General features: G+C 36.5%; 11 protein-coding genes across 11 annotated transcripts; 9 read left to right on the top strand and 2 right to left on the bottom strand.

The window, feature by feature from the left end:
- Positions 1-7,680: 7,680 nt before the first annotated feature.
- On the bottom strand, positions 7,681-8,179 carry GCK72_013053 (uncharacterized protein; the record flags this gene model as incomplete). Its single annotated transcript, XM_053729608.1, has 2 exons — positions 7,681-7,932; positions 8,132-8,179. 2 exons carry the CDS (start codon positions 8,177-8,179, stop codon positions 7,681-7,683), a joined length of 300 nt encoding a protein of 99 aa, XP_053584380.1.
- Positions 8,180-10,096: 1,917 nt separating this feature from the next.
- Positions 10,097-11,366, top strand: GCK72_013052 (uncharacterized protein; the record flags this gene model as incomplete). Its single annotated transcript, XM_053729607.1, has 4 exons — positions 10,097-10,190; positions 10,725-10,883; positions 10,935-11,019; positions 11,138-11,366. The coding sequence occupies 4 exons, from the start codon at positions 10,097-10,099 to the stop codon at positions 11,364-11,366; spliced, it is 567 nt and encodes a 188-aa protein (XP_053584379.1).
- Positions 11,367-18,273: 6,907 nt separating this feature from the next.
- On the bottom strand, positions 18,274-20,705 carry GCK72_013051 (uncharacterized protein; the record flags this gene model as incomplete). The annotated part of the gene is made up of 3 exons (XM_053729606.1): positions 18,274-18,444; positions 18,859-19,556; positions 20,612-20,705. 3 exons carry the CDS (start codon positions 20,703-20,705, stop codon positions 18,274-18,276), a joined length of 963 nt encoding a protein of 320 aa, XP_053584378.1.
- A 4,685-nt stretch (positions 20,706-25,390) lies between these two features.
- Positions 25,391-27,276, top strand: GCK72_013050 (uncharacterized protein; the record flags this gene model as incomplete). The annotated part of the gene is made up of 3 exons (XM_053729605.1): positions 25,391-25,558; positions 26,773-26,982; positions 27,154-27,276. 3 exons carry the CDS (start codon positions 25,391-25,393, stop codon positions 27,274-27,276), a joined length of 501 nt encoding a protein of 166 aa, XP_053584377.1.
- Positions 27,277-35,364: 8,088 nt separating this feature from the next.
- Positions 35,365-40,961, top strand: GCK72_013049 (uncharacterized protein; the record flags this gene model as incomplete). Its single annotated transcript, XM_053729604.1, has 6 exons — positions 35,365-35,516; positions 35,816-36,017; positions 36,093-36,191; positions 39,667-39,838; positions 40,512-40,648; positions 40,839-40,961. The coding sequence occupies 6 exons, from the start codon at positions 35,365-35,367 to the stop codon at positions 40,959-40,961; spliced, it is 885 nt and encodes a 294-aa protein (XP_053584376.1).
- Positions 40,962-45,901: 4,940 nt separating this feature from the next.
- GCK72_013048 (uncharacterized protein) lies at positions 45,902-47,163 on the top strand (the record flags this gene model as incomplete). The annotated part of the gene is made up of 4 exons (XM_053729603.1): positions 45,902-46,045; positions 46,275-46,484; positions 46,573-46,671; positions 46,972-47,163. The coding sequence occupies 4 exons, from the start codon at positions 45,902-45,904 to the stop codon at positions 47,161-47,163; spliced, it is 645 nt and encodes a 214-aa protein (XP_053584375.1).
- Positions 47,164-52,037: 4,874 nt separating this feature from the next.
- On the top strand, positions 52,038-52,397 carry GCK72_013047 (uncharacterized protein; the record flags this gene model as incomplete). Its single annotated transcript, XM_053729602.1, has 1 exon — positions 52,038-52,397. The coding sequence occupies one exon, from the start codon at positions 52,038-52,040 to the stop codon at positions 52,395-52,397; it is 360 nt and encodes a 119-aa protein (XP_053584374.1).
- A 1,876-nt stretch (positions 52,398-54,273) lies between these two features.
- On the top strand, positions 54,274-55,330 carry GCK72_013046 (uncharacterized protein; the record flags this gene model as incomplete). The annotated part of the gene is made up of 2 exons (XM_053729601.1): positions 54,274-54,346; positions 55,131-55,330. 2 exons carry the CDS (start codon positions 54,274-54,276, stop codon positions 55,328-55,330), a joined length of 273 nt encoding a protein of 90 aa, XP_053584373.1.
- A 1,041-nt stretch (positions 55,331-56,371) lies between these two features.
- GCK72_013045 (uncharacterized protein) lies at positions 56,372-58,119 on the top strand (the record flags this gene model as incomplete). Its single annotated transcript, XM_053729600.1, has 6 exons — positions 56,372-56,539; positions 56,590-56,882; positions 57,185-57,400; positions 57,448-57,595; positions 57,639-57,812; positions 57,859-58,119. 6 exons carry the CDS (start codon positions 56,372-56,374, stop codon positions 58,117-58,119), a joined length of 1,260 nt encoding a protein of 419 aa, XP_053584372.1.
- Positions 58,120-60,730: 2,611 nt separating this feature from the next.
- GCK72_013044 (uncharacterized protein) lies at positions 60,731-64,080 on the top strand (the record flags this gene model as incomplete). Its single annotated transcript, XM_053729599.1, has 8 exons — positions 60,731-60,755; positions 60,808-61,145; positions 62,403-62,501; positions 62,596-62,742; positions 62,907-63,077; positions 63,232-63,339; positions 63,654-63,797; positions 63,844-64,080. 8 exons carry the CDS (start codon positions 60,731-60,733, stop codon positions 64,078-64,080), a joined length of 1,269 nt encoding a protein of 422 aa, XP_053584371.1.
- Positions 64,081-66,767: 2,687 nt separating this feature from the next.
- Positions 66,768-70,933, top strand: GCK72_013043 (uncharacterized protein; the record flags this gene model as incomplete). Its single annotated transcript, XM_053729598.1, has 8 exons — positions 66,768-66,792; positions 67,055-67,392; positions 67,925-68,023; positions 68,101-68,247; positions 68,543-68,713; positions 68,756-68,863; positions 70,496-70,639; positions 70,691-70,933. 8 exons carry the CDS (start codon positions 66,768-66,770, stop codon positions 70,931-70,933), a joined length of 1,275 nt encoding a protein of 424 aa, XP_053584370.1.
- Between the last annotated feature and the right edge of the window lie 517 nt (positions 70,934-71,450).

Below are 71,450 nucleotides of genomic sequence, written 5' to 3'. Positions count from 1 at the left end.
TGGGTTCGAGTTGTTGGGATTTTTGGAATGAGTTCATCGTACGTTGGAAGTTTGATGAGTAACCTATAGGTGCAAGCTCGGAAAGATATGGCTGCCAGAAACTGTGATCAAGAATGGGCGTATCTCGATTTTTCACAGCAATAATTCCCTGACTTTCGGTGAATAAGCAATTTTACTCATATAATATTTCAGAACCTTATTATGAGCATAAGCCACACCCATAGATTGTTGCAAATGTGGTTCAACTAATAGGAATAATGTTATCGAACTGAAGTTCTACGTTTTTAGACAAGTCTTTGTGGAACTTGGGAAACAGAAACTGCGATTTTTACTGACTTGTATTATAAACATACCAGAGCTGTGCGGAATTCCTTCTTTCGACTTCCTTCTTTCTTCTTCCGGGCCTTTTTTCACTTCCTTTTTCCTTCTTCCCTCTTCCTTTTTAAAAATTTCACTTCCTTCTTCCTTGTTCCTTCTTCCTTTTCAAACATTTTATTTCCTTCTTCCTTGTTCCTTCTTCCGTTGAAAAGTTTACTAAAATTTTGTAATTTTCGACGGAATTTTGGCGGAATTTTGGTGGTTTTTGACGAAATTTTGTATGAAACAACATCAAAATTCGTTTTCAGAGATGACTAGAAAAAAGTTTCCTCAAATTTGTCATTTTCAAAATTAACTTCCGATTTCCCGGTCCGGAACCCAACTTCCTCCTTTCTTCCTTCTTCCTGTCAATGATTTGGCAGCTCATTCTCTAAACCTTGTAAAACTGTTTTCTCTCAAAATGAAACGATGAAATCTGACACAAAATGCGGTATTCGAATCAGCGAACATTAAAGACTGTTACGAAAAGTAAAATCCTATCATGAAAATTGAGCACTATAAAATCTTTACTTTTAACAAACGCAAACGGCTGTATGTTTGTGTGTCTGTCGCCGATCCTACCGCCCTTCCAACTGAACCGATTTTCTTCGAATTTGGACCAAAAGATCAGAAATTTTCTCTTAATGATGCCCGTCTTTTTCTTTTTTCAAAATTCTCAAAATTACGCCTTCTGGATCAAAAATACTGCTTTTCAAGCCAAACTCGAAGAGAGAAAAGGGGGAGGCGGTCGGCAAAACCAGTGAAACGTCGGCTGCTCGCTTTCCTCTTCACAGAGCTGCGCATATTCAGTGCCGCGTGGATAAACGGGAACGCGCCGACCGTCCGATCTGGCAAGTTAAGCGACGTTGACTACAGTTAGTTGGTTCGACTCCAGACTCAAAAGAAAAGCGGTTAAATGCAACTTTAACTTTTTTCTCTTTGTGGCCAGTGCCGTCCGTTTTCGGATTGATCCACGTCATAAAAAGTTGTGGGCCGTTTTCTAAAAAGTGACGACGTGAAGGATTTTTTGATATCATCGGATTCAGAAAAACTAGAGGAATCCAAACGTGTCGTCCGTTTTCGGATTGGTCCACGTCATAAAAAGTTATGCGCCGTTTTCTAAAAAGTGACGACGTGAAGGATTTTTTGATATCATCTGATTCAGAAAAACTAGAGGAATCCAAACGTGTCGTCCGTTTTCGGATTGGTCCACGTCATAAAAAGTTATGGGCCGTTTTCTAAAAAGTGACGACGTGAAGGATTTTTCGATATCATCGGATTCAGAAAAACTAGAGGAATCCAAACGTGTCGTCCGTTTCCGGGTAATTCACTGTAACACCCAGAAGGGTGGTGTTGAGAAGGAGGTTTAGTCGCCGTTAGGCGACGTGAACCGACTGGTTATTAGTAAAGATAGACGCGATTTTTGAAAAAACGAATTCTCTATGTCTTCATCAAATCAGAGCTTGATGATGAGCACAACTCGACTCGCGAAGTGGAGTCAGTATTTCCAAGATCATAAACCTCAAACTTGTGAACTGAGTGAAACTGAAAAATATTTTGAAATGATTGACTGAATTTTGTAACATGGAATGGGAGTCGGAATAAAATTTCCAGAATTATTTTGGAATATTGTACTATTATGACGAATTGTTAGTTATCAAAGAACCATACTTGTCAAATGACGGGCCGGGCTTGAAAAGCTTCTGCCCGGGCCCGGCCCGTCTTGTCAGGGATATGGGATTTTAAAGAAAAAATTTTAATTTTTTTTCAATTTTCAATTTTTCATGCGGAAAAACTGACAAAAAGACACTCATATTATTCTATGAGAAAAGTCTGAGTTCATCTTAGTACACCTTTAATCAAATTTGGAAAAAAATTGAAAAAAAATTCCACCCAAAAAGACGGGCCGGGCCTGAAGTTTTGAAAAAAAAGCCCGGCCCGGCCCTTGACAAGTATGCAAAGAACTACCACTTTGAAGATTTTCCGAGTTGAAAACAATTATCAATAACACATTTCGATTCAATTTTGAAAAAAACAGGAAACAATGGGGATGAAGCACTGTGCATATATTTATTAGGGATTTTTTTTAATTATAATGAAACAGAAATGAAAAGGTTTTTTGACTAACTTCGACCGTTGTCGGTATATGGTTCAGTGCAACATTCCTGATAGTTTAGTGCTGACCGATTATCCGATCTGTCAGGGTGCATATGTCCATGAAAATAAATTGTCCTTATATAAACGTGACAAGGTAGTCAAAGAAAATGATGAGGGCGTTGTTTGTACACTAAAAATCATTATCTTCTTCTCTTTCTTATGACTTAAATATTTAATAGGGCGCATCTTAGAAAGACAAGATGATCGTTTTGAGGAATAAATGAATTAGGAAATGAACGATATATTTTGATCCTGGTCGGTTATCCGATGTGACTAGGGAGGAATATTCTTAGAAAATAAAACGTGAATTTTTCAGTTTCTCAATTGTTCCTAATGTTTTGGGCCTGTGCCATAATCCAATACGTCGACGACACAATCCAATACGACGACACAAAAAATGCGTTTCTATGCAAACGTGACAAGGACGTTTGTAGAAAACAATGTTCTGATGTGTACTTTTTACACTGACAATCATTATCTTCTTCTCTTTCTTATGACTCAAATACCGTATTTAATAAGGCGTATCTTAGAAGGACATTTTGAGGAATAAATGAATTAGGAAGCGAACGAAATTGGTTTTCGATTTTAACCTCAGAAGCCCACTCGCTGTTCCTTTCAGTTCTTCTTTTTTCCTTTTCTGTAGATTTTATTCAAAAGAAGCTAAATGTACTGAAGTAATATAAAATCGATTCAAGTTGAGAGGAGCAGTGAAACAGAAAACAGAGTAAGAAAATATGATTTTTAGATTTGGAATATCAAGATTTCACAAACTTTCACTCAAAAGTTTTAAACCACAAGAAAGTTAGGATCGTGCGAGGGAGTTTCGAGCCACTTTCTTAAATCTTCGGATATAGCACAATTTAAAAGCCAACAGAGGTTGAGATGTAAGTTTTCATCCCGTAAACATGAATAGGCCACCAGAAACATATCGAAATCAAAGTTTCCCAATTTCAAAGGGTTTCGAAAGTTTCTTTGATATTTTTCACTGTTTCAAGGAAGTCTGATAATACTGACGGTGTTTCGTGGTATATGTAATACACATTCGGTTTGATTGGAAATACTATGAAGCAACTGTTTCTTGAGCGAAAACAAATTCAAGTAATTGTTCGGGGTTGGTAACCAGATTTTTATTTACTGTTCCATAATCTTGAAAAATCTTTTGAAAAATAAAGATTTTTCAGTCGTTTAAACGTAATTATGAATTTCTAAAAATGATTGTGGTTTGAAGAAGAAATACAATTCATGACAGATGTTTGTGGTCTCCTTGGAAAATACTTCTGTTACTTTTACATTTACATCCGCATTAAAAAACAACGCATATAAAAGTACATGCATTCGTTGAAACACGTCTAGATTCCAGACTGGGAGTCTCGACGTTATTTGGAAAAGTTACCGTTATTCACGTTCTTTTAAAGCTTTTCTTATGATTTCTTTTTAGTTTCGTTTTCTTCTAGAGTTTCAGTTCTGTGCTGTTTCCAAAAAAATGTTCAGGTTCAAAAAGGCTACAAGAACATTTTCCTACGTTTATTAGGATCAGTATGCCTCTTTATTTTTACAAAGAAAGCTCGAAAATCATATGAAGAACTATACTTACTTTTGATCAGCCAGATCATTTATTTTCTGCAATGAAAATCAGATTGTCTATGGTGAATCACAGTCAGATTTTGCTATTTTCTTCAGCAATGGAACCTTCCCTCTTTTATAAAATTTATAAAGGATTCTCGCTCAAACGATGAATGCTGAGATAGTTTCGGGTTCATTGGCTGAAATTTATTGCATGAAAATTCCCAACCACCATCCGTTTTAAAGCTCCATCTAATGTTCTAGAAGAAAGAATTTTAATGAACATTTCATTTCTTTTCAGGTGTGATTCATGTGTCTCTACTAGAATCCGATTCCTATGTAGACAATTCTCATTAAGCCGAGAAGGTGTGAACGAGTAAATCAATAATAACAAAAGTGAGGATGACGGCCTGTGTTCTTATTGTTATACTCTGTCATAAACATTCACACCTGTCACTTATCATCCTGGGAAATCGGCAAGACGATGGCAAACAGGACACGCCCCCAGTCTCAATGAGGTCAGACTAGTGGAATACAGTCAGTTGTCCCTTTTACTCCCGCACCGAGCAGTCCTCTCTTTTTGGCCTCTCTCTGTTTCTCATCGTATTCGATCTACCTGTGTTCCCAATATCCTTTTTCATTTCTCCCTCAATTCACCTCTTCCTTCGAGTTTATCAAATTTGTACGGTTGGCACTGTGTGCTCTTCTAAATAATTCTTTAAAGTCGCTTAAGCTTCTAGACTCACCTCCGTGCGTCACTGAGTTGCTGCTTTGACCTACGGGCGCGCGCGCATTTCTCGTCGTTAATATTGTCAATTTCACTTTTAAATGAAGAATTTCGGCACTCTTGGGAGCTGGCGGAGGCACAATAGGTGCTCTGTTCTTCTCGTTAGTAGATTTGTATCTCTTGCTTTGGTTTTTAGACCATTTTTATAGTTTTCTTAGGTTTATTATGCATTTTTAGACGGTTGGCTTGAAATAAATTGATTATTTCATCAAAAAGTTTTGTTTTGTTAGTCTTTCCTTCGGGCTATCAGGCAGACTCCCCGGACTCTTTTAATTAATGTCTTAGTTTTTCGAAGAGCAACTATTCCCTGACCCCAATTATTGATTCCTACTGCAGTAGTTTGAGTAAATAACAGATGTCTATCTCCAATGTTGACATGTCAACTAATTCACACGTTGTCTCTTCCGGTCTATTGTCCGGTACGTTTTTCTTCACATATTACCATCTGCCACTTTATCTTCTCGTGAAATCAGGCCAACAGACCCCGCCCTCTTGCGCGCAACTGCTAATAGACCAGTGCTCAGTCATTCTCCCCTCATTCCGTTCTACAACAAAGTCTTTCTAGGTTTTCGATTTTTGTTCTATAGCTTATAGTTTCCCAACACTTATTATCGTATATCTTTTTAATGTTATGCAATTTATGTTGAATTCAACTATTTATATTTCAGCATCGCGTGACAAGCTGATGGCCTGCACATGGACGAATGGGAGACCAAATGGAGGAAATGGAAATGGTGACCGAGACGAATCGATGACTGCCCTGAAGGGGAAAGTTGCACACAAAAGGACTCGGAAATTGGTAAGTTATTAACTTCCCCCACCATTCTTATCTGTGTCGGTACCGGATAGACTCGTCGATCAGAGGATGTAGTAGTCTATAATACCCGGGCTGAAGGATACTTCAGTAGACGCGGGTTTGAATCCTCCCGGGTTAGAAATCAATAAAATTATGTTTAAAATTCTTAAAAACAGGGTAATTTTGATGAAATTAACTTCCCCCACCATTCTTATCTGTGTCGGTACCAGATAGACTCGTCGATCAGACGATGTAGTAGTCTATAATACCCGGGCTGAAGGTTACTTCAGTAGACGCGGGTTTGAATCCTCCCGGGTTAGAAATCAACAAAATTATGATTGAAATTCCTAAAAACAGGACATTTTGTATCTAGAAATCAATAAAATTATAATGGAAATTCTTAAAAACAGGGTATTTTTGATGAAATTAACTTCCCCCACCATTCTTATCTGTGTCGGTACCGGATAGACTCGTCGATCAGAGGATGTAGTAGTCTATAATACCCGGGCTGAAGGTTACTTCAGTAGACGCGGGTTTGAATCCTCCCGGGTTAGAAATCAACAAAATTATGATTGAAATTCCTAAAAACAGGACATTTTGTATCTAGAAATCAATAAAATTATAATGGAAATTCTTAAAAACAGGGTATTTTTGATGAAATTAACTTCCCCCACCATTCTTATCTGTGTCGGTACCGGATAGACTCGTCGATCAGAGGATGTAGTAGTCTATAATACCCGGGCTGAAGGTTACTTCAGTAGACGCGGGTTTGAATCCTCCCGGGTTAGAAATCAACAAAATTATGATTGAAATTCCTAAAAACAGGACATTTTGTATCTAGAAATCAATAAAATTATAATGGAAATTCCTAAAAACAGGGTACTTTTTATGAAATTAACTTCCCCCACCATTCTTATCTGTGTCGGTACCGGATAGACTCATCGATCAGAGGATGTAGTATATGTTTCATGAAAGTTTGAAAAGACATGAACAAATGTCTAGTTTCAATAATGATGAATCTCTTAGAATTCAAATTAAACTTTTTTTTTTATCGTAAAGAACTGCAAAAGTGGTCGTCGGAATCAGGTAAAGTACAATGTTTTCATTTATTTTTACAATGCAGGTGTCTTCAGAACAGGATGTGAAGCTAGTTTCAAAAAATATAATCACCTTTTCAGTAAAATCTAATAATCAGGTGAAATCTAATAATAATAATTATAGGTAAGGGCTCATTTTGAACACTACGGCAGTTGCGTTTAAAAAGCAGAAATTGAAACCTATTCGAAAACTATTGTGCTGAATTTACCAACGCGTGAAATTGATTTTCTGCTTCATATCATTTTCATGACTACTTCCTGAAACATTTGTTCATTGTGTTTGTTCATTTGTGTTCAGTATTATTTTCAAAATTAAGATGAACAATACATATAAATCGATGTGGTGAAAAGAAGTGTTGTCAATACACTACGCAAAATACTGTATCATAGATATATGATAAAATTTAATTATTTGTTTTTTTAATGACCCAATGTTGGTGTAAAAGACATTGTCAAAATACAGTTTCATGATCAGAGTGTGAAAAAATGATAGAACAACCTTCCGCTTTGAATACAGTGTTCATTTGACCAATTATGATATTTATCAAGTGAATTCGTGATGAGCGGTATCTACACAGAGTTGTATCTTTTTTTTTGAGTTCTGAAGGACGACGGCATAAAAATGCCAACTTTTTGATGCTAGCAAATTTATAACAATCGGCATGGATGAGCTACAATCAAGAATCTCGGAGCGACTAATTTTGATAGATGGGTTTTGGAAATTTAGATATTTTCAGTTTTTTTTTAAATTGCAGTTTCTGAATACTGTTAAATTGATCATAATTGAGTAAGAATTGTTGCATCATCATGGTTATAACCGTCACTTGTAATTCCTTTTCAATCCACTTTTATTGCGATTTTTTTTGTTATCAAGAGAGACCACAACTTCATAAAACAATCAAACACGCTTTCAAACAATTCATTTATTTCGACAAAACAGCCCCATTCGCCAACATATTTCCGAATAAATTGCCCAATGAATACGGTGGAGTGTCCACATTTGCATTCCGACAGTATACCTTCGCCTTCTTATTCAATGACATCATCTCGGTTTGACCAGTTGCACTCATATCAGTCACTATTTTATTCACCATCAGATATCTCTGTCGTTTTGGAATATAATAGAAACTTGGTTGACTTGTCAGTGACTTTATTTCAGAGTAGGCGGTGCGGACCTGGAACGAAAATTAATCGGGAATTATTAATATATTTAAAAATTGCGCTAAAACTATTCGGGGAAACTAAAAAGTGAAATATTAAAAACTGTCAATAAGAAGTTTAAAATTTGTACATTTTCACATGCAGCTTATTTTCAAACTATTTTTAAATACGCTAGTGGATTCTATCCTATTTACATTCTATAAAAAAACTCACTGAAACAGAGGCATCTGCCAGCAATCCTTTAATGTACTCCTGTGCCATTGTGATATTCGAAATTGCCACGTTGGTGAAGGACTGAAATCGAACAATTGGATTATTAGCGTGAAATAAAATATGATAATAGATAAAAAGTCGGTGAAACAAAAATGTTGTGTTTCAGTAAAGTAAAAAATATATCCATATTTGAATTATATAATGTTGTCAACTATTTCCCCAAAGACAAAATTGTCGACAACTGAAAGGCTGAATGATGAGCCCCACATGGTTTTCCCCGCAAAACTAGGCTCATCATCGCCTTACTAATCTCTTATTTCAATATTGTTCCAATCTGTTCACTAATTCACTTTATTTCTCTCTTTTCAATCACCTGTTATCAGGAATATTCAATTAATTCTAATTTGAATTACCGCTCTAAACCCGTTGAGTCAGCAAACGCGCTCCACTCAGCCGCGAGCGGTCGCGTAGCGGCCGCCGCGCCTCCTCATTGCTCAGTCTAAATTGACGAGTGGTGGCTCTCTTCCGGTCGTCCGGTAACGTGACGAGTGTGAAAGTGTCGGCTAAATAGATCCTATCATTTTCCGGACTATTTTAGCCCATTTATGCGCTACTGACGCTTGGGAGAGTGAATAATCGCCCCTTTTAGGCCTTTTAGGCCATTTGCAAGCGATCCGCGGTTGTGACCGCTCTCTTGTCTACTTTTCGACCCGCGGCACACCCAGCAGGACGCTTAACTAAATATTGAATTATACTAACTAAATCTATCGTAATAAATGGGTCAATGTCTTAAAACTGTGTTCTGTTGTTGCACCGCTCATCCTCACATTATTAGCCGTTACATCTGACACTTTCAACCAGTTTGGGAAGATTTTCTCAGGAGCGGGTCTGTCTCCGACCGCATTTAAGGCCCGCCTCCACATGGTGCATAACGACCGTTCATTCTTGTAATGATTGGCCAGTGACCCGCCGCTCTCTTTAATTTATCGATTTTCTTATATTTTTCTCAGAGCTGTTTCGGAGTAGTCGTTTTTTGTGTCCATTGTGATGCAAAACTCCAAGAAACAAGCCGGGAATCGCTCAATTTGGACTATTTTACGTCTATGAGCAATAATCGATACGAGAGCGGCGCTAACTGTAAAAAGAACCGAGTCGGCTTCCCTTTCGGTAAATGTCAGGCTAGTGAGTAGCGATAGTGGCATCAGAATACTCTGATCCATCAAAAACGAAAAAATTTAGTAAAATTGCGAAAATTTCTCGTCATTCTCTCTTTTATTCGTTATAATCCGTTTATATGCTGTCTAGTTTTTCATCCGCGGCTGAATTTTCTTCAAATCTCGAGGACTCTAATGTCACAGAGGAAGAATCCGTAGTCGAAGAGCTGAAAAATGAGCTAGCAGCAGTGACGAAGGCAATATGCAATTTCCAGAAGCCGTCGCGAGCTTAATTTCGTAAATAATTCCATTCGACTCGTGTTTTCCCCGTGGAATTCTGCGAAAAATGGTTGAAATTAAGCTGAGAACACGATAAATCGATCAGGTGGCGCCTGTGAGAGTGGTCCGATATGGAAAATTCGCTGAAAAATACGTATTCCCCCCGGGAATACTAAGAATTTCCATTTCAGAGATCAGAATATTAGTCCCCGTCTGGAATAATTCAAGTTCCCTTCCGCGGACGAGCAATTTCCCCTCGGGAATGCTCAAAATCACTCATTCTTGAGTCCCCGTAAATCGACAACGAATTAATTTTTCGTTCGGACTACGGTACGCAGTGCGCGCGTCATTGTACGCAAAGCGCGTGTCATTGCGGACCATGATACACACGAGCCTACGCGCATGCAAATTTGCATCATTTCAGCGCTCGGCCGAAACGTTTTTTTGTGTATTTCCGTACTGTCGTAACCTTTTCGTGATATTTTCTTGCAAAATATCAAAATAAAATAATTCTGAATTAATTTCAGCAATAATGGACGAATCATCGAATCAAAATTGTGCCGAATCGCTGGAAAACGCCTCGTTCCAGTCGTCTGACAGCTCCAAGAGCAAGAGACCCGCGGAACGTACAATTTCGATCAGTCCAGTAAGTGTTTTTTCACAAATCATCGGAAAAAATCACAAAAAATAAGAGAAATGCCGAGAAATTCAACCAAAAATTGCCAAAAATCGATATTTTCCATTGAAAATAGTCTGATTCACGGCTAAAATTGCATCAGAATACACTATTTCTGTATCACACCTACTCTCGGTAGGTTAAAAACGTCAAATATGAACTTTTGGCTAAAACCCATCAACGTTTTGACGAAAAACAACGAATTTCCGCTGAAAATGTCTCAAAAATCAGTATTTCGAGCCAAAAATCGATAAATTTCGTCGATTCAAAATGAAACCCGAAAGAAATCACGAGAATCCCGCAAATACTTCACAGTATTAGCCAATATATCTCACTTTCTAACGGAAATGTCAGAATTTTTGACAAATCAATACAGTTTGAGCCGAAATATACTGAAAAATAGATTAATCTGCTAAATATACCAGAAAGGGATTAAATTCTCTATAAAAAAGTATAGAATACTACTATAAAGAGCTATTTACAGCTTCGCGACCCGCCGATGAGATAAAAAGAGGCTACGATTCCCCATCGAATCGTCACAAGCCGCGGATCATAATTGACTTGATTCGCCTCCATCACCGCTACAGATGGACTCATCAGAGCGAACCGCGGAAACCTCATCCTCTCGAAGGAGGCTATCCAGGTAGAAAAACGCAAAGAGAATTATCAAACCCTCACATCAATACCTTTCCAGCAGTGATCAACACGCAGCAAAGGAAATATGCTTCTGAAACAGAAGAAGTCAGACGGAATCCGATTCGAAAGGCTTTGAAGCCACAGTAGATGGACCCGCGGCTGCTTCAACTCTTAACTGACTGCTTAATCAGCCCATTCGTTGGCATAAAGGTAAAATATTAGCAGAGAATCAGGCAAAGGAAACAAAAATTGTTTTTCCAGAAACGAGCCAGAGCCTTGCGATCAGTCAACAAGTGGACATCGTGAACTTATGGACAAACTGAAGGCTCCAGAAGCCAAGAATCAACTCAGTCCCAACACAAGTCACACACTATCCGCGGTTGCACTGTCATCGCCTCCAATCAAAAGATTCAAGCCGCATCCATCAACCGGTACAGCTCAAACACTACGTCGAGAACACTTCACCGGAAGTGACATCGAAGTGAAATGAAGCGACATCGATCCGCGGTTGAATAGATGACCACTCTATAACATTGGCTAATCAATTAAAAATTGTTTGTCTTCTTCTGTTTTACCTTGTTATCTCCTTCGTGAGACTGTTAACTCTGTACCCGGAAGGGAATCATCACCTTTGTTTAGCAAAGGGCGAGTCCCTTCTAATAAAGCAATCCTTGTTATTCATACTCGCATATCCGCCTAACACACTTCATTCCGCATATTCGCAAGTTGAAGCGCCTCACGGAAAGTGGGATTGATGAGACATCGTGACGAATATAACAGAGACAGCAGCAAACTCACTATAACCTGAGCAGTCAATGAGCTCTCAGAGATTCACGGGGATGATAAACCCATTTAAACGGTTCACAAAGGCACAATCATGTGCAAATCAACAACAATCCGCGGAAGAAGAGCAAAGTCAGAGTCATGTTTAGACCGAATAGCTCACCAAAGATAAAAAATCTATAATGAAAGGCTACAATTCCGCGGCATACAATTATCGTCAAAGCGATTCCATTCGCGACAAAAATACATCAAAGAGACTCACAAGAGAGAATCCATTGTGGAAACTCCAGAATCTCCAATATTATAAACTCACAAGCAGAAGAGTCAATAACTCTAATGCTCGAGAACAAAAGAGACACCGCTCACATGAAAAATCAATAATGTCAACGACATATCGACAGATTCAGAGCAAATGTCTCAAACAAAATCATGTAGAAAACAACATCATCTACATAAACAATACATCAAAATCAGACAGAAACCACAGTTTCTGGAAGATTTTCAGACAACGAGATCCACGGAAATCACTGCTTCTGAAGGATCATAAGACCAAACCGTCGAGAAGCTTCAAAAAATGGCATAAAGTCATCGTCACGACTTCGCAACAATTGGCGAAGGAGCGATAATTGCCAGAAGCTTCGAGACACAAACCGTCGAGAAGCTTCAATTATGACAACGTCACGACTTCGCAACAAATGGCGAAGGAGCGACAATTGCCAGAAGCTTCGAGACACAAGCCTTTTTTTTTCTTACCGTTAAAGAGCCTCAGATATGGAATAACGACGCGACTTCGCAACAAATGGCGAAGGAACGACAATTTCCAGAAGCTCCGAGACAAACAACAAGTTGATTTATATTCTAAACGTTAGAGTATAGCCAGTCTATAGTTGAAGTATGGAAATGATACATAGAATCTTTAAACTATGGCACTGTCGACAGACGAAGCCGAATAGTATCCAGGACACTATAGTATCTCAGAGAGCCATCAACTCTCGAAAGACCCAACAAGTTGCCCTCACAATCAATGCATGTGACTTTGACGAAAGACAAAATGTCTATAAGTGGCAGTTACAGATTGTAGAAGGAGAAGGTTGTCTGTATCAAGAGTAATTAACCTGATACGCAAAGAGCGTGAAGACAACGAGTTGGTAGCAATAATTGCAACTCAAATCGCGGGCTGATACCCTGAAATTTGAACAAGATCATCAAATGTCGCACTATAGCGAGATATAATACGGCCTAGACCGCCGACAGGTTGGCGTTTTTATTGCTTTCTTGTATCGGATCCATACCGATTGATAGCAGGACGTCAGTCGTGAAACCCGCGGTGCAGATAGTTATGCAAAATATTCACCCTCATAAACAGATACGTGTAACGGAAAGTAAAGTGATCGTGTCTTTGACACGCTTACTGCTCCGAAGTCACACATCATTTGAGAATCTAACGAGTAAATTGAAATCAGTCTCACAACGATCAGAGCATATCCTTTTGGATAGCAAAGACAAACGTTCTACGGCGATCCGCGGATGTAATAGTGACCTTTCTGTCATACAGATCGTGACCTTGTCGTCTTAATGCTCAATAATAAAGAAAGATTTCCAATCGAAACAATACCTGATTCTAAACAAGACCTTGTGAAGGCATAACTACCTGACGCAGACTCACTGCTGATGAATTGCTGTTTCTAACCGCAAAAGACCAATGCTGTCAAGCCAGCGTCGCTAGTGTCACCCACCTTTGAGTCGCTGACACGAAAAAGGGAACAAGAAATAGGCCTCCCTTATAAGCCCTAGTCGACCACGTTCCCGCGGTCGTAACTGGCGGGCAAAGGTCCGGAACAGTCACAAATCACTGCTCAAATCAGTTTGAGTTACATCCTTCGCGAACGACGGACACAAATCTCCAGTTTCGAAATCATGGACACATGATTAGATGTAACTCAAGAAGAAGCTAACACCCGTCTTCCCCCTTGGAAAAGGTACTGAGGAGTATAAAATCAACAAAACTAACTGAGACCAATCACCAATTATTGGTCGAAAAGCCACAGATGCACAAATTCATCTATCGGCTGAACCCAGATGCACAAATCCATCTACCCTCTGAACCCGATCACATAGACCAACGGCTAGGGATGCCTGCCGTATGGACCCTGACTTTCACCCACAGCACACCACTAGTGTGAAGTCGTGGGCACACGATTAGGTGTAGGTCAGGTCCTGCGAGTCTACGGGCAAAGAAAAGCACGCATACCATGAGTGCTCAAAGAAATCAAGACTGTGACACACACACAGGCACACCATTAGTGTGGGGTCGTGGGCACACGACTTGGTGCAAGCAGTCCTGTAAGCCGAAGTGGGGAAGGAACGGAACATGACCGAAGACGGACCCGCGGAGGCCCATCTAAGAGCTACTCATGATATAAAAGTCAATATCAAACTCGCGACTTACAACATCTCTAGTTGCTACTACACCGAGGCTAACACCCCTCATTTCTAACTAACAAAAAACAAAACACTGTTCAATTTGAGTTATGTTCATCGCGAACAAGCTTCCAAATCGTGGAATCACGATTGGACGTAATTCAGAAAGAACAAAAGATGCACACGTATCTATAAAAATTAACATCAACAATATCAATATCATCGCATAAAAGTCCTAAGGCTCAATCTCTTCCAACGGAATGAGAAGAACCTCGTTTGCGAATCCAATACTCATTCGGCATAATAATCAAAGTCTAACGACTACGATTGTCGTGTCAAACCAAATTGGTGATCTCAAAGACAGTTGAAAACGCCATAAGAGCACTATACTGATGCCAAGGCTATCCTGACGTTCTGAAAAGATCCCACATAATTATTCGTATGATATCGAGCAAGAGACTCCACGATATACCACATCACCGCTTCCAAAGAAGTTAGTGGCCAATAAGATCGGAGATCTTGACTCATATCTCGAAAAACCAAAAGCCTGCGAAGGTAACATGAGAAGACTTGCTCATAAAGATCAGGACGTTCCATACTGAGAGTTACTTCAACATGAAAGTGCTTATGATTGATCCGCGGTTGCGAACATGATCGATTCAACTCTCACTAATAGTATACGATCCGCGGAGAGGGAAACCACTGTCACAACAGTACAATCTCCCCAACACACAGCAGTCATTATCAGTTACCAAAGCATTAAATCAAATTCCACCAAAACACCTAACGCTTTCCATACTCTTGATTTGACAGAGATATTCTGTACACCCAAATGGTCCAAGATATGGAACAGCACCCAGGTGCACAAAATCATATAAAATCTAAAACATCAGTCAATAGATCCAGAGCACACAACAGAGTGTACCTGCCATCAGAGATCTCGTAGCCACATCAAAGCTGCATCAAGATCTTAATCTGAACGCGAAAATTATGCTGGACCTCTTCCAAAAAGCTCAAAGAGATCAGTGACTCGAACCAAATCAAAGTTCACTCTCAAAAAGTTATGGATATTGTAGTGTTATGCTACATACAAGAGACTGTTCAAAGGAAGAGTACTAACTGAAACAAAGAGAACTGTCTGAAGGAAGCTCAGCCAGTGGCAACGTATATCGTTCCACCAAAGCTAAAAAACCGAAGTAAAAGTATCACGACAGAGTCAAATGTACCAAACGGTGCGTCACAATGTGACTTGACAACTATATCTTTCACTGATAACTGCTTCAATGCTTCATTCATGTGGTACAGTAACCATGTTTCACAAAGTAACACTTCTCGAACCTTGTTCGAACCGCCAGATCTGTAGAACATTGTGCACGATCCGCGGTTGTAGCCCTACAAATCCTAAAAATAACTCATAATATGAAAATTTCTTTTAAAACTAACTACCGAAGACGGTGATAAAGAAGAATTGGCGATGCAGCTGTTCACTGAGTTTCTACAAAGATCAAACCATTATGTTTATGCGACATTAGTTCCAAATGACACGTAACGCCTCATATTCCTTTATCTGGAAACAACAGAAGGCTAACCACTTCTTGGTCTTATTGACTCAGGAGCGTCTCTGTCTCTCATTCTGGAATCATTCGCAAATGGTTATTTACATCCGATCTTGAAACGAACGTGACTGTCAGTCCAAGGATTCAGATTCACCACATTCGAAAAACAAATATTCATGCCTTACAAAGTCATCTTCAAGATACCAGAAATCCACAATCCATAGTGATTGTAGGATCACCAGCTCTAATGGACCCAAAGATCCAAGCAGAGGTAATCTTATCCGAAAGCTCGCTACTACGGTACCAAAGCCAACCCTAGGGCAGAAAGTTATCGATCCGCGGTTGTCAGATAAATATCGAACTGCAATTGAACAGTAGTGATCCGGAAGATGCCCTGACAGAACTGACTTACAAAATTGCCAATTCAATGGTTGCAAAACCGGAGTTCTAAAGATCCCTGTACATCTGATGACAGTTGCAGAAAATCCACAGTAGATTTCTTACATAAGTTCATCGCAGTTGTCAAACCCAAGAACAAAAGAACAAAAAGTTTTCTTACATATAATGGCAACAAGTCACGTCCAGCAGCAGTGCTGCGTGAGATCGGTCAATATGGTAATCACACTGAAGAAAGGCACAAAACTCTTAAATAAAATTTACTCAAATTATTTTCAATAAAGACAATGACACCCATTCCAAAGAGATGTTGCCATCCGCCCGTCAAAATAGGACACATGGACAATTTCTAAAACTCGGTACTCGTTCAATGGAATTAGCATGCGATTTCGTCTATACTATCCAGACAGATCCTCAACATGACCATAAACGATTGCAAGAGAAGTCACCTGTCCAATTGAGTCAGATATTTGGTTCATTCTGAGGTCATCGATCCAGACACCAAAACGATTGTGACTAGACTCGCCGAGAAACCCATTGTCCCTCGATCCGCGGTTCAACCACAAAGTGACAAAACTGTCATGGTTCCGAACGCTACGAGGAAAGGACCATATGCAACAACAAATTCTCTTAAATACTCACAAAAACTATTACAAAAACTCTGAACACATTCAGCAAAGTAGAACATGAGTTGAGATAGCCAAGTGATGAAACAGTTCCAAAATCTCGATTAGCTTCACCTAGCAAAGATAGCGAGATTGCTCATTATCACCGAGCACTGCAAAGACTGACTGTATATTATCACGGCTACACCTTCCCTACTGTCAGCGAGCACAACACTGGCGCAGATGGAATACACCGTGTTACACAGAAGGATTGAATCTTCAAGGCTTCCACATGAAGCCAGTGAGGCAATTCTCGGACACCCGCGGTTTCCACTTGCAAAACCCATCGCTCACAAAACATATGACATCAATGGACAAATCCCAGAACACGACGGACAAATTCGATCCGCTATTGTAAAGTGCAGAGGCAAATCATACTCTCGTGCAGTCTCTCAGTTGATTCCTCGAGAATGAAATCCACTGAACCGCCCTAATATTGCGACAGAGGAAGAGACAGATGATGCACAGGACTCCAGTCCAAGAGAGCTACCAGCACCCGCGGTTCTGTTCAGTCCAGACATGAAATACGTCCCAGAGCTATTTCCATCAAAAAACTCGCCAGACATTGCTGAATGTGAAAATTCATACAAATCCAAATTTTAATGTAAATAAATCAAATAATATAAAATTACCACTGAACCTAAACACCGATCATCTTGAGAATAATCCAGTGTCAGGTGACACAGATGACGATTCTGACATCATTGAAAAGAGATTGGGAAATGCGGATACTTTTCAAGATCCACAAAGAGTCTTACCGGCTGAAGCCGCGGATGATGATTTTTCGGAGTTGCCAGCGGGCAGAGTTAGAACCTATCTTTCTCGAAAAGCCAAAGAGCTTCCCATCAATTACGTTCATCACGCTGACAGTCAGGAGACCGCTGGCACCCTCCCCCCGGGAATGTTGTCAACTATTTCCCCAAAGACAAAATTGTCGACAACTGAAAGGCTGAATGATGAGCCCCACATGGTTTTCCCCGCAAAACTAGGCTCATCATCGCCTTACTAATCTCTTATTTCAATATTGTTCCAATCTGTTCACTAATTCACTTTATTTCTCTCTTTTCAATCACCTGTTATCAGGAATATTCAATTAATTCTAATTTGAATTACCGCTCTAAACCCGTTGAGTCAGCAAACGCGCTCCACTCAGCCGCGAGCGGTCGCGTAGCGGCCGCCGCGCCTCCTCATTGCTCAGTCTAAATTGACGAGTGGTGGCTCTCTTCCGGTCGTCCGGTAACGTGACGAGTGTGAAAGTGTCGGCTAAATAGATCCTATCATTTTCCGGACTATTTTAGCCCATTTATGCGCTACTGACGCTTGGGAGAGTGAATAATCGCCCCTTTTAGGCCTTTTAGGCCATTTGCAAGCGATCCGCGGTTGTGACCGCTCTCTTGTCTACTTTTCGACCCGCGGCACACCCAGCAGGACGCTTAACTAAATATTGAATTATACTAACTAAATCTATCGTAATAAATGGGTCAATGTCTTAAAACTGTGTTCTGTTGTTGCACCGCTCATCCTCACATTATTAGCCGTTACATCTGACACTTTCAACCAGTTTGGGAAGATTTTCTCAGGAGCGGGTCTGTCTCCGACCGCATTTAAGGCCCGCCTCCACATATAATACTTTCTTAAAAACAATTCTTACATTATCAATAGAATCCATAAGACTTGAAGCTCTGCTGACATAGAATTCTGTCTGTTGTTTCTCGATGATGTCGTCTTTGCGACGGTGTCCAAGGTCCTGTAATAATGGTTTTAATGATCGAACGGGGTAGAATAGATTAATTATTCAATTAGCACATTTGAGTTACTAGACTCCATGACAAAATCTAGTTATTTATTATGCCAAATAATTTAAATACATTACTAACGTGGACTCACCGTCGCAGCTCATAACATTTTTTCTGAAACGGTAAGTTTCTTGAACCGAAATGGTCTCGTTTTGAAACCTACACTCAGTGTCTCCAAAAATTAAATAAACATGAACCTTTACGTATCTAAGACTAAAAGTAAATACAGGTTTACACGTGGTGCATTAGACCTCAAACAACTTTTAAAAACATATTTTTACGGTTTCTGACTAGTTTAATTAACATGGTATTGCAATTGAAGTTCATTAACAAAATTAAAATAAATGTTTAATTGTTCTACTAACCTCCAACATGTGCAACAACTGTTGATAACCTGCACTATTCTCATCAATCTTCTGACTAATCGTGAAATCTCTTGGTGTTGATTTCGTCCAATGAACCGGTGGGATACTTTCCATTGGAAGCTCACTAGACCCTCCAGGGACATCTGTAAAGTCGGAGAAGTCTGTGTAACCTGTGCCTCCAGAATATCCATCAGTGGAATCGTCGGAATAGTTGTGTTGTCCTGGTTTGGGTTTTGTCACCGGTTTCGGCATGTACGGTTCTTTTGTAGACCCTTCTGGAACACCAGTCTCCAAATTGTTGATATCGAATGGAGTGGTGGGTCCAGTTGGTTCATCATCAATGATATCTGGTTCATGGGTAGCGAACTCCGCCGGATCCTTTGGTGGCATTGTTGATTCCTCCGGTTGCCCAGTAACCAGGTCTTCAACAAACGGAGGTAATGGTTTCTCGGTTCTCGGAACCACCCCCGGGTCTCCTGATCCTCCAAACATTGGCTCCCCAGAAGCTCCATCCTCAAAGTCGTCAGATCCTGAGGAGTCTGGTTTAGGTGGAATCATAGGACCGCCCGATCCTTCGGCCACCAATTCTTCATTCCCAACATTTGGTTGCTCTGCGATGATGGAGAGGTTCTTCGGAGGAACTCCAGAACCTTCGATGTCTTGGGAGATGAAGTTTTCGTCAGTGTCGCCGGAGTGTTCTGGAATTTATAAGCTTAAAAAAAATAAAAAAGCAAATTAGGATCCCCGGTTTTCGATCTTTGAATTGAGTATGTGGAACAGTAGTTTTTCATTTCAGCATTCTGAGATACAATTTTTTTTGTTTGTTTCTGTTTCACTAAGTTTTTGAAAGCCTTCCCAAATACGTAAAATATAATTTTTCTTTTATATGGATTATGTCAAATGAAAACAAGGAAAAATTCGATTGATTGCGACTCGGAAAATGACTCGGTGAAACAGTACTTTTGTATTGCAGCATGATGAAATAGAAACAGTTATTCGTTTGTTTCTCTTTCACCAAGCTTTTAAAAACATCTCAGGGTGTTTTTTTTAATATTTGAGTAGGACTGATGTCATTTTTTAAAGTTCAGATTATGATACTTCAGATAATTCTAAGAAACTTTAATCATTGGAGCATATTCGCCATACTTGTCAAATCACGGGCCGGCCCGCAGGGCCCGCAGCAAGCTTTTTTTTCAATATTTTGACGGGCCGGCCCGGGCCGGGCCGGGCCGGAAGATTTTTTTAGCGGGCCCGGCCCGGCCCGGCCCCGCCCGGCCCGTGACAAGTATGATATTCGCTCTAAATGGTACGATTCCCGTTCTCCTAACTCAAAAGGAGAGTAAATGGAAGAGTTTTCCCACGCGGCCGTGTAGTAAAAAAAAAACTACGAAAATTTGTTTGAAAAATGAGAAAACTAGGAATCGAACAGAAATGTTGTCCGAGAGGAGTACACGACCGCGTGGAAAAACTCTTGGCTCATTTTGAGCCGGGGAAACGGGAATTATAGCGTTTAAAGTGATTTTTTGCATATGCTCCAATGATAAAAGTTTCTTGGAATTGTCTGAAGTATCATAATCTGAAATTAAGAAATATGACATCAATTTTCTTTTAAAATAGTTGCTTTCGGAGCACCTAACTCATGTACGAACTCGCATGAATAAAAAGTTGTTTTCGATAATTTATCAATGTTTTCTCATAAACCACACATCTTACCTTTTACTTGAAACATAATCTCCCTTTCCAAAAGACTCACCACTCCCCAACGCCACTGGATTTATTTTTCCACGAATCAAGACCACTTCCAATCCCAGCACCGCCAAAAACAATAGAAATCTAATGGACCTCATTTTCGAAAAAAAAGAAGTGTCTATACTCTATTTCCACATAAATTTGTAACGACCCCCGAATAAAAATCGATGGGGATTTGCGCACGGATTATCAGGTTTTTTGAGTGGTATAACCTATTAAATACGGTGCCGATCGGAAGATATTGTCATTTCGGTTACAAAATGGTTTTTAGTTTTTTGTCAACTTTTTTTTTTGGTCGGTTTCATGGTTGGTATGAGATGTGTGTGTGTGATGGAGTTTTTTAATAATATAGATATTGAATCAAACCACAAACTTTTTTTCTTTTAACTAGAAGTTCCAGCTGGTAAGTTCACTGATAATTATTTTTCACAATTTTTATGATATAATTAGTACTGCGTGTCACAAACACAGACCAAAACAGCTTTTTGAAACCGCGAATTTTTTAATTTTTGTAATTTTCTGATCTTCCCTTTTTCGGTACTTTCGGTACTTCTTGAGTTGTACTTGACAGCGCAACATTGGTTTTTTTGTGTCAAGTACACATTCCAGGTTGCCAACTGTCTATTATTTGAAATTATTTTTGGGTTTCACACTTCTTAGATATTTAAAAACTGTGTTGTTATTTCCGTTTTCAAAGGTGGTAAAATGTTCTTTCGTATCTGTGACTAGTTCTGGTCGATAGTTGAGTGATTTGAACTAGCGTTCCTAATTAGTGTAATTAGATAAATCGCGTCGAGAAAAATTACCAACTCATGATTAATAACTACAATCTAAATGTCATTCTTGTAATATGTATTCCATGATTACGGTTAAAAAAGTTTTTTGTTTTAATAAAACAAGAAATTGAGTACCAAAAGTTGGTTGACACTCAACAAAAGGTATTTTTCACACAGGTGTCTAAGTTTTTTTAATGTTAACGCTACAACAATGTCAAATGTTTCATAACCAATAGTTGAAACCGAGACAGTTTAACCCATATTTCAGTATCAATGTCTGGAATATTCTGATTCGAGGTGTGGTTGCAAATGCCAAACCTAATTCTTTTCTAAATAATCTTCTGATTGTGAGGGACTTTCGATAACATGTACAGTAGCGAGCATAGGTGAGGGCAGATTCATACTTTCATGTGTAACTCAGCTGAATCGTGTCCGTTTTGAATAAACTTTTTTTTGAAAGATTGCTGAAATATCCAGTAACAAGAAAATAAGTTTTTTGTAAAAGTTTCAGTTCTGATTTTTTTCAATAATTAATTTTTCCTGATCGTGATTTAAAAATTCGAAAAAAAAACTTTTTATTTTTCTCTTGGAGTTATTTAGTTTTTGATGGCAAATTGATGGAAAATGCTCAAATAAATAAAAAATTATGTTGAACTGATTTCTGAAACCCTGAGCATCGTGCCAGAGCTCCAGAAGTCAAATATAGTGTACTCAGGAAAATCATCATAACTAAGCAAAAAATGCTCCAAATTGGTCAAAAATAGTACCAAATGATGTGTCTTAAGTTTTTCTACTAACAAACATCAAAAAATTTTAATTTTAGAAAAAATAATTTTTCAAATCTTTTTCACTCAAAAATTATTTTATTCCGATTTTTCCTGGATTTCCGATATTTTCTGGCAATAAAACGAACATACGTTTCAAATACCGCATGCAAAGTGCTTCATCATAAATAATAAAACACATGTTTGTGTTTTTTGTTCGTTTTATAGCTAGAAAATATCGGAAATCCAGGAAAAATTGGAATAAAATAATTTTTGAGTGAAAAAGATTTGAAAAATTATTTTTTCTAAAATTAAAATTTTTTGATGTTTGTTAGTAGAAAAACTTAAGACACATCATTTGGTACTATTTTTGACCAATTTGGAACGTTTTTTGATGAGTTATGATGATTTTCCCGAGTACACTACATTTGACTTCTGGAGCTCTAGCACGATGCTGAGGAACTAAGAAACCAATTCAACATAATTTTTTGTTTATCTGAGCATTTTCCATCATTTTGCCATCAAAAACTCAATAACTCCAAGAGAAAAATAAAAAGTTTTTTTTCGAATTTTCAAATCACGAACAAGAAAAATCAATTATTGAAAAAAATCAAAACTGAAACTTTTACAAAAAACTTATTTTCTTGTTACTGGATCGTTCAGCTATCTGTCAAAAAAAAATTTATGCAAAACGGACACGATTCAGCTGAGTTACACAGGAAAGTATGAATCCATACTTGTCAACCGGGCCGAAACGGGCCGACACGGGCCGGCGCGTAACTCGCTTCAAACTCAATATTATGAGCTGAAAAATATACCAAAATGTAGATCTCGACGAGTTCTATGTCTGTGACTTACTACGGGCCGGATGGCTATTCGTTAGTGTGCCGCGGGCCGGGAAAAAGTGCCAAAAAACGCGAAAATGGCCAAAAAAGCCATTCTAGCCCGGCCCGCGGCATATTAACGAATAGACATCCGGCCCGTAGTAGGTCACTGGCATAGAACTCGTCGAGATCTACATTTTGGTATATTTTTCAGCTCATAATATTGAGTTTGAAGCGAGTTACGCGCCGGCCCGTGTCGGCCCGTTTCGGCCCGGTTGACAAGTATGGTGGAGGTTAAAATGGATACTTAAAAATAAGTTGATAGCCCTCTAGAACATGATAAGCCTTTGGGCTGGTTGTGATTTCAATTTTCCATATTTCCTGTTTCGGAATCTGAACCGCCAAGCAGAGGCAGGTGTGGTTTTGATTTTGGGCTTCCTTGAGCCACTATTCTCAAAATAACGCAAATTATTAAATTAATAGTCACGATGCAATTATCGCATTCAGATTGTTCTAAACTTGATTACAAAAATTGAAATAAGAATTGAATGCAGTTAAAGCGCCTCGAATGGGAAAACTGAGATTGTGAGATAGGTTTGATTTATTAAAAAATTGTGAAACAGGTAAAGTAAAGTAATTTTAGATTTTTTGTATTCTCCATTTGCTGGTCGCTCGATCAAATTTCGTCCCATGGACGAGGTGTGGTCAGAGTTGCATGGAATTCCAACTTCCGATTTCCGACTTCCGACTTCCGGGCATTTTTATCATTCCGACTTCCGACTTCCGGATAAGAAAAATAACTTCCGACTTCCGACTTTCGACTTCCGGATAAGGAATTTTACTTCCGACCTCCGTCATTCCAACTGTGGTATTTCCGAAAAGTATATTTCGCAGAAATACTTGAAAAAATGGTCTAAAAGGAGAGAAAATTGGCTTTTCTTCATCCAAAACCTAATTTTCCACTGATTTCAGCCAATTTTATTATCTTTTCTCTTGAAGTTTTCGAATACTTGCGAAAAAATCTAATTCCGACTTCCGACTTCCGGATAAGAAATTTTCACTTCCATGCAACTCTGGTCTGGACCGCCAAGCACAGTCAAGTGCGTTTTTGATTTTGAGCTTAGTTGATCCACTTTTCGCAAAATAACGCAAATTTTTAAATTAATAGTCACGAGTGCAATTATCGCATTAACATAGATTGTTCTAAAGTTGACCACAAAAATTGAAATAAGAATTGAATGCAGTTAAAGCACCCATTATTGGGGAACTGAGATTGTGAGATAGGTTTGATTTTTTAAAAATTGTGAAACAGGTAAAGAAAAGTAATTGAACTTTTTTGTATTACTCGTCCCTGGCCGAACTTTGAACGGGCGGTCACCTACCGGCTAATGGGAAATAACTTTAAAGAAATAAGGTTAAAATAATTTTTTCCTGCAGTCAAAACTCAAATTCGACAAGTATCAGTTCATGTTTCAGGGTTTGCATAACATTTCTGAAAAAGCGATTGTGCATGAAAATCGTAAAACTCGAGTTTCAGAGAACTGATTTGTAAGAGTCGTATCAATAATGTTCTTTTCCAAAAGTTTAGTGGACAAGAAACTTTTATCAGAATAACTGTCTTCTTGTTCAATTACCGCAGCATTTTTCGATTTCAAAAGTATCATATTTATAGGAATCTGAAAATGTGAACGCTGATATATATGGAGCTTAATATGGATCACAAAACTTTAGAAAAATAAACCTTATTGATTTATGGTACTTACGCAGCTAGAAGACTATGTGCTAAACTTGTAGAAACGGCAGTACTATTTTTTTGACCTCGAAAAAAAGTAATTATCAGATTTCTAATGTTTCAGAACTGTCATGTTAAAAGTGATCTGTGGATTTTCATGATTCCATTGGTAGCCCATCTACAAAAAATTTAAATAAGTCAGAAGAGAAATCCGAATTACAGTTTCGAAAATTTCATGAAATCATGAATGAAATACTAAACTTGCTAACCTGAGAAAAAAATATATAGTCAACTTTCAAAAAATCGTTGAATTTTCTCTGACCGTTTTCGTAATTTTTTTCTAGAAAATATTTCAAAAGCACTTCAAAGCAATTAGAGACTAACAAGTGTCACTGACAAGACGCTACCAAATTCAAATAATTTCGAAACAGTATTACTCATCCACTCTCTAATATCCGAAACACACCACCTCCTCCCCAAATCATATGCTAGACCAGTATATATGTCAAAAACAAAGCGATTACCACCTCATTCAAAAGTACATCCGAAACGAAAAAAATCCCCATCGAAAACCAGTCGTCTCGTTCGTTTTATATTATTTCTCTCTCCCTCTCTCTCTCTCCGTATGACGTGACTAGTCCCCCCTTCATCCGCTACAACAACCATTTATCCAGTTTACAGTTCACAATGATGAAATTCATCCATTTCGCTTTTCTACTCTCGATTTCACTTCATGTTTTGGCACGAGCCACCGAGTCTTCTGAATCCGAATCAGTGGATTCTTCGAGATCCTCGTCTTCGGAGGAGTTGAAATATAATGAGAATGTGGAGGACTTGGTCAAGATTGATGGAAGTGTGAGTTGTTGAAAAAACATTTTCAGTACAGACGACTGATTTAAGTTTGACATTCACAACCTAGGTACTGTTCATGAAACAGAAAATTGACGTTGTTTTTTTGTTTCAAATTTATTTCAAAAACAACTCACTTTATCATCGAAACAAACTTTCTTGACATTCGGTGTTTGCGGACCCAAGTTCCCGCGCTTAAAATAAGCCACGCTCCCTATCCATTGTCTCGGCTATGATATTAGTTTAACTCCCCGATCTTTTCTGAATATATAGCCGAGACAAGGGAAAGGGGGCGTGGCTTATTTTAAGCGCGGGAACTTGGGTCCGCAAACACCGAATGTCAAGAAAGTTTATTTCGACAATACCTCGAACCGATCAGGTTTTAGCAGATTCTGAGTACAGAACTGGAATACCTGTGTTCTAGTGTTATCTCTAATATAAAAAGTAAATATTTTAACAGGGAGATACGAAATTTTATTCTCGTAATATTCCAGAATTGATATTCAAATAACGTGAACACTGAGCAAGTTTCCATCAGTTTTCAATTTTTTAAGCAACAGTTGAAACAGAAGAATAGAGTCATTTAATAATCTGTGATTTCCATTTAAAACGTTGATTTTTTTTGTCAAATTCCAAAATACAATACTTGAGAACACCGAACAGCTTTGATTTGAAAATTAGCAAAGTTACAAATGGATCACCGTTATCACGTGCTTAATCTTAGTGATAACAGCTTCTTGAAACCGAAATATTTGGAAAAATTGTTTTTCTCATACTTGTCAAGGCCCGCCTTCCAAAAATAAACCAATTTTTTCAATATCTTAGACATTATTGAAATTTTTCATCGAAATTACATGTTTTTCTAATTCTGAATCATAGTCGAAAATTCGAATTCAAAACATTTCAAAAAGATCAAAAATTGTTTGTTTTTTCGTAAAACGAATTATCTTTCCTTTTCCTTTAATATCTAACAAGTTGTTGAAACTGAAGAAAACTTTCTGGAAGTTTATATTATGGCGCACCCACCCACGACGAGTCCGTGGCTACCTGCGAAAATACGATTTGAAAAACACAGGTTATGCGGCGATGAAAAAGTGAAACTATTTTCCTCAATAAAATTTGGGACCACTCCTATCAGTATTCAAGTAAAAAGGAACGATTTTTAAACCTTTGCGAAACTGTGCATACAACGAAACTGTATGTAGGTATCTTCATTCCAGAACTCGACTGTCGAAGAAGTGAAAGACACGGACACGGCCAAAAACGAAAATTCCAATAAATCTGCAGAAGCAGACACATTGGAGAAGGTTCATGAGCCAGCTGGGAAGACGAATTTGGAGAAATTCGATGAAGGATTGGAGTCGGATAAGAAGGAATATGTTCAGAAGAGAGCTGAAAATGCTCCGATTCCAAGTAACTCCACTGATAACGTGAGTGGAAGGGATTACTGTATAGATCTACTAACAATAATGAAATCTCAGCTTCAATTTTTCTGCACGTTATGAAACAGTGAGCTTCCCTGTTTCACCTTCTAGTTTTAATAATATCATTGTCATCATCATTTGTTTCGTTTCGTAAATCGTTTCTAAATACAATTCCAGTTAACCGAAGAAGACATGAAAATGATGGATCAATTCAACAAAACAATGGAGGCTGACGAGGAAATGCAAAGAAGCAATGAGACGGTTCTTGGAATCGACACTTTCGGAGCACAGGGAATCTGAATTCGGGGTTTGGGAATTACTTTCACAGATACTATTTAAGGTTAAATAAATGTGCTTCGTCTTTTTTTGAAATAAAAATTATTTTGAATAAAATGTTTTATTGTTTCAGTTCGTTTTGAAGTGGATTGAATTATGGGGTGTATTGTTATATTTTACACATAAATGAGAAGTAGATAGCTCACACGAATAGTGTTGGATTTTATGAATTTTTTATTGCTTCTCTGTTTCAGAGATTCATGAACTTCACCAGGGTTGAAAAATTACAATGACCAATCAGTACAGAAAGAGAATGTAGTTCATACAACATCTTTCTGCCATTTCATTCCATATAACTCGTTTCGAAAGATTCCATAATGTGATATTACTCGTTCAAAAGATTTATATGCTACTGATAAAGCAGTACTTTCTGTAGGAAACAACGTACAATTATCATTGGCAGTACCCATCGGAATTTTTAAAAATATGTTGAAGTACCTGAATTTGTTACCAATGGACTATCAGTTACCACAAGTGTGCATTCTTCAAAAAGCACAAGCAAATGATTTCTAATTACGGGAGATTGTGAAATTGTGGAATTGTGATTATGAAAATCATGTAAAACTAATATAACGTAAAAGTAAGAGATTGGTGTTTAAGACGCACTCTCTGACTCGTTCGATCACCCATGTTCACCCGAAAAAAGTTGACCATCTCCGATTTGTCAATCCTTTTGACCAAAAAGAGTATAAAGTGTCCTCAGTAAATTGGGGTACTTTTTGGCCGGGTCCGTCACCTATACAATTACTTATATGATTTTATTTGTACAAAATGGAACAGTCATGTCAATATTGTTTCTCTTACGTAAGGTTGCATTTTATGATAATCTGAAACAGAAAAATAACGAAATTAAAAAAAAAACAGAACATGTTAATTTATAGAGTTTTATCAAGAGATCGCTGACTCGACTATTCGAAAGACAAGAATGTCTCCTGAAGAACTAAATATGGAAGTTTTTGAAGCAGAACTGTTTCAATCTTGACATACGATTCACCGTTCTCTAGCAGTTTAAGACGCACTCTCCGAGTCGTTCGAGCATCGATCAACTGACCATGTTCACCCGAAAAAAGTTGACCATCTCCGATTTGCCAATCCTTTTGATCAGAGATAGTATCAAGTGTCCTCAGTAAATTGGGGTACTTTTTGGCTGGGTTCGTCACCTGGGTATCTAGGAAAATCGAAAAATCGATATTTTTCGAAAATTTTTCTTGAAGGAGTTAGGAATGAAATCTCAACGAGAACTTATTGTAGACACTATTTTAAGCATTTTTTGTGTTTAGAAGAAAATTCCAGCTCAACACCTTCATTGTGAAAATTTTCAAAATGTGTGAAATTTTTGGGTTTTTTTCATAAAATCGTTTTTATCTCGACAGTGACCCGAGAAGACGGGCTTTTTTATTTTAAAATCGTAATCTACATAAAATTTGGTGTCAGACACATAATGTCCCTACCCGTATCTCTAGACCCAAGAACGGTTTTTTGGGGAAGTATGAGAAAAAATGCGATTTTAATTTTCGAGCTCTCCCGGAAAATTATTTCTAATGCTCTGAAACGATGGTTTTTTTCAATTTTTTATTCAATCATGTCATTTTACTTCAGTTCCGATACAATTTTCGATCATGCCACAAAAAATATTTGAAAAAATTGAATTTTTTGATTTTTTGAAGTTTTTTCCAGAATTGAATCATTCGAGCTGAAATATTAAGGATAACATTATAAAATTAAATGAATATGACTGGAACATAGTTTAACTTCATAATACAATTGATTTCCACCATCGGATCATCTGTTACTTACGCTTAAATGCTGAAATTCAGCGAAATGTTCCACTTGAAGGGTTGGTGCAAATGTTCTTGATACTTGCAACGTTATTCGAGAGAGATTGTGTTGAATATGACAGAAAAAATAGGAAAACTACAAAAATCAAGTAATTCTGCAAAATTTTGGAAAAAAAAGTTTAAAAAAAAACTTTACTGACTTCCATAAAAAGGTCATGCCATTGAACATGTATAAGTCTTATTTAAAACTTTTTTTTTCGAAAATCTTGCAGAATTACTTGATTTTTGTAGTTTTCCTATTTTTTCTGTCATATTCAACACAGTCTCTCTCGAATAACGTTGCAAGTATCAAGAACATTTGCACCAACCCTTCAAGTGGAACATTTCGCTGAATTTCAGCATTTAAGCGTAAGTAACAGATGATCCGATGGTGGAAATCAATTGTATTATAAAGTTAAACTATGTTCCAGTCATATTCATTTAATTTTATAATGTTATCCTTAATATTTCAGCTCGAATAATTCAATTCTGGAAAAAACTTCAAAAAATCAAAAAATTCAATTTTTTCAAATATTTTTTGTGGCATGATCGAAAATTGTATCGGAACTGAAGTAAAATGACATGATTGAATAAAAAATTGAAAAAAACCATCGTTTCAGAGCATTAGAAATAATTTTCCGGGAGAGCTCGAAAATTAAAATCGCATTTTTTCTCATACTTCCCCAAAAAACCGTTCTTGGGTCTAGAGATACGGGTAGGGACATTATGTGTCTGACACCAAATTTTATGTAGATTACGATTTTAAAATAAAAAAGCCCGTCTTCTCGGGTCACTGTCGAGGCAAATCGGAGAGTCAACTTTTTTCGGGTGAACATGGGTGATCGAACGAGTCAGAGAGTGCGTCTTAAATTTTTTCTAACCAATTATTCAACCGACTATTTGCCAAGCATTTTTATTACAACTGCACCCCACCGCAAACAAGAGAATATCGACGAGAGACGCAGAGTTTTTTTCTCGCGCCGACACAGATTTTCACAGTTTTTGGTCTATTTTCGCTATTTTTCAAATTTTTTTTGTAAATTTTTATGAAAAGAAATTTTTTTTTTGTAAATTATCATGAAAAACAACGAAAATTGGTCAAAAACTGTGAAAATCTGTGTCGACGCGAGAAAAACTCTGCGTCTCTCGTCGGTACTCTCTCGTTTGCGGTAGGGCGGAGTTGTAAGAGTGGTGGGCTGCTAATAATCAGTTTCATCTCTTCGCTACATTTTTTAATGGTGGTGTTCGAACAGAAAAAATAGGAACAAATGCATCAGTTGTCACTCATATGACAAGAGTTCGAAGAGATGGATTCAAAGGGAGTGGTGTTGGAAGTGTTATTGGAGGTGTGTGAGTAGGGGATAGGTATAACTATAAAGTCCAATGTCTTAATGGGGGTAGGGAATCAGTAGAGAAGAAACAGTGAGGTTTTTTTGAGAGGAAGGCTGATTGATGTAAGTATGACTGTCAGATATAATTTCATGGAAGAGATGAGAACGTTTTGAAACAGGGGCAACTGGGAACATCATATTGCAACTAGACCAGCAAATGACCTATTGTTATCATGTACTTAATTTGAGTGATCACAGCTTCTTGAAACTGAAATGTTTGAAAAAATTAACAGTTTTTTCTAAAAATAAAATTTAAAAATTCTTTAAATTTTTTTTGAAAAAATAAAACTATAATTGACGAATCGTTAATGGGATCGTGGCATTTTGAAGGTGTGAGAATTTGATCAATTTAAAAAAAAAAAAAAAAAATTTGAATTTTTTTCAGTACTGAACTTCCGGGCCACGGGCCGGGCCGGGCCCTGGAAATTTTCATTCCGGCCCGGCCCGGCCCGGCCCGTTGCAAGTCTGGTTTAAACTGCTAGAGCTGAAACGGTGAATCAGTAAGTCAAGATTCAAATAGTTCTGCTAAAAACTTCCATATTTCGTTCTTCAGGAGATATGCTTGTCTTTCGAATAGTTTAGTCACAATTGCGAACTCGAGAATTGATAAAACTCTATAAATGACCACATTTCAACGGAAATTTTTGTTACTTTTCAGTTTCAGATCTTCATTAAATGCAACCTTACGTATGAGAACCAATGTCGGCCTCATAGTGAATTCAAATAAAATCATATAAGTAATTGTGTGAATGAATATATAAAAAGAATAAGAGTGAGATCATTGAAAAGTTTGTAAAATTTACAAGACCTTCTTTCCTTTGGCTGATTCTTCGTTCCGAGCTTTTGTAAACGTTTACGGTTCATTGTCAGAATAGTTTTTCCAATACATTTTTCGCACAATGATATCATCTTCTTACATTTTTTGTTAAACGGATTTTTTCCAGTTTCAGAACACCATTAAATTCTAGTTTTGTATGGGAAACTGTATGTTTACATTCCATTCAATAGAAAATTAATTTTTAAAATAAACAGTAAAATTTTCTAGAAAACTTTTTATTCAGAAGAGGAAGCCGAAATTTGTCGATTTCTGGCCCTGAAACTGAAAATATGGAACACTATTTTCCATACTTGCAAAATTCCGGGCCGGCCCGGATTTGAATTTTTGAACTTTTTTCACTACAATTTTTTGTCCAAAAATTTATTTTCTGAAAATTTTTCATATTTTTCCTCAAGTATATTTTTCAAAACCCTTCGAAACCTATAAAAAATTGTTTTTAAGAAATATTTTTCAAAAAAATCGGGGAATTTTCGAAAAAAAATTTGAATTTTTTTCAGTACTGAACTTCCGGGCCCACCGGGCCGGGCCGGGCCCTAGAAATTTTCATTCCGGCTGACTACCTCAAATTTTTGCAAATCAAAAATTAACGTGTGTTTAAGCTGAATCCAGATTCAAAAACGCTTTGAAACGTTAACTGATAGAAATTAAATCTTAACGCAGATAAGATATCTGATGTGAGTATTGCCAAGTAATAAATACAACTAGCAGACATGAGAAACTTCAAGCGTTCATTTGAACACACGCTACAGAAAAATATTCGGAACGGAAAAGTTAGATGTAATTTGTTGAGTTTGTAAAATAGCCGACAGGAGAATACAGATTGAAGGACATCGTTAGACGAGAAGAAAGCTGAATCTGTTGAACGTGTTCAGAAGCAAATGAACGAAAATAAGTAATGTCAAAGTACCTAGTAAAGTATGCGTTTCAACGAACATTCCAGTGAATCGTGCTCAAAATGTGAGCACTGTCAGAAACAGTAAAGTTAGCTGTCTCAATCAAATGTTTTGAATACTGGCGTTATTGACTCTTCAATAAAAATCATCTTATGCAAATAGCAGACATGAGAAAACTTCAGACGTTCATTTAAACACACTCTACCGTGAGATATTGGAAATGATGAAAAAACTGAAATAGATAGGAACAGAGAAACGGAAAAGTTAGATGTAATTTGTTGAGTTTGTAAAATAGCCGGCAGGAGAATACAGATTGAAGGACATCGTTAGACGAGAAGAAAGCTGAGGCTGTTGAACGTGTTCAGAAGTGAATGAACGAAAATAAGTAATATCAAGTACCTATGGGCTTCTACAAACAATTGAGTGAATCCTGCTCAAAATTTGAACAGTGTCAGAAACAGTAAAGTTTACTGGCGTTATTGTCTCTTCAATAAAAATCATCTTGGTGTTGATTTGCAAATGGGAACTTTATTTTTCTGTTTGAAATATGCATACAATTTCACGGAAAAAAAATTAGGTAGTGGTTAGTGGGACACGGTTTAGCATGTGTTAACTAAATAGTATTTTATTCCATTAAAACTTATGACCTCTCCGATTCGCTGATTTCCAAACTATCATCTGTTGTTCCCTTGAAAATAAAAAATTCTCCTTTTCAATCATTTGGGACTGAAAAGCGACACCATAGTGTAAAATGAACTTTGAACTTTGTAACTGAAAGTACATAGTAAAATCAATGTCAAAACAAAATTACCGCGCCTGCGTCGTCATTGAAGTTAAACAAAGTTTATTATAACTTGTTTTCTTTTGAAAATTTATAGTTTTGATTCACTCTCAAAATAGAAAGTGGCCAGAGGACAAGGTGACTGACAAGATTACGGAACACATGAAATGATCATATAACTTTTCAAAATAGTTTTTTTTGAAAAAGATCACTTTACAAACATATTAGAAACTCTTGAAAATAACATAAGAAGTCATTAAAGAGAAACTGAGAAATTTATAATTTCTCTTTCAAAAAAAACTTGAAATTTTTCGAATATTGTTGAGTAATATTACTGAAATATCACTGAAATCACTTTACGAATGCTTCAGAAGAATACTCATTCTAATAATTCCTTCACACCGTGAGAAAGGTGGTTTGCTTGTGAGATGAAATTGGTTTTTTTCGGTTTCGATGGAACAATTTATTTTTGAAAAAATTAGATATAGAGTTATACATACGATAAAGACTAGTGATCATTTTCATTCATAGACATCCGCAATCAATAAATCAGCCTTAACATTGTCTACATAAATTCACATACTCAAAATGTTTTCTTAAAGTGATAATGGTAGCTCGCTTCCATCATTGACTTTTATTTAAGTTTTCAATTTCAAATTTTATGTGAAACATGTAAAAATCAGTGGAACTATCATGAGGGGACATCGGTATCCTGAAAGTAGAAATTTAATTGATGAATAGAATTTAATTGATGAAAAGATTTTATTGAAAATGGGTACAAAACAAGTGGAAAGGTAAAAAGTTTCGAAAAATCTGGTTTTCGAATTTTGCTTCTCTAACTTTTTTTTGCCCAAGATCCTGATTTGATTATTATTTTTTCAAAGCAACAAGAAATACTAGTTAGTAACTACAGTAGATTTTTTGTCAATAATATTGACAAAATTCGATATTATCGAATTAATCGAAACAGTAAGCAGCTGAAAATCAAAACAAACATTGGAAACAGAAACTCGACACTACTGAAAATGGCTCATAATCTTTTTTTTTCAAAAAATTTCAAATAAAATCCTTGAATAATTGGTTGATTCCGAAAGAAAACGATTTTCAGTTGGAAAAGAAAACGGCGACCAAGCAACTATCATTTTGAGAACAATTTCATCGGTTTCAACACATTTTTGAAACCGAAACTTTAAGAAAAACAGTTAATTTTTATTGCAGTGGACCGATTGCAATAATTTTTATGTCTGAATTTCTATGGACTGTTTTATCATTATTGAATTGCTTTTCAAATATTATAGAAAATCACTATTAACTGAAACAGTACTCTTATCTTCTCTCAATATACTGAAAAATACTACATATTCGACAGTTTCACCTGAGCCAGACTACGTACTGTAAAAACTGTATTTTAACGGCAAGTCGCTATATTTTTCAACTGCCTTTTAGAGAAATGTTGAGGTTTCAAAAATGCATAAAAGTTAAACAAAACAGGAAAAACTATTTCGGGAAGTTTTACACTAGAGGTTGTCACGCTGATTCCAACCAGAATCAAGATAAAATACCAGGATGACCATAGGCAAGAATTCTGAGCATAGAGCGGGGTGCCGTTATAATACAGGTTTTACGGATTTATGTGCGATATCTTCTCGCAGACAGATATTTTTACAACCTGCTCGAAACGGAAAATGTGGAAATAAGCAGGATTTTTATTCTGAAATAATTGTTTTGATTGTACTGTTTCTCACTGTTTTCATTTTTATTTTCAGTAAGTTTTACAACGGTATGTTTTTCTCATAAACCAAATCACAATCTTTCTTTTCTTTTCCTTCTTCTTGTTCAAATTTCCAAGTTTCAAAAAGCGAAATTTCGATCATTTTTTACCGCCTGCTGTGACAGGAGACCAGCACAGTGTTGTTAACTATTTCTCAAGGTTGAAAACATGATTAATGAGGGGGGACAGGTGTGGTCAATGAGAAGGAGAGAGAGAGTCAAGACAATATAAACGAGTTATTTTAGTGATGGTAAGGAGGGGGTCAGTGTCAATAACCACACCCCGGCAGAGGGTATAACTAACCGCTTGAAACTTGGGGGAAGTTTAGTTTTCATTTTTTTTAAATTTTTTGTAATGAAACAAGACTGGTACTATTTTTCTATTCGAAAATCAGATAGTTATCAACTTTTTGAAACAGGAGATTAAATTAAATTTGAGAAGCTTCTAGATTTATTGGCCTGTGATATCCACTATCTTTTTTCCACTTTTCCCCGTTTCTTATAGTTAACTTCAGCTAAACAATTTTCGAACATCATTGGTCTTGTATATTCCATTTCAGATATGATTCTCTATCTTCTTGTGGTTGCCCTGGTGGCACATTCCGATGTTTCCCCGGACACCACAAAAACATTGACCTCACAACTGCATGAGTTCCAACTGAATAACTCTGGTGGAGTGATGTCGGCATTGGATATGATGCCAAAGGTTTTTTTGTAGAATCAGAAGTAAACTACCCAAAGATTGATTAGTAAAATTTAATCTGGTCATAAGATAGATCTGAAACTGAGGTTTTTTATAATTCTCGGATTCACTATCAACATTTACACCATTAGATTTTTTCAAACCAATAATCCAATCGACTATTTTCAAGCATTTTGATTACAACTGCGCCCCAACGCAAACGAGAGAGTATCGGTCAGAGACGCAGAGTTTTTTTTCGTGCCGATATTTTCTCGTTTGCGGTAGGGCGCAGTTGTAAGAGGGGATGGCCTGCTAATATGATTTTTTCCAGGAATGCTCCAAGAAAATACAAACCGGATGAATCCTTCGAAATCGGAAACTTGAGATACAAATGTCAGAATTACGGAGTTTATACAATTGAAGGATGCAAACGAAAAGACGGAACTGAGATGAAATTGGGAGAGTCTGTGGTGATTGACAATGTGAAACATCAGTGTCTAGGAATGGGGTCCTCGGTTTTTTATAAGGAAACGGTGAGTTTCATAGCTTGAATATTATCGAGACATAAATGGAGTAAATAAGGACACCTTGAAACAATCAATTTTCAGACTTGTGGAGTAATGGGACAACCAGAATGTGACAAGATTCCATTGCCGAAAGGGTTCGAGGAGGCGATGAAGAGAAATGGAGGAAAGACTGAAACACAGGTTAGATAGTTTACGGTTACGAACCAAGATTGCCATCAGTTTCAGCTCTTACAAGGGAATTGACTTTCCGTACCCGTTCAGAATTTTCTATAAACTTGCACACTGATAGTTTCGAGTCTGCTCTGAACAATGATGATAGTCAAAAAGTGCAAAACTCCGGAAAAAGTGGATTTTTTTGCTCCGAGAGTTTGCTCATTTTTCATCATAGAAAACGCGAGTGCCACTTTGGGAGGACTATCGGGTTTGTGAAGGCAGCTACAGTGCGCGTCATAAGTTTATGCCACCCCCCAAATCTGAGGTTTCAGTGAAAACAAAATGCTTTCAAGAAAAACAGTTTATACCATTAAATTCAGCGCCTAAAAAAACCTAGGTGACCAAATTTTCAGACACCTACCTCCAATAATACGGCCTCATCACCAAAAAATCACTTTTTAGGCCGCGTCAAAAGTTTATGCCACCTCCGAAAAAACGAGTGAACCTCGAATTTTTTTCGCGGCTTTTCAACTTTTATCAGTTTTTTTGTTATTTTTCGTTGTTTTATAATGTTTTTTGATAGAATCGTCTGCTTCTAAAATATTTTGGGCAATTTCACAGTTGATATTGTCATGGTTTTTGAACTTTTTTGACTTTTTAGTGAAAATCTTGAAAAATTCAAAGAAAGTCCATCAGAAATTTACTTTCAGACAATGGAATCAACGGATACTGTTCATTATTGTTGGAAAAAAGAAAGAAAAACGGTTCCTGACTGGTTCTCCGTAGATTAGTATTGCTTGGGACACATGCTTCCTCAGACTGTCATTGAGGCTTTGACGGTAGTTTGGCTGAATGACATTCTACTTGTCCAGAATTGCATTTTCCTGTTGAGCAACAGACGAAAACGCTCAATTTTGACAGTAAACAACGCTTTCAAGATGTTTCCAAACATTTCTAACGAAATTCAGATCCGGTGAACTCTCAGAATAGCGGAAGAACTTTATAATATTGGTCAAAAAGAAGATCATCATGCTGGATCTAGTCTGGTTGCCCTGTTGGCAATTCTCTAGACCTTCTGACAAGAAATATGATAATTCCTACATGAAATGTTGTTTGATGGTCACTCGAGATCATCTTGCAGGTCACACACATCAAGGAACGGTGATCTTCTTTTTGACCAATATTATCAAGTTCTTCCGCTGTTCTGAGCGTTCGCCGGATCTGAATTTCGTTAGAAATGTTCGGAAACTTCTTGAAAGCGTTGTTTACTGTCAAGATTGAGCATTTTCGTCTGCTGCTCATCGGGAAAATGCGATTCTGGACAAGTAGAATGTGATTCAGCCAAACTATCGTCAAAGCCTCAATGACAGTCAGAGGAAGCATGTGTTCCAAGCAATCCTAATCTTCGGAGAGCCAGCCAGGAACCATTTTTCTTTCTTTTTCAAACATTTATGAACGATATCTGTTGATTCCATTGTCTGAAAATAAGTTTCTGATGGACCTTCTTTGAATTTTTCAAAATGTTCACTACAAAGTCAAAAAAGTTCAAAAACCATAACAATATCAACTGGGAAATCGCTCTGAATATTTTAGAAGCAGACTATTCTATCCAAAATCATCATGAAACAACGAAAAATAACAAAAAAACTGATAAAAGTTGAAAAGCAGCGAAAAAAATTCGAGGTTCACTCGTTTTTTCGGAGGTGGCATAAACTTTTGACGCGGCCTAAAAAGTGATTTTTTGGTGATGAGGCCGTATTATTGGAGGTAGGTGTCTGAAAATTTGGTCACCTAGGTTTTTTTAGGCGCTGAATTTAATGGTATAAACTGTTTTTCTTGAAAGCATTTTGTTTTCACTGAAACCTCAGATTTGGGGGGTGGCATAAACTTATGACGCGCACTGTAGCTGCCATCTCGGTCAGCTGTTGAATGGCCACGTGGCAGAGTGGGCGACTGGTGGGAGGAAGGTCTGGGGATCGACCCCTTCACCTTTTTTTTTTTTTTTTTGCTTTTTGAAAACCGACTGTGGAAAGTTAATTACAGCTTTTTGGACCTATTCTATGATGTTTTTATTCCGTTTTGAACTATTTTCTACATTATCTGAACATTTGCAACAAACTTTTTTTTTGAGAAAATTTTGTGTTCTCATGATCATTCGGTGGACACTCCTCTTTGCCAATTCTTTAATGAATCATGGTTTTTCAGTAGGCGTGCCGGATTCTTGCTGTACAGGGCCTTATTCATTCTAAATGAATATCTGATTCGAAAGTAGATGAGAAAATTTGGTTGACAAGCTTTCAAAAATGAGCGGGTAGCCCATGAGGAGATGAATGAATGATCATGAGAACACAAAATTTTCTCAAAAAAAAAAGTTTGTTGCAAATGTTCAGATAATGTAGAAAATAGTTCAAAACGGAAAGGTGAAGGGGTCGATCCCCAGACCTTCCTCCCACCAGTCCCCCACTCTGCCACGTGGCCATCCAACCGCTGACCGAGAGGGCAGCTAGTTGCCTTCACAAACCCGATAGTCCTCCCAAAGTGGCACTCGCGTTTTCTATGATGAAAAATGAGCAAACTTTCGGAGCAAAAAATCCACTTTTTCCGGAGTTTTGCACTTTTTGACTATCATCATTGTTCAGAGCACTATGTTCCAGTCATATTCATCTAATTTTATAATGTTATCCTTAATATTCCAGCTCGAATAATTCAATTCTGGAAAAAACTTCAAAAAATCAAAAAATTCAATTTTTTCAAATATTTTTTGTGGCATGATCGAAAATTGTATCGGAACTGAAGTAAAATGACATGATTGAATAAAAAATTGAAAAAAAACCATAGTTTCAGAGCATTAGAAATAATTTTCCGGGAGAGCTCGAAAATTAAAATCGCATTTTTTCTCATACTTCCCCAAAAAACCGTTCTTGGGTCTAGAGATACGGGTAGGGACATTATGTGTCTGACACCAAATTTTATGTAGATTACGATTTTAAAATAAAAAAGCCCGTCTTCTCGGGTCACTGTCGAGGCAAATCGGAGAGTCAACTTTTTGCCTTCACAAACCCGATAGTCCTCCCAAAGTGGCACTCGCGTTTTTTATGATGAAAAATGAGCAAACTTTCGGAGCAAAAAATCCACTTTTTCCGGAGTTTTGCACTTTTTGACTATCATCATTGTTCAGAGCAGACTCGAAACTATCAGTGTGCAAGTTTATAGAAAATTCTGAACGGGTACGGAAAGTCAATTCCCTTGTTAGCTACATTTTTTCATCGTAGTGTTGGAACAGGGCATTTAGATTTAGAGAAAGTGAGAATAGTTCAGGAAAGGTTTTCGGTTAAATGCTCTGCATGTTTTTGTAATGAAAAAAACTAGTATTATGTTAGATGACAAATGAGAAATGGCTGAGAAAAAAGAGTTAATCACATTTTTGTCAATTTTTTTCTGTTTCCAGACATTGCTAAACCGCTTCAATATTTAAACCTTCATTCGTTTACAATTTTTCCAGGGTGAAACCTCGGTTGACGGAGTGAATCTTCCAAAAGGATGGTCATTGGTTGACGGTGGAAAGAAGCAGATAACTGGAACAAATGCATCAGTTGTCACTCATATTCTCATGTTCAACCCAACACAGACAAGAGTTCGAAGAGATGGATTCAATGGGAAAGGTGTTGGAAAAGGTTTGTGACTGGAAATTTGCGAGGATTGATATGAGAAGTGGAAGTAAACTGCTATGTCAGAATTGGGGGTAGGGAATAAGTAAAGACGATGAGAGTGTTGTGAAACAGTAAGAATTTTCATAAAATGAATGCAACCGTGCTATTGGGGAGTAGTAGTATGACTAATAGAGATAATTCCATGAAGAAGATGAAAACGTTTTGAAACAGGAACAACAGGGAAGATCAAATTCACTCGCAATAAGTAAAAAGAAAGGGCTATCGTTATCGCGTACTTAATTTAAATGATAACAGCTTCTTGAAACTGATATTTTTTCATTACATTCTAATGATAAAATTAATAATTTAATTTTTTGAAAAACCAGAATTGAGCATTCGAATCAGAAATGGAATCATGGCATTTTGGAGGTGTGACAATTTTAGTCTTAGATTCTCATTAGAGCGTTCTTTCATAGGTACGTGTCACCATGCACCGTGTATACAGTTTTCCTTATTTTCGGGATTTTCTGATTCACTGCTAGACAGAATAACTGTATTAAAACCACAACAACCAGTATTCAAAAAAAGGAACGATGTTAAAACCATCCCGAAACTGTAACTTAATTCCAGAACTCGACTGAAGTGAAAGACACGGACACGGCAGAAAACGAAAATTCCAATAAATCTGCATAAGTAGGCACTTTGGAGAAGGTCCCAGAGCCAGCTGGGAAGACAAATTTGGAGAAATTCGATGAAGGATTGGAGTCGGATAAAAAGGAATATGTTCAGAAGAGAGCTGAAATTGCTCCGATTCCAAGTAATTCCACTGATAATGTGAGTGGAAGGATTACGGTATTTTTCGAATGGTTTATTAATAGGAGTGCTACTAATAATGAAATCCCCGCTTCAGATTTTCTGAAAGTTTTAAAACAGCTAGACTCCCTGTTTCACTATCTAGTTTTAATAATATTATTTCCATTATCACTTGTTTATTTTCCGATATCTAGTCAAAATACGTTTGCAGCTGACCGAAGAAGACATGAAAATGATGGATCAATTCAACAAGACAATGGAGGCTGACGAGGAAATGCAAAGAAGCAATGAGACGGTTCTTGGAATCGACACTTTCGGAGCACAGGGAATCTGAATTCGGGGTTTTGGGAATTACTATCACAGATACTATTTAAGGTTATAACAATGTGCTTCGTCTTTTTTTGAAAAACTATTTTCAATGACATCTTTTATTGTTTCAATGTGTTTTGAAGTGGATTAAATTCTGGGTTGTTTTGCTAAATTATGAAAGATTATTCTTGAAACAGAGAGGTCATACGAATAGTATTGGGTTTTATGAATTTTTTATTGATTCTCTGTTTCAGAGATTTGTGAACTTTACCAGAGTTGAAAAATTATGATGTGTAATCGGATCAGAAGAGAATGTGATATTGCTCGTTCAAAAAATGCATATGATATTAGTGAAGCAGTACTTTCTGTAGGCAACAACGCACAATTAACATTGTCAGTACACACCAGAAATTTGCTGCAATACCTGAATAATTTATTTTCGAAAAATTAAATATAAAGATGGAAATGTGTTGTAGATACTAGTGATCATTATAATTCATTTACAGCGACATAAACAAATAAACCAATCATTTTCAACATTACCTGCAAAAACTCACATACTGAAACATGTTTTTAAAGTGGTATCGTACGTTATAGCTTCAACCATTGACTTAAATATAAGTTTTTGCTTTCACATTTTATGTGAAACATGTCAAATTATGAGGAACAATTATGAGGGGACATATATCGCTGTTCAGAAAGTTGAAATTTAGAATCAGAAGTTTGAAAAAAAAACTCTTGAAGCTATATAAATGTAAAACAAAAAAGGAAGTAAAACAAAAAGTCAAATAAGTATTGAAAAATGAACCATTCACTGGTACGACAATAAGATTCAAAATCGAAACTATTCGAAAAACTATACACTTTTGAAATTTTAAGGACTCATTACTGGGTTTCGAGTCTTGCTCAGAGATAAGTTTATACCGATCGAACAGTAAGCAGCTGGAGATCAAAACGAGAATTTGAAACAGAAACTTAAAATTATGAGAAATGTCTCAAATTGGTCTATTTCAAAACATTTCTCAATAAAATCCTTGATAATAATTGGTCTATTCCAAAAGAAAACGATTTTCAGTCAGAGAAGGAAACGTCTCCTTCGTTTTGAGAGCAATTTCATATTTTTTGAAAAAAACTATTTTGAATAAAAAATTGTATTGTTTCAATCTGTTTTGAAGTGGATTAAATTCTGGGATGTATTGCTAGATTATGATAGATTTTCCAGAGAGCTCATACGAATAGTTTTATGAACTTTTTATTGCTTCTCTGTTTCAGAGATTCGTGAACTTTACCAGAGTTGAAAAATTATAATATACTATCAATCCTGACAGACAATACAGTTCAAACAGCCCTCTTTTTGCCATTTCATTCAATATAGCCCATTTCATCAAAACTGCATTATTACTTATTCAAAAGATTTACATGATATCGGTAAAACAGTAATTTCTTTAGACATCAACGAACAATTAACATTGTCGCTACACATCTGTAATTTAAATATATTCTGAAACATCTGAAATTTTTACCAATTGACTATCAATTACTACTAGTGTGTTTGTATTCTCCAAAAAGCAGAAGCAAATAATTTCTAATTACATCATTTTTAGTCTCTGAAGATTATGGATATGGATCCAACGTAACCGAAAAATAAGAGATTTTTGTTTAAACTGCTAGAGCTGAAACGGTGAATCAGTATGTCAAGATTCAAATAGTTTTGCTTCAAAAACTTCCATATTTCGTTCTTCAGGAGGTATTATTGTCTTTCGAATAGTTTAGTCACAATTGCGATTTCAAGAATTTGATTAAAACTCTATAAATGACCATCTTCCCATTCAACGGAAATTATTGTTATTTTTCTGTTTCAGATCTTCATAAAATAAAACGTTACGTATGAGAAACAATATGTAAGATCATCGAAAAATTTGTTAAATCATCGAGTCCTCTTTTTGTTTGGCTGATTATTCAACTATGCTGACTTATCACTTGATCGAAACTTATACGAACAAGTTCACATTTCTTTTTTTAAACGAAAAATTTCCCGTTTCAGAACTTTATAAAAAGCATTGTCACGTATGGAAATTGGTGTCTAGTCATTTAATTTAACAATTTTTTAAAAAGAAACAGTAACATCTTGTGGAAATATTTTTAATTCAGAAATGCGTGTCAAATTTTGAAGATTTCTGGCACTGAAACTGGAAATATGTAACATTATTTTGCAGGGGATGGTTCGCGTAGAATTGTTTTTACACTGTGATTCCTTGAATAACTGCAGACTTTCCACGCTCTGCCCGGTCCGCCGGCCCGGTTCTCAAAAGTTGCTTCACTGGAATGGCAGGACGTTTCATGTCTAGATGTAGCGAAGTATCGGGCGTGCATTGATGTTGATTCCAGTTTAAAAAATGTTTTGAATCGTTAACTGTTCAAAATTTCTTTTTTACGCAGAGAAAATATCTGGAAAATATCACTTCTTGATTACTTCTTCTGCTCGCAGCCGCCAGAGTACTATGCGGCCGGAATCGTCCAGCTACCAAAATGTTGGCGAGATGTAATCCGTACTTATGTATGACCAATAGATAACTTAAAAACTTATTTCTATTCAAGCAGTGAATGAACGAAATAGGAATTGAAAGCAATCGAGTGAATTCTGCTCACTTCAATATTTGAGCACTGCCCGAAACAGTAAAGTTAACTGTTTCAATCAATGTTGTTAAAGCTGGCGTAATTAACTCTTCAATTATACAGCTTGAGAAATGATCGAAAATCATCATGGTGCCAATTTGCAAATGGAAATTATGTTTTTCTGTTTCAAATATACTATTTCACTGTGAAAGTGAGGTAGTGGTTAGTGCGCAAGACATTGGAATGTGTAAACTAATGTAAATAGTATTTTATTTATTTAAACCTTCAGACCTCTTTGATTTCTCCGCAAGTTTTGCATCACCGCGCTGATTTCCAAACTATCATCTGCTATCCCTTTGAAAATAAACACGTTCACTTTTTCAATCATGTCAAAATAAAAAGTGACACAACAGTGTACAATGAACTTTGAAGTTTATAATTGAAAGTTCATAGTGAAATCAATGTCAAAACAACCTTATCCCTGTGTCGTCATTGAAGTTTGACAAAGTTTATTAATAACTTGTTTTTTAACTTTAAATTTATAGTTCTGATTCACTCTCAAAATAGAAAGCGGCCAGAGGACAAGGTAACTAACGAGATTCAACGAACAGATGAAATGGTAATCTAACAAACATATTAGAAACTCTTGAAAATAACGTAAGAAGTTATTAAAGAGAAACTGAAAAATTTATAATTTTTGAAAGCCTTTTCTGTTGAAAACTTGAAATGAGCGAAACAACCTGTTCAAAAAAAAACTTGAAACGTTTCGAATATTACTGAAAAAATAGGTGAAATTGTTTTTTCCGAAAAAATTAAATATAGAGTTCCATATATGTTCAGGATACTAGTGATAATTTTCATTTATTGACAATGACATCAGCAATCAATAAATCCGTTTAACATTGCCAAGTTTTTACATACTGAAACATTGTTCTTAAAGTGGTATGGTACTATAAAGCTTTCACCATTGACTCTTATTTGAGTTTTCGAATCCACATCATATGTGAAACAAAAATATGTGGGGCTATCATGAGAGGTCTTGCTCCTTGATAAATTTTTTTTTCTCAAAATTCTGACATGATTTATATTTAAACAAAACAATTTTGAATTATTTATCACGATAGTTTCTCCATCAATATCGAACAGTAAAAAAAGTTGAAAATCTAAACAAAAATTTGAAACAGAAACTCGAAACTAGGAAAAATTGGTCAAATTTTTATTTTCGTTCCATCGATTTATCATTTTAAGAACAATTTGATCGGTTTCAAGACATTTTTGAAACCGAAACTTCAAGGAGAACAGCTAATTGTTCTGACATGGACCGGTTCCAATAATTTTTCTCTCTGCATTTTGTGTGGGAGATATCGTCTTTATTGAATTCCATTCCAAATATTATAGAAAATGTCTATTAACTGAAACAAAACTCGTATCTTCTCTCCATATACTGAAAAATACTAGCTACTTCCAGTTTTATCTGAACAGATGCACATACCGTTTAAACTGTATTATAACGGCATGTCGTTGTAGTTTACAGGAAATCAGTTACAGAAATTTTATACTGAAGGTTATTTATCACGAAGATTTTAATTAGAATCAAGAGAAAATACCGGGATGATCATATTCTTGAAATACAGTTTTAACGGTTTTATCCCACTGTTACTCTCGCGGATTGATATTTTTTACTACCTGCTCGAAACGGAAAATCTCGAAATAAGCAGGATTTTTATTCTGATATTATTATTTTGATAGTAACTGTTTCTCACTTATTTTATTTTCAGTAAATTTCACAACAGTACGTTACAATTGGGTATTTGGGTACTATCTTTTTTCTTCTTGTTCAAATTTCCAAGTTTGAAAAAGCGAAATTTCAATCATTTTTTACCGCCTGCTGTGACAGGAGACCACCACAGTGTTGTTAACTATTTCTCAAGGTTGAAAACATGATTAATGAGGGGGGACAGGTGTGGTCAATGAGAAGGAGAGAGGGAGAGTCAAAACAATATAAACGAGTTATTTTAGTGATGGTAAGGAGGGGGTCAGTGTCAATAACCACACCCCGGGAGAGGGTATAACTAACCGCTTGGAACTTGGGGAAGTTTAGTTTTCGTTTTTAAATTTACGTTGAATACGCTTGGTACTATTTTTACAATTCAAAGTTGGATAATTATAAACTTTTTGAAACATGAACCTTCTAGATTTATTGCCCGGTGGTATCGCTTTTTCCCCAAAACTCACTTATAACAAAAACGTTTTTGAACGGTATTCTAAATTTATCGTTCCCCGTTTCTCATACTGAATTTCAGCTAATCTTTCGAACATCTTTGCTATATCAATTATCATTTTTCGGATATGATTCTCCATCTTCTCGTGGCTGCCCTGGTGGCACATACAGCTGTTTCACTGGACACAACAAAAACATTGACTTCACAACTTCATGAGTTCCAACTGAATAATTCTGCTGGAGTGATGTCGGCATTGGATATGTTGCCAAAGGTACGGATTTCTCGTAGAACACGAAATGATTTTTTACGAGTTCGAAGAATATAGCGCATTTTAAAATTAAGTCTAGTCATAAGAGAGATCTGAAACTGAGAATCTGGAACTATCAGTTCAAAAATTTGGGTTCTAGTGATTCTCGGATTCACTATCAACATTTACACCATTAGATTTTTTCTAACCAATAATCCATGCACCTATTTGTCAAACAATGCCTTTTTTTCAGGAATGCTCCAAAAACGGAAAAAAATACAAGCCGGATGAATCCTTCGAAATCGGAAACTTGAGATACAAATGTCAGAATTACGGAGTTTATACAATCGAAGGATGCAAACGAAAAGACGGAACTGAGATGAAATTGGGAGAGTCAGTGGTGATTGACAATGTGAAACATCAGTGTCTGGGAATGGGATCCTCGGTTTTTTATAAGGAAACGGTGAGGGAATAAGAAAATTTTCGAGGTCAGAGTGGAGTTGCAATGATCATTCTTGTAAAATGGAAAACCTGAAACAATAAAATTTCAGACTTGTGGAGTAATGGGACAACCAGAGTGTGACAAGATTCCATTGCCAAAAGGGTTCGAGGGAGCAATGAAGAGAAATGGAGGAAAGACTGAAACACAGGTTAGATTTTTATGGACTAATAGAAAACAAGTAATCAGTTTTAGCTCTTCGCCACATTTTTATAGTAGTGTTGGAACAGAAAATTCAGATTTAGAGAAAGTAAGAATAGTTCAGGAAATGTTTTCTGTTACATATTCGGCATGTTTTTTGTAATGAAAAAAACTAGTAATATGTTTGATGACTAATGAGAAATGACAGAGAAAAAAGAGTTAATCACATTTTTGTCAATTTTTTCTGTTTCCAGACATTGCTAAACCGCTTCAATATTTAAACTTTCATTCGTTTACAATTCTTTTCCAGCAGGGCAAAACCTCGGTTGACGGCGTGAATCTCCCAAAAGGATGGTCATTAGTTGACGGGGGAAAGAAGCAAATAACTGGAACAAATGCATCAGTTGTCACTCATATTCTGATGTTCAACCCAACACAAACAAGAGTTCGAAGAGAGGGATTCAAGGGGAGCGGTGTTGGAAGTGTTATTGGAGGTTTGTGAGTAGGGGATAGGTATAACGATAATATCCAATGTCATAACGGGGGTAGGGAATCAGTAGAGACAATGTGAGTGTTGTGAAACAGTAAGGATTATTTGGAGAGGCAATTATTGGAATATAGGGAGGTAGTAGTATGACTGATAGAGATAATTCCATAGAGAAGATAAGAATTTTTTGAAACAAAGACAAATGCAAACATAATATTCCAATTAGATTGAAAAATTGTTTTTATATAAATACAAATTTCAAAATTTTTGCAATTTTTTTCGTTATGGAATCATGGAACTTTGGAGTTGTAAGAATTTGATTAATTTTTGAAACTGAAAAATATTTTCTTGTTAAGTACGATCAAGAGCTAAAACAATTTTAGTTCCAATTCTAATGAAAAAGGAGGATTTTAGATAATGGAATAATGGGGACTAGCGTCCCCCGCCTCCCGGCGGGCTCCGCTAGAAGGGGCTGCGCCCCTTGCGCAGTGCTCAGCAAGCTTTGAATTTTTGTTCTACGACCATTTAGAAGCAAGTTATGAGCATTTTTCCATTTTATGTGACCCAAGCAAACAGAATTTCATTAGCTTTCGAATGGTAGTAAGATGAAGGTTCTACGATAATTTTGAGCCGAGTTAGAACAAATAAAAAAAATTAGACCAGCCAGAAACTCGAACCAAAAACCTCCCCAGCGACGCACAACAACACTACCACTGAGCCACACACTCGCTGGTGGGTAGCCACCCAGATGGCGTTTAAGTGGTGGGAAGAGACACGCTTGCTTCGACTCGACCAGTCGTCTCCTTTCAGAAATGTTCTCCAAAGTTTGGGACACTGTAACTCAGGTCAAAATCAATATTTTTCAAATCTGTTTTTTTCTCCCCCTAGATAATTTTCTTGGCTAACACATATCACAAAACCGTATTAACTGGACAAAATACACTCCAGAGCTAAGCGATATAAGCGAAAAACACGTTTTCTCCACAGCTCAGCTCCCACTGGACCGTTTTGGCTGAAACTTGGTATTCCATTAGATAATTCCGATTTGACCAACATATCAAAAAATCAGAACAACTTTAGTACAAAAAATTTTCAGGACAGCAAAAATAGTCCGGTGGAGGCCGACTACAGCAAGGCGTTTTTTTCTTTTTTTCAGCAGTCCACCGGCCGTACCGGAGGGGGGGTGATTCAAATTAGAAATTTGACGTGAAAAAGTGATTTCTCGTCTAATTTTACGTCTAGTCACCAAGTTATATGAAAAAATATCGGATAGAACTCGAGATAATCGAGGTGAAGCAAAAAAATCGAAAAATCAAAAAATCGAAAAATCTCTCAAAATAAAAAGTTGCCTCCCTTCAATCGATTATAACTCGTTTAGAAGTATAGAATCTCAAAAAGGGGGTTCTTAATAAAAGGTTGCCCCGAAAATTTGCTATCTTTTAAAAAAATAAAATCAAAATTTCATCGAGAATTCGGAAAGTTATTAATGGCTCAAGTTGCGGACAAAAATTCGGACATTTTTTGTCGTTTTTTTCGCCGAATTTTGAGCATAACTCTGCTCTTTTTCACTCCAGAAATATGGAATTTGGCAAAAAGCAAGAAAAAGTAATTAGCTAAAAAGCTAAAAAAAATTATCAAAAAATATAAAGTTTGAACAAAGTTGCACGAGGCAAAGCAAAAAAACTTTTTTGGACACATTTTTAGGCCCCGCCCACTTTTTTTCCCCCCGCCATACCTACTACCCATTGGGAAAGAAGGTGGTGGACTAGCGTCCCCCGCCTCCCGGCGGGCTCCGCTAGAAGGGGCTTCGCCCCTTGCGCAGTGCTCAGCAAGCTTTGAATCAGATCGCTACGACCATTTTGAAGCAAGTTATGAGCATTTTTCTATTTTATGTGACCCAAGCAAACAGAATTTCATTAGCTTTCGAATGGTAGTAAAATGAAGGTTCTACGACAATTTTGAGCCGAGTTAAAAAACAAAAAAAATTAGACCATACCGAAACTCGAACCAAAAACCTCCCCAACGACGCACCACAACACTACCACTGCGCCACACACTCGCTGGTGTGTAGCCACCCAGATGGCGTTTAAGTGGTGGGAAGAGGCACGCTTGCTTCGACTCGAGCAGTCGTCTCCTTTCAAAAATGTTCTCCAAAGTTTGGGACTCTATAACTCGCGTCAAAATCAATATTTGTTAAATCTGTTTTTTTCTCCCCCCAGATAATTTTCCTGGCTAACACATATCATAAAACCATATTAGCCGGACTGAAGACACTCCAGAGCTAAGCGATATAAGCGAAAAACACGTTTTCTCCACAGCTCAGCTCCCACTGGACCGTTTTGGCTGAAACTTACATATTCCATTAGATAATTCCGATTTGACCAACATATCAAAAAATCAGAACAACTTTAGTACAAAAATTTTTCAGGACAGCCAAAAAAGTCCGGTGGAGGCCGACTACAGCAAGGCGTTTTTTTCTGGCTTTCTTCAGACCACCGGCCGTACCGGGCGGGGGGTGATTCAAATTATGAATTTGACATGAAAAAGTGATTTCTCGTCTAATTTTACGTCTAGTTACCAAGTTATATAAAAAAATATCGGGTAGAACTCGAGATAATCGAGGTAAAGCAAAAAAATCGAAAAATCAAAAAATCGAAAATTTTCTCAAAATGAAAAGTTGCCTTCATTCAATCGATAATAACTCGTTTAGAAGTATGGAATCTCAAAAAGGGGGTTCTTAATAAAAAAATTGGCCTAAAATTCCCTATCGATTAAAAAAATAAAATAAAGTTTTCATCGAGAATCGGAAAAGTTATTAATGATTCAAAAAGGGGACAAAATGTGGACATTTTTTTGTCGCTTTTTTCGCCTATTTCTGAGCATAACTCTGCTCTTTTCCACCACAGAAATATGGAATTTGGCAGAAAGCAAGAAAAAGTTATTAGCTAAGAAGCTAAAAAAGAATTATTGAAAAATATAAAGTTTGAACAAAGTTGCACGAGGCAAAGCAAAAAAACTTTTTTGGACATTTTTTTAAGCCCCGCCCACTTTTTTTGGCCCAGCCATACCTACTACCCATTGGGAAAGAAGGTGGTGGAATAGGGAATCAGTGGAGACGATATGAGTGTTGTGAAACAGCAATGATTTTTTAAAGATGAAGGCTAATTGTAACCAGGTATGTGAGGAACAAAACATTTCTGAAATTTCGGAAATCGGAACCTTTCCAATTTTTTCCCGGAATTTTCGAAACTTGGAAGTACTCCGAATTATTCTTTTCGGAAATTGCGGAAATTTGGGAAACTAGGGTTTTCAAGTTTCTCATAGTCGAAATGCAAAAATATGCAGAAAAACTAAAAATCCTGTAAATTTTGACAGAGGTAGAACGTTTTGCACCGTTCACGGTGGCTTTGCAGAAATTTCTTTCGATTCCGCACTAATTTTTTTTATCATCACGAAAATATTTGAAATTCCGGAAATTTCGGAACCAAAGTTTTTCCGAAAAAAAATTCTCGCTAATCGGAAATTTTTCAACGGAAAACAGATCCGAAAAAACTGAAATTTCGGAATTTCCGATTTCCGTTCCGCACATTTCTTATCGTAACGTTATTAGCAGCCCACGCCTTCTTACAACTGCGCCCCACCGCAAACGAGAGAGTATCAGCGAGAGAGACGCAAGTTTTTTCTGGCGCGAAACAGATTTTCACCATTTTTGATCTACCAGTCGGTTCACGTCGCCTAACGGCGACTAAACCTCCTTCTCAACACCACCCTTCTGGGTGTTACAGTGAATTACCCGGAAACGGACGACACGTTTGGATTCCTCTAGTTTTTCTGAATCCGATGATATCAAAAAATCCTTCACGTCTTCACTTTTTAGAAAACGCCCCATACCTTTTTATGTCGTGGATCAATCCGAAAACGGACGACACTACCGCTTTTCTTTGGAGTCTGGAGTCGAACCAACTAACTGTAGTCAACGTCGCTTAACTTGCCAGATCGGACGGCCGGCGCGTTCCCTTTTATCCACGCGCCACTGAAGAGGCGCCGCTCTGTGAAGAGGAAAGCGAGCAGCTGACGTTTCACGGGCTTTGCCGACCGCCTCCCCCTTTTCTCTCTTCGAATTTGGCTTGAAAATCATTATTTTTGATCCAGAAGTCGTAATTTTGAGAATTTTGAAAAAAGAAAAAAACGGGCATCATTAAGAGAAAATTTCTGATCTTTTGGTCCAACTTTGAAGAAAATCGGTTCAGTAGGAAGGGCGGTAGGATCGGCGACAGACACACGAACATACAGCCGCTTGTTAATAGTAAAGATTTTTGCATGATTTTCTCTCGGAAATTGGCAAACTTTTAATTAAAACTTGTGAAAATAGATCATCAAAAATGATGAAAATATGTTTCGCGCCTATAAAAACTTGCAAATATACGACTGCCAGAAATAATTTCATGGAGAAAATGATAATGTTTTGAAACAGGAATTACCGGGAAGATCATATGCACTTGCAAATCGGAGCTTGTATGAAACACAATGTTAAGACCGGAAATGATACCAAAATGTATATCTGGACGAGTTTTATGACTTAAATTGGTCCGCATAGCGATATGTTATTGCGGAACAGGTCAAGATCTGACCGGTCCTGGCTAAAATGCCAAAAAGCGCGAAAATGGTCAAAGAAGACTAAGGATGCGCTTTTGGCCCACTATAGGTCATAGAAATCTACATTTTGATGTCTCTGTCAGCTCATAACAATGCATTTCAAGCGTGTTACGAACCGGCCGGGGTTTCCCCGTGTTGGCCCGTTTTACTGTTTCAGTCTTATCTGAAGTGCAACCAGCAATTATTCATTCTGTTCATTCCATGCCAATCGTACTCTCCTTTCAGTGGAATCAATGTCAGCTGATCAAATTGGGAAACCACTTTCATCCAAAGGAATCTCTTCATCCTCATCGTCATCTTCTTCTGCTTCTTCATCCCATTCCCCGTCTTCTTCCTCCTCCAAAATAATCGGAACTCAAACTGTCGGAGCAACTCTTCAAACAATCAAAAAAGGAGACAAACATGATTCGGATCTCGTTGATTTGAATCAAAGAAACGACCAAAGAATGGAAGGATCTGATAAGATGAAGGCTGGAAGTGTTCATGGATCGAAATCGAATGTCGACTGGAAAGGAAGAAAAGTGATTGTGAATGGAAAGACTGTGGGCGCGGGAGAGGGCACTTTCTCGTTTGGAAATAAACCAACGATGTGAAAAGTGTGAATGGTATTTCAGTGTTGTATAACTTTTGTTTCTGAAATAATTCCTTTTTTAAAGTGTTCAATATATTTCGAATGTTTCAATAAAACAATTTCAAAACTTTTTTCTATCATGATTAATGGAAATCCTGATAAGTATTCAGATATAAAAATATACGACAACTCTTCTTCTCTCTTTCCTAGTAACACAGTTATTCCGGGACGTCCAAGTATGATATTCTCTATCCTAAATAGAACAAAAAGAGTTATCCTAGTCTAAACGAGGCCTCGGCTGAGCCAGATTCACCGAAGAACTATCAAGGTGAATTACAAAATGATCTCAGAGCGTGTCACTGACGCAACGATAAACGAATAAAAGGACGAAAGGAAAATACAGGACTGAAAAGTAGACTACTTAATGAATTACAAATGAAACGAAGAATGAAGTTAACTGAAGTGTGTGTAAATGTATGATATAAATCTGAAACAAGAAGAAGAATAAGAAGAGACTACTTTACACGTTTTATTAAAGTGAAAGAGATGAAAAGAAGAGTTTTAATTAAAACTTGATACACAAATCTAGAGCGTGTTTCAGCATTCATTCATTTTGGGAGGGTTCAACTTGTGGGAATGGCAGTTTTCGCAACAATCCAACTCGACACTGGAAAGATTTCACCCAGTTACTATTTCTGGGAAACGTGAAATAGATTTTCAAAAAATGAAACTTCAACACAACAACATCTGTTTCTTGTTTTTTATTTATTTCAATGGCAACAGATGCGTTCGTTTTTATTATCTGAAAAATATATATATAATAAGTTACATACTAATCATGAATTGAATAAAACATTATAATTCACGATATTTTATTGAGAGAATAAAAAATCAAACTGTTTCATTTATTTTGTTTCTACATAAGTTTGTCATTTCTTTTTAATCAGGGATCTGCAATGTTTCGCAGCATAGTTGATTTATTAGGAGAACATTGCAGTTTGTTTAGGGTGAAAGTGATAATTTAGAATACCTTCTTAGAGAAAAATTATTGAGTGAAAAAATTTGAAAAAAGATTTTTTCTAAAATTTTGATTTTTTGATGTTGGTTTTGTAGAAGAACTCAAAACACGTTTTTTGGTACATGTTTTGGCTAATTTGGATAATTTTTTGATGAGTTATGATGGTTTTCCCGAGGACGCTATTTTGACTTCCGGAGCTCTAGCACGATGAATTCAACATAATTTTTTGTTTATTTGAACATGTTCTATCATTTTGACATCAAGAACTCAATAACTCCAAGAGAAAAATAAAAAGTTTTTTTTTTCGAATTTTCAAATCACGGTCAGGAAAAATCGATAATCGATAAAATTTTAAATTATAACTTTTTTTAATAACTTATTTTCTTATTGCTGAATGTTTCAGCTATTTGTCGAAAAAAAGATTATGCAAAACGGACACGATTCAGCAGAGATACACATGAAAGTATGAATCTGCCCTCACTTTTTCTCGTTACTGTAAATTGTTCAGAAAAACAATACAGATTTGAAATCAGCGCAAAATATCTGTTTTAGTGATCTCCATCTCGACCCGGGATCCTTCCCAAATTAAGGAAGGTAAGAATAGTTCAAGTTTTTTTCCGGTTACAGGTTCTGCATTTTTATTGCCATAAGAATAACTAGTAATGAATTGGCAATTATTGAACTTCCATTGATGGCTTACAAGTCAGGATTTGAGTTTACATTCGTTTCTTGATTTCTTCCTGTTTCCAGACATTGCTAAACCGCTTCAATTCTCCCACATTTATTAGTGGCTGCAATTATTTTCCAGGAAAAAACCTCGGTTGACGGTGGAAAGAAGCTAATAACTGGAACAAATGCATCAGTTGTCACTCATATTCTCATGTTCAACCCAACACAAACAAGAGTTCGAAGAGATGGATTCAAGGGATCAGGTGTTGGAAGTGTTATTGGAGGTATATAAGTTGGAAGTGTATAAAAAATGAGCCCAGAATTAGGGTAGGAAATCAGAAGAGACGATGTGAGTGTTGTGAAACAGTAAGGATTAATTTAAGAGTAAGCCTAATCGTAACCAAGGATGTGCGAAACAAAAAATTTAGAAATTTCGGAACTCGGAAATGCTCTGACTAATTTTTTAGTAATTTTTTTCGGAAATTCCTAAAATTTCGGATAAAATATGCAGCAAGAACTAAAATTTCCGTAAATTTTGACAGAGATGTAACGATTTGGCACCGTTCACGTTGGCTTTGCAGTTTCTTTCGATTCCGCACAAATTATTTTTTTATCATCACGAAAGTATTTAATATTCCGGAAACTTCGGAACCAAAGTTTTTCCGAAAAAAAAAGTTATCGGAAATTTTCAATCTGAAAACAACTCCCAAAAAGATATCGGAAATTTCGGTATTTCCCATTTCCGTTCCGCACATTCCTTATCGTAACGTTATGCGACTGCCAGTGATAATTCCATGGAGAAGATGAAAATGTTTTGAAACAGAGACAACTGGGAATATGCACTTGCAAAGCGGATTAACGATACGTCATATGGCCCAATTCATTGAAATCCGCGATATCTACATTTTGATATCTCTGTCAGTTCATAACAGTACGTTTGAAACGAGGTACAAACCAGCTGGGGTCACCCCGTTTTCGCACGATTTACTGTTTCAGTCTAACCTGAAGTCTAGCAAATAATTACTTATTCCATTCATTATATGCTAATCTTAAATACTATCTTTTCAGTGGAATCAATGTCAGCCGATCAAATTGGGAAACCACTTTTATCCAAAGTCTCTTCATTCTCATCCTCATCTTCTTCTGCTTCTTCTGCTTCTTCATCCCATTCCCCGTCTTCCTCCTCCTCCCAAATAATCGGAACTCAAACTGTCGGAGCAATAAACAGTGGGCGCTGGTCGCTGCTGCGACATGGTGACATCCGTTGATATAACAAAAGTCGAGTCTAACTTCATGAGTTCCGATCATATAATTTTGCTAGAGCTAGAAATAAACTCAACGGACCACTGAAAAAAGTTTCCCCAGTGACTATTTCTGAGACACGTGAAACAGATTTTCAAAAGAAAACATTTATCACACCGAAATCTGTTTCGTGTCTTTTATTTATCAAGATGGCAACAATTGCGTTCGTTACCATTGGATAGACCCCGTTAAAAATGTATTAATAAGACATTCGTTTAAATTTACTAATAAGTTACATACTACTCATAAATTGAATGAAACATGATAAGTACTTCATGAAGTTAGTTTTGCTGTGGCTCCTGGATAAAATTCGACATTCTTATGAGGATGACAATTTTTGTTGTCCGTTTTCTGGAAAATGAGACTATAGTCAATAGTCATTTTCTGATCCCCGTTTCTCATTGATAATAATTTTTTATCAAACTCGGCTAAGCAATTTTTCAACGTTCCTCAAATATTTTCTCGATTCTCAAAGTGAATTTTTGTGGATTTTTATTGTTCATTATTGTTATTTTTATTTCCAAAGACAGTAATATACTGCGAATGACATAATAAAAAATATAAATCTTTTGAGAATAAGCGCTAATCAAACTCGAGTACGAAATCAAAAAAAGCGAGTTAATTTTCACACTCCAGACTAATTTTAGTACAGTATACACTATACCAGTGTTGTTGGGAATTCCGACTTCCGACTTCCGACTTCCGACTTCCGGGTTTTTTTTCACTTCCGACTTCCGACTTCCGACTTCCGGATAAGAAATTTCACTTCCGACTTCCGACTTCCGACTTCCGGATAAGGAATTTTACTTCCGACTTCTGGATATATGTTTTTTTTTAATTTTGCAAATTTGAACTCCCTCCGATTTGAAGCAAACGATGCTCCGGAATTACGGACTGCGCGTATTGTTTAACAATTGTTTTTTTTTATTTAATTTATTTTTTATTGGCTTATTCTTACATTTTTTTTTACAGATTTCGCCCAATTAATACTTATAATTGATTGGAAAATGTCGCTTCGTCGAAAAACGCACTCAAAGTATGACGATTACTTTGAAAGGACAAAGGAATGCGCAAAATGTCTGAAGTGTAATAAAGTAATTAAGCTCTCTCCCCACTCTGGATCTAATAATTTGAAGTATCACTTGGAGAAGGAACACATGGATTTGTTCAATGAGGTACGAGAAATTTATGAACAATTTGGTGTTAAAATTAATTTTAATTTCAGATTCGTGAGAACGATGTTCTAGTCAAAAAAAAAAGAGAAATGTCGATTGCTGAATCTAGAACTCAATCAACTATTCCTTTTTTGCCGGTTTCTCGTGTATCAGTCAAAATGGCTCCAAGTAAATCAGGAGGCGACGTTCTGAATAATTGGTCTCAATGGCAGAAAAATGGCTCACGATCTGCGGAAGTTGAAGTCAGTTTAATGGAAATGATCGCTCATGACGTTTTACCGCTTCGTACAATTGAAAAACCTGGATTTCTGAATTTTCTAAAGATTTTAGCCCCTAAATTGAGGTGAGTTTGAACAAAAATACCACATAAACAATTTTTACAGAATCCATAAACGCTATCACTTCACAAACACATTATTGCCTAATTTGGTAAATCGACTCGAAAATGATATTAAAGGAGCGCTTAAGAATATGGTTTATGTTGGAATAACATGTGATGGATGGAATTCGACTGATGGAAAGCATAGTCTTCTGAGCGTGACTGGTCATTGGCTAGATAGTAGAACTTTTGAGAATGTTGAAAAAAAGCTGTGAAGTCCGTTGGTCATCACTGTATTTAATGCTTTCGTCCTTTTTGGAAAATAGAAGAGCCATCGCATTACTTCAAATCGACAACCCGAAACTGAATCTCCCAATAATTGACTCGAGAGAATGGGATGTGATCGATTTACTATGTGAAGTTCTAAAGCCACTAGCTGAAACTACGAAAGCTGTTCAAAGTCGTTTTGAAGCCACAGCTTCTGTTGTAATTCCTTCGTTAAAACTTCTTGAATTTAAACTGAATCGAATGAAACGAGAAGAGTAAGTGTATCTGGCGTTTAAATGTCGAAAATTTCTTTTTTCTTTAGATCTATTGATGAAAGAAGAGAATGTATTGCAAAATTGAACAGTACATTGGCATTGAGAACTCAACATCTTCATTCTGACAGCTTTTTGAGAACGTGCACGTTTCTGGACCCAAGGTTCAAAGATTCCTTTTTTTCCTTTTCGCATAAGGTAAATCAACAGTTTTGAGTTCAATTAATCTTGAATTTTCCAGGATTACATCATCCAAAAGTCAAAAACGGCCACTAATACAACATCAGAAAACACGGATGGATGCAGTGATGTTGTTGTCTGCACGGAAGAGTCTCCGCTTACTCTCTATCAATCCTTTTTGAAAGAAAATTCGCCCGAGCCAACAGATCCTATTGAAAAAGATAGTATCGCAAAGGTAAGCGATTGTGCTTGAACTGGGTTAATGATTGTAAATATTACAGGAAATCGACGAATACCTGCAACATCCACCTTCCCAAGAAACAGACCCATATGCGTATTGGAACAACGCGGAGAATTTGCCACATTTGAAAAAAATGGCTCTTGAATTTCTGTGCGTTCCTGCTACATCATCAGAGTCGGAGAGACTTTTTAGTCTATCCGGACTAATTTGTTCTCCTAGAAGAACAAATCTGACCCCCGAGAGACTTGATCAACTCACGTTTTGTTCCCAAAATATTAAAATCTTTGGTTTCTCCTCTTAATTTGTTTTTATTACCCATTATCTAGAATAGTTTGTTTCTTGTTTATTTTTTTAATTGGTTTCTTTTAATAAAGTTAATTTTTTCAATCGAAAAAATTTGTATGAGTTTCCGACTTCCGACTTCCGACTTCCGACTTCCGGGTGTTTTTTTACTTCCGACTTCCGACTTCCGACTTCCGGATAAGAAATTTTACTTCCGACTTCCGACTTCCGACTTCCGGATAAGAAATTTTACTTCCGACTTCCGACTTCCGACTTCCGGATAAGAAAATTTTCACTTCCCAACATCTCTGCACTATACTGTATAGTTTTAGAATTTGAAAGGATAAACTTTCGAAAGAAATAATTTTTTTTTAATGCACGTTTATTTTACCTCAGCTGTAAAACAGCAATTCAGAACAGGTTAACCACGCTTGGAAATCGATCAATTATTCGGAGCAAAACAAAATCAAACTGTTTCACGTATTCTGTTTGTAGTTTTGTATAATATGAGAGAGATATTCTTGTTCCTGGCCCATGAGATTGAAAAATTAGAGCACTCCGATGGCATCGATTCAATCAGTTCGTGAATTCAGAAATTCACAATTCTGTGTCAACCGGATTAACGATAATTACTAATAATATATATATTCTTACATTTATAACTGGAAAACCAAATGAAAATTTATAAAATTAAATTCCTTAAAAAATCATGTTTCTTGAGTCCTATTTTTTGAATGAATATGCGGGAAATTCACTTCAGTTCAAATGATTTCTTCTTCTTTTATAACAATTTTAGACACAATTTGACTGTTACTCTCAAGTTTAGTAAAAAATAATTTTGAAAAAATAACATCACCGAAACAGTTTAAAAAAAACTTCCTAGCTTACACGTTTTTTCCCCAGTTCAAACTTCCCCGATTCTGATAGTGATTTTTGTGGATTTTTATTGTTCATTAATGTTGGTCCTAAAAAGTAGAAAGTGATAATCGGAAAATTTCTGATGCTTGACATATATGTCAGCAATTCAGAACAGATTATCCACGCTTGGAAATAAATCAGCAATGGAGAACAAAAAATCTAACTGTTTCATTTATTTTGTTTCTGCAATAGTTAGTCATTTCTTTTCAGTCAGACAGCAATAAACATGTTTCACAGCAAAGTTAATTTTTAAGAGAAATTGATGTTTATTGGGTGAGGAACATAAGAAATCTTAACGCTACAAATTCTAATTCAATTTATGCGTTTTTAGAGTGTCGTATCGCGAGACGCTTCCAGCTGATTCCAGCATATTCTCGCAATCGTCTCGTTTTGCTCTGTCTCGTTTTGTCCAGCATAAAGTTCAGCATATTCTCGTTCAGCATAGTTCAGCAAAGTTCAGTTCAGCAAAAGTTCAGTTACGGCATATTCCAGCACGTTTCATTTATCTTTCATTCCCGCATAATTTCTTGCTAGACATTGCGAGAATCTCGCGAGACGAACGTGAATTATTTTTCTGTAAGAAAAATAGAAAAATCTATGCTAAAGTGTTATTTCCGTGACCTTTCATTGTGAATCAAGTACAGTGTTCCTTCATTTTTGAACTTTTTTCGAAGGTCACGGTTCTAAAAATGTCAATTTTGCTTTATTTTCAACATTCATTTCGTAAAAATTTGCATGAAAAAATGAGTAGAAACGTCAAAATTATATTTTTTATACAAAAGAAGGGCCACGTTTGTCTCGCAATGTCCAGCAAGAAATTATGCGGGAATGAAAAATAAATGAAACGTGCTGGAATATGCTGTAACTGAACTTTTGCTGAACTGAACTTTGCTGAACTATGCTGAACGAGAATATTCTGAACTTTATGCTGGACAAAACGAGACAGAACGAGACAAGACGATGCTGGATTCAGCTGGAATTCTCGCAAAGTGTTGTAACTGATTCTCGCGAGACGACACTCTATGCGTTTTACACGAATATCACTCACGGTTAGCCTCCACGGTCAGTTTTAACCGTTGCTTTGATTTTTCCTTTTTTTTTTTAATCCGGTTCCTGGGCCACCATGAGTTCAAAAAAATTTAAACACTTGGATGATATTAATACCATTTGTGAATTCAGACAAACAAAATTCTGTGTCAAATGGACGACATGGTTTTAACAAATTTTCCCATATTCTTACATTTCAAACTTTAAAAATAACGAAAAACAATATAATCAAAACCCTAAAAATTCATGTTTCTTAAATCCTATTTTATATTTTTAATGCAATTTTTCAACTTCAACACTCCGTTAGTAAAAGACAGTTTTGAAAAATATTTACATAAGATCATCGAAACAGTTAAAAATAAACGAAACTTCCTAATTTACACGTTTTTTCCCAGTTCAAACTTTCAATCTTCAATTACCTCAATTTTTCCCGCCGAGAGAGGTCAGTCTAGTTGACCTACGTGACTATTGTCATTTTCTCCCATTCCCCCCCCCTTTCTAGACACTATCTATATAAATACCATATCTTATCTCTCTGCGTCTCTATCTGTCTCGTAGACAAGAGACAACAAGAAAACGTGTTTTTTATTTTTTGTTTCTGTTTCTCGGTGACTGTTATTAGCTATTTCTATGTATAGGGACCTCAATAATATCAGAATAAAACAATGAAAACAAGTACGGTGGTGAATGGTGAGTTCTTATTATTAATAAGAAAAACATTTGAAAATAAGAAAATTTCCAGCCAAGCACTTCAAGCTCCTCGTGGTCGGTGGTGGAGCTGGTGGTCTCGGTGCCGCGAGTAAATTCGCTCGAAAACTGCCACGTGGCAGTGTCGCCATAGTAGAACCCCGTGAAGATCACTACTATCAACCCGGTTTCACTCTTGTCGGTGGTGGTCTGATGACGTTGGAAGCGAATCGAAGAAAACAGGAAACATTGATTCCGAAGGGGGCGACGTGGATTCGAGATAAAGTGCAATTGTTCACACCGACACAGAATTTGGTGAAGTTGAGAGGAGGAGAGGAGATTAGTTATGACTATATGGTTATTGCGATGGGGATACAGTTGAGGTTTGATATGGTGAGTTAAATTCGTGCATATTGCAGAATAGGGAAAACTTTTGAAATTAGCAACATTTTGAAACAGAAAATTTGTCAATATGAGGCAACAGAAAGTTTTTTTAGTTTTTCAATAAAAATTTCTGCTATTTCTTCTGAAAAACTTTTTTTTCAAGAAATTAAAGATAATTGTTATCAACAATATGTGAATATTCTGAAATTATCAAAATTTTGAAACAGAAAACTTGTCAGAAGGAGACAACAGTAGGGTATTTTACTTTTTGAACAAAAATTTCTCCTGTTTCAAGATGACGTTTTATCGATTGATAATAAATTGTTTTCACTGATGAATCTCTAGGATTTTTGTTTTCACTGATGAATCTCTTTCACTGATGAATCTCATTGCTTCAACTCTTACGAATACCTTTTTTGAGCCAGAAAGTCTTTTTACATCAAAGTCTGTACCATGAAAATCTGAATCACGGAGGTCTGGGAGTGAGTACTAAATCAACAACACACCGCTGAAATCAGCGGACATTTTAGCGCGAAATTCAAAATAAATTTTTATTTGTAAATTTAAATCATTTTTTAATAGAATTGATCTTGAAAAGATGAACAATAGTCGAAAAAAAGACAAAAAATGCGGGAAAAATGAAATAAATCTGCTCAAAAAGTGGTCGATTAAGCTGCGTATCAAAATTCCACTACGAAACAGCGAATTGAAAAAATTAAAATTTGAATTTGTCTCCAAGTCTAGTGAAGCGCGGTTAATTTCAGTACTCACCCCCAGTCCTTGTGTCTGAATAGAGAACATTCCGCCTAGAATAGCTTAGCTCCTCATATCTCACCACAAACATAACTACATTCGACACATATGAAAGGAGTGCAACCGTAATATTTTGGTGGAAATTTGGAATTTTATCGAATTGCTCGATTTTCTATTAACTTTTTTGTTTCACCGGGAAGAAAACAATTTATAATTGTTGATAGATAATGAAATCGCTGAGAAAAATACCTTGAAAATCTCAAAAGTTTTACCTCAATTGTCACCACAAAAATTTGATAACTCGATAAATCTGAAAACTGTGTTACCGTAATATTTTGGTGGGGATTTTTCTGAAAATTCAAGCGATTTTTTTGTTTCTCTGTTTTCTCTGGCTTCGATTCAGATTGCTATGTTCAATTCCTCCGTGATACCATTTCGCTACTTTTTCAAATATCACAACATTTGATTCACATGAAACATTGGTACATCGGTATGCTAAAACATTTTTTCCAGATTAAAGGAGCCAAAGAAGCACTGGAAACTCCCGGCGTCTGTTCCAACTACTCACCATTTTATGTTCAGAAACACTACCGGGAAGCGATGAATTTCAAGGTACATAAAATAATTTTTTTTTTTAGACGAAAGAAAAATATTCACATGATAATAACATCCAGGATATATCCACTTATTGAAACATTAATTTCAGGGTGGAAACGCAGTGTTCACTTTTCCGAATACACCGATAAAATGTGCTGGAGCACCTCAGAAAGCGTGTTATATTACTGATTCAATCCTCCGGCAACGAGGAGTTCGAGATAAGGCACATCTGATTTATGCGACTAGTTTGAAGAGGGTACGTTGATGTTTGCCTTCGATGCATTCGAAATAAAAAGTTGGTCCATAGAATAGGAATTTATGAAACAGTTAACGAAAAATTGTTCAGTTTCACTGTTATCTTAAGACTGTACAACTACTATCTACCACAGTGGGGATTTTCAATTGTCCAATTGATTTCAGCTATTCGGAATCGAAAGTTACCTGAAATCTCTGGAAAAGGTGGCACGGGAAAAGGATATTGACGTGAGAACGAGAAGAAATCTGATTGAAGTGGATTCAAATAACAAAATTGCAACATTTGAATGTTTGGATGAAGATTCGAAACCAACTGGGAAGACGGAGAAAGTTGAGGTGACTGGGTTACTTTTAATTTCGACGTTTAATTGTTTTGTGTAGTTTGTTCTCATGATGTGGACGAACTGAAACATTTTCTGTTTCAAAACACTTTTGAGAGCTTCAAAATTATTACATGAGACTATTGGGATAATCAAATTATTTATTTCAGTACTCACTCCTCCACATCGGACCGCCGTGCTCCGCTCCAGAAGCTCTTCGATCATCTCAATTTGCTGATAAAACTGGTTTCATGGATGTCGATGGGAGTTCTTTGCAGGTGCGTGAATGAAAGAATTTTGGTTTGAGCGATGTAGGTGACGAATCAACTGATTGAATTTGTAAATAAGTAATTTTTTGAAGCCATATGAAACAGAGACTTGGAAAGGTTGGGTTTGAAAATTAATGAAAGTCTTTTGGTGGTCAAAGAGATCCATTACCAAAAATATCCGTTTCAAGAGCTGCAAATGATGTCAAAGTGAACTACTCCATTACTACAGGACGCTCATTTTCTATTCTCCGTTTTAAAACTCAGATACATGTGTAGCCAATTCAGCCAACCTCCCTGATAATACCATCCCCCTAATTTTTCAGTCCAAACGCTTCCCAAACGTATTCGGTGTCGGTGACTGTATGAATACTCCAAATGCAAAAACAGCTGCAGCAGTTTCCTCTCATCTCAAGACAATCGAATCGAATCTGACACAAGTTATGCAAGGGAAACAACCCTGCATGGAAGTAACCCTCTTCACTCACAAGTTCCCTTTTTAATTTTCTTTTTCAGTACGATGGATATGCTTCGTGTCCTCTGGTTGTCAGTACAAATCGAGTGATTCTGGCTGAATTCAATTCGAAGGGAGCAATGGAAACGACGCCATTCGATCAGTCGAAACCGACATACTGGGCGTATCTGATGAAAAGATATTTTATGCCGATGTTATATTGGAATGGATTGATTAAAGGATTCTGGAATGGACCGGCAACGATTAGAAATTGTAGTCGGATGATTAGGTCAAAATAAATCCTGTTGAATACTTGTTTGTTTTCTTGAATAATTTTCCGGTCGCTTAAAAAGTTTTATCATTGAAATTGTCAAAGAAGTTTTGAAATAAATCTGAAAATTTTACTGTTTCTCTTATTGCAGAAAAATTTGGCTTTGGGAAGAATTACATTGTCACTATTTCTAGAGAAATTCAACGCAACAATTGCTAATTACATTTTGACCACGTCTGAAACAAAACAACATGATGACCTGCAAAGAAGGCTTTTAGCTAAAAATTCGACATTTTAGTCATATCTGTTTCAGCTATCCATTAAAGCATGGCGTACGACATTCTTTTTTAATAAAAAACGAGTCTGCATGAATTGGCATTAAGCATAGTAATTACCAAACCTCTTTTGAAAATAATCGGACATATTTGGCTCCGGCCCCTTCCATCTATATCGCTTTGATCTATAAAAAGCTATATCGCTTTGAAAAAAATTACTCTTTTCTAGAACATAATTGGGCTCAACGTTTCAGCGATTTATTTTAAACATTGCGCAGAGATTTTCAACAATTTCTTGGTGAAATTTTCGCGGCTCTATTGGCAAAGAATGGTCCCAACCGCAAAGAACGGTCCCAACCGCAAAGAATGGTCCCAAAATTTTGGGTGACCCAAATTTCCGAATTACATGGTCCCTACCGCAAAGAATGGTCTTTCAAAATTGATACGAAAAACTTTTCACCATTCTCTTAGGCTTAGGTTTCTTAGAAATTGGAGAAAAAATTGACAAAACCGGTTGTTAATCGTCTTTGCCAATTTTTTCCCAATTTCTAAGAAACCTAAGCCTAAGAGAATGGTGAAAAGTTTTTCGTATCAATTTTGATGGACCATTCTTTGCGGTAGGGACCATTCTTTGCGGTAGGGACCATTCAATTCGGAAACTTGTGTCACCCAAAATTTTGGGACCATTCTTTGCGGTTGGGACCGTTCTTTGCGGTAGGGACCATGTAATTCTTTGGGACCATTCTTTTATTTTTTGGGACCGTTCTTTGCGGTTGGGACCATTCTTTGCCAATAGAGCCATTTTCGCTGTGATTTGTGTTGTTATAATGAATACGGAATGAGTTTGGTTTAACTAAAAATAATATACATATGTTACAGAAACAACGATTTACAAAAATATCATTTCGAAAAACTGTAGGCCAGCAGCGATTAGAAATTGTAGTAAATAGGGCGATTAGGTCGAAATAAATATTTCTGAAAAAAAAAATTTTTCTTGAATTATAGTTTTTTTAGATTTTCCATTCACTCATTTTCTGATCGCTTATAAACTTGTACCATTGAAACCGTAACTTTTATTGAGAGAAAAAATCGTTGGTACCAACATTAATTTTACAATTTTTTACTGTTTCTCTTATTCCAAAAAAATCTATCACCAGAAAGGATCTCATTAGGGGTGTGCTTCAAACTAAACAACTTGAACAACTGCAAGTGCAACGTTTTTCTCATTACTGTTTCAGCTATCCATTAAAGTTTGGCCTACGGCATATTTTTAGTTTATGCCTTATATAAGGAAATCCAAGAGTATGTGATTAAAACTGAATAGACTGAGGTACGACATATATTCGAAAACTAATTATTTCGTACCAGTAAAGATACTAGGCCTTAATTTTTCAGCTATTTATCTTAAACATTACACAGAGATTTTCTACAATTAAGAGGAAAGTTTATCTCTGCCTAAAACACTCAAAATGGATGTGTCTAAATAAATACGAAGTGAGTTTTCAGGAGAATATACAAAGCAAAATAGACTAAAAACGGTTTTTGAGGCAGAGCCGGTGTTCATGTTAAAGGTGAAACAGTGATGGAGTGAAACTGTTGATAAATGTTTCATAAATTGTTCGGTCAACCGATGAAATTTATTGAAAATTCAGAACAAGCAGCAGAAATTTTTAAAAATGATGATACAGACTTGTTTTCAGCCTTAACAAAAAGCTGGAGGATTTTGGAATAAACCAGGGACAATTAGAAACTGTAGTCGGATGATTAGGTCGAAGTAAAGAGATTGCATCTTAAAAATAAATATTACTGTTACTAGACTGTATAAAATGAATTCTTTCAAAATTATCTTGCTTTACTGTTCCCTGTAAATACATACTTTTTTCACAAACTTTATGCAGTTAATAAACCAGTTTGCGCTCAAAATGTGTTTCTTTTCCACAAAAAAAATTGCGGACGCTACTTCACTTTTTCCCAAGCTGCGGTGCACACGATAACATATTCTTCAAAGGAAACACCGAGAAAGAAAACCTTTGATTTGTGGTAATTTTGCAAACCTTATTGTCTCAGATCCGAAATCATTTGTGTTTCACAAATAACGTTTTGCAAAGATGTAATTACGGAAACTAATACTGCAAGTTTTTTTGCCACAAAAATGTTTTTTTCTCTCGAAAAATACCTATTTCTTCAGGAGGAATGAGAACTGTAACTTGCCTGTTCAATTTCCAACCAAAAAACACTTTCAGTTGATGTCAGTGTCTATAAAAAATGTGTTTACGTAATTTCTGAAAACCTAATTCTTTGCGTCTCTCCCTCTCATTGCCTGTTTACCCATTTTGTTTTCTGGTCACTGTTCTTGTTTTTGTTTGTCGAAGATGTTCAACACAATTTCTAAAGGTTTTCTTTTTTTAATCATTTGTAACTTTTTTTGTTCAATTGGAATATGAGAAGGAGTCCAGTGGTTAGTGGTGAGCTTTTTTTTTGATTTTCGAATTTTCGGAACTATAATAGATTGATGAAACCATGTTTGTCAAATATGAAAGTAATACTGTTGTAAAACAAATTTTTTAACACGATGCTTCGAAACAGTAAGAAAACCGATTAACAAAATTTCGTTCGAAATTTTTTTGAACATTCATTTTTTATTAAAGTGACACAGATGTGTAGCAGCTGAATATTTTTCATCTAACGTTCTGGAACAGTTCTTTAAAAAATCCTAAAAATTTCCAGCAAAATACGTGAAACTCCTCGTTGTCGGTGGAGGTGCCGGTGGTCTTGGAGCCGCGAGTAAATTCGCTCGAAAGCTGCCACGTGGCAGTGTCGCCATAGTAGAACCCCATGAAGATCACTACTATCAACCTGGTTTCACTCTTGTCGGTGGTGGTCTAATGACATTGGAAGCGAATCGAAGAAAACAGGAAACATTGATTCCGAGTAATGCGGAATGGATTAAGAATGAGGTGGTGTTGTTCACACCCACTCAGAATGCAGTGACATTGAATGGTGGAGAGGATATCATTTACGAGTATATGATTGTGGCAATGGGGGCACATTTGAGATTTGATAAGGTTGGTCAGGGGATAGTATAAAATAATTTTCTTTGTAAATTCACTTTGTAATCAAAGACTAGTAGAAACAGTAGCATACCACAAGTTCATTTTGAGTCGATATAGCAATTTTTCCGCGAAACGAAGGTCTAGTGAAGCGCGTTTGCACTCTATTTGGCAGGTTGCCAATTGAGTCGCCGTTCAGACAAATCGCGTGCTTATAACGTGGACTAACAATAGGGAGTTAAATTTGTTCACTTTTGTTCATTTTTCTCATTTTTTTCGGTTACCCTCGAACAACAAAATCGATTCTCTAAGAAAGGAAAAATGTACATATTCACATAAACCACACAAAATAATATGATTTTTTTTTTAATTTCACGCTAATTTTACCCCATTTTATTGGAGCGCAGATGCTTCATGTGGATTTTCTATGATTCTGTGAAACGGAACGGGAATTCGCAAATCAACTTCAAAGTTTCATTACCTCTAAAATTACTAGCCAACTGAAACAGTAGTACCTTGAATCCATATTCAAAAACCCACTTTTCAGATAAAAGGAGCACTTGAGGCGCTGGAAACCCCTGGCGTCTGCTCCAACTACTCTCCATTCCATGTGGAGAAACACTACAAGGAGGTTATGAATTTTAAGGTAAACGAAAGAAACCGATTGCTAACAATCTGAATAGTCGATTTTTCCTCATTATCTGAAACTGTAATGTTTTTCAGGAAGGAAACGCTATCTATACCTTTCCGGATGCCCCTATAAAATGTGCAGGAGCACCACAGAAAGCGTGTTATATTACTGATTCAATCCTCCGGCAACGAGGAGTTCGAGATAAGGCACATCTGATTTATGCGACTAGTTTGAAGAGGGTAAGTTTGTGATTTTCGAGGCATTTATTTATTTATTGAATACGATCGCGAGTATCGTGAAAGGAAAAAAAGAAAACAGAAATATCAAGAAAATATAAGCATCAGTGAGGGTTAAACGGGATGCCGAGGTATTAGAAATAAAAAATTGGTCCATGGAATAGGATTTGGTGAAACAGGTTCTTTAAAAAATTGTGCAGTGTCCCAGTTATTCCTCATCAGAATATGATCAATAAAGCTCAATGAATTCTTTCTTCAACGTTTGATGCCTCCTTGAAACAGTATTGAGTTGTTCCAGATATTCGGAGTGGACAGTTACATAAAACCTTTGGAAAAGGTTGCTGAGGAGAAAAATATTGATGTGAGAACCAGAAGAAATCTGATTGAAGTGGATACGTCTAGCAAGTCAGCCACTTTTCAAATATTGGATGAAGATGGAATAGCAACTGAGGAAACGGAGAAAATTGAGGTGTGTTATTGATTTCCATAATGAAGTAAAATTATTGTTCAGTACTCTCTCCTTCACATCGGACCGCCTTGCTCAGCACCGAAAGCTCTTCGGAAATCACAATTTGCTGATAGAACTGGATTTATGGATGTGGACGATGCGACTTTGCAGGTTTGATTTAAAAAAAATTATCTATCATTAGACAAAGAGAAGACAGAATTTAATCCAGATCAAAATTTTCACGGCTTCTATGAATTCGTAAAAACAGAAAAAAAAATTACTGGTAATTGATTTTCTAGTGCAACATGGTTGTGATACTGAGCATTTTCTAAAAAAAATCAGTGAGCCCAAGAGAGCTTTCACAATGTTGCTCCACCTCTTACAACCGCGCTCTACCGAAACCAAAGAAAAACTCATGCGATACTGAGAGACTCAGAGAAAAACAGACATTTCTCAAGGAGTCGGCGGAGCGCAGTAGTAAGAACAGGTAATAATTATGTGAACAAATTCAACCGTTTCACATTGAAGGTTTCGTTAGAACTTTCTGTAGGCTTGAATTCGTAGTTGGATATAACTTATCAAAATTTTACCGTGTGATTGACTTTTGAGTGCTAATATTAACTTTTCTGGTATTCGGACGCAATTTTTGTAGGGTATAGAATCTTTGAGAACACCGTGGTGTAGTAAAATGCATGTACATTTCCGTTTCGATACACTGGTAAATTTATCATCAGTGAGTTGGCATCAGTTATTACAAGTATAAGATCCAATTGTAGCAACTTTGTTTGTTAAAAAAGACATTACAATTTTTCAGATCCAGCTTTCAGACACGTTTTTTAATTACTCATTTTTTTAAAGAAAAAATCTCCATCTCAACGAACTAATAACTGTATGGTTTGAGATATCATATATTCAAACTGGTGCATGTCAGGGTTGGTCGGAGAAAATTTTTAGGAGAATCGGAGAATCGAAATTTTCTCCGAAAAAAAGTCGGAGAATCGGATATCCGAAATTTTCTCCGACTTTTTTTCTCGGAGAATCGGAGAATTTCGGATAATTTCGGAGAATCAAAAAATGTTCCCAAAAATGATTCTGAAACGTATTTTCTGTTGCGTTTTTCAGATTCCACCTTTCTAAAACATACTTAATCATCATTAAAACTTTTACGAGTAAAAATACAACAAAAACAGAATTTGGAGTGTTGTTGTCTCTGGTATTCTCCGAAATTCTCCGACTTTTTTTTTGAAGAATCGAAGAATTTTGGATAATTTCTCCGAAAAAAAAGTTGGAGAATCGGAGAATCGGAGTATCCGATGACTCTCCGACTCTGACCAAGCCTGATGCATGTACATCCGTATTTTAATTTCACGCTTTTTGAATTTCTTTGCTCTAGGTGGCTTTTCAAATCCTAGGACCAACCAATTGAAAAAAGGCTTGAACCTAAAACGCTGCATATGAAATAGAAAGTATTTTCTGAAATCCGATAATTAAATCAATTTGTACTGATACATTACTTTATGAAAAAAAGTGTCAAACTCGATAATATCAGTTTCAACAAAATGTTTTAACTTTCTTTGATTCTTGGAAAAACTTGTTCGTGGAATTGATAAAGCCGAATTCATTTCTGAATCAATTGAATATATCCGAGACAGGTTCTTTTCAAGCCAGTCGAAACTGTAATTTTTGGAAAAATGTCTTGAAATGCAGTGACTTTAATCTTCCGTTTCGAAACAATAATAAATTTAGTACATAAAGTACCAAACAATATTTGCAATCTTTAAATCCAAAATTACCTTTTTTCAGTCCAAACGCTTCCCAAACGTATTCGGTGTCGGTGACTGTATGAATACACCAAATGCCAAAACAGCAGCGTCAGTCTCTTCACAACTCAAAGTTTTGGATGAGAACTTATCACTGGTTATGCAGGGAAAGAAGCCGTACATGAAGGTTAGTGAAAGCGATCTGAACTTTTTTTTTGCCTAATCCCCAAATTTTTAGTACGACGGATACGCGTCCTGTCCACTGGTAGTCAGTCGACACCGTGCGATTCTAGCTGAATTCAACCCGGATGGACCATTGGAAACGACTCCATTTAATCAGAAGAAACCGTCGTTCTGGGCGTACTGGTTGAAGAGACACTTCATGCCGTATTTATATTGGAACGGGTTGATTAAAGGATTCTGGAATGGACCGGCGCCGATGAGGAATTTCAGTCGATTGGTGAAATCTGATAGTAAATAAGTTTAGGTTTCATCTGGTTATGTGTTTTTCTGTATCAGAAACGAAGTATTTGAAATAAAAAGTGCATTGGTTTATTTATCTCGTGGAACACATTGGGACTGATAAATCTGTGGAAAACGAGTAAATAATCGAATCCTTCATTCCATGCACCAGTTACGGGATCACAAGTGAATTCCAATAGGAAAAATTTTCCGATTTTACACTGCCCACTTTCATCGACATATTTTACTGTAGTGGTCTGTGCACCACCCAGGGGTGTGCGGAACGGAATTCGGAATTCCGAAAAATTCGGAATGGAAGAGAAAGTACTGTATTAAAGGCGCATGCGCACTTTTCATGACGGGTCTCGAACAAATTTTTTTCCGCAGTTTTCAGGCGGTTTTTTTTTTTAATTTTCGTCTTTTCGCAGTGTTTTTTTGAACAATAAAACGGTTTTCAGCATTCGATATGGGTAAATGGGACAGTCTGTTGAAAAAAAATTCCGAAAGTCCGAAAATCGGAATAGTCCGAGATTCCG

This window comes from Caenorhabditis remanei, chromosome IV, assembly GCF_010183535.1.
Source record: "Caenorhabditis remanei strain PX506 chromosome IV, whole genome shotgun sequence".
NCBI lineage: Eukaryota > Metazoa > Nematoda > Chromadorea > Rhabditida > Rhabditidae > Caenorhabditis > Caenorhabditis remanei.
Note: the sequence above shows the minus strand (reverse complement) of the source record. Positions and strands in the feature narration are given on the sequence as shown.